Source organism: Carex rostrata, chromosome 35 (genome assembly GCF_964058835.1).
Source record: "Carex rostrata chromosome 35, lpCarRost1.2, whole genome shotgun sequence".
NCBI lineage: Eukaryota > Viridiplantae > Streptophyta > Magnoliopsida > Poales > Cyperaceae > Carex > Carex rostrata.
Window position 1 is genome coordinate 2,523,163 of NC_135952.1, and position 72,089 is coordinate 2,595,251.

A 72,089-nucleotide genomic window follows, 5' to 3' on the forward strand; every position below is an offset into this window, starting at 1 on the left:
TTTTATTAAATACTTAATAAATAGTAAAAAAAATTCCAAAAAATATAAAATTTGATCTGCAAGCACATTTTAATATATCCATTATGTTGAACGGTTTGGATCGACTACTTGAACTTTGAAAACTTAAAATCGAGAGTGTAATTCGGTGTCACCAAAAAAATGTGTAATTGGATCCCTTCTCTCTCTCTCTCTCTCTCTCAAAACGTTTTTTCCTAGCCCCCGGAACAAATGACTCGTTTTTTTTTTATTTTCAAAGTCCAAACAGTCGATCCAAACCGTTAGACGTTCAATCTATATTAAAATGTGCTTGGAGACCAAATTTTACATTTTTTTGAAATTTTTTTACTATTTATTAAGATGGTTTAAAGATCGTTGTTTTTCAATGGTGTAGAAATTTAATAAAAACAGTGATTTTCAAAACATCTTAATAAATAGTAAAACAATTCCAAAAAATGTAAAATTTGATCTCCAAGCATATTTTAATATAGATTGAACATCTAATAGTTTGGATCAACTGTTTTCACTTTGAAAATTGAAAAACCGAGTCGTTTGTTCTGGGAGCTAGAAAAAAATGTTTTGAGCTTAGCCAATCTCTCTCTCTCTCTCTCTCTCTCTCTCTATCTATCTATCTATCTATCTATCTATCTATCTATATATATATATATATATAGAGAGAGAGAGAGAGAGAGAGAGATATATAGAGTTAGGCTGGGGTGCTATGGATAGCATAGTGGCCTCTATGCTACGGCTCAATATTCGAGTTTTCAAAATCCAAACGGTCGATCCGAACCGTTCATCTTATTCTCCGTATTAATATCTGCTTGGAGACCAAATTTTACATTTTTCTGAATTTTTTTACTATTTATTAAGTATTTTACAAAATTGTTGATCCAACGGTGGCTGCACAAAACAGTAAAACCGTTGGATTAGCGATTTTCAAAGTGACTTAATAAATAGTAAAAAAATTCAGAAAATTATAAAATTTGGTCTCCAAGCAGATATTAATACGGAGAATAAGATGAACAGTTCGGATCGACCGTTTGGATTTTGAAAACTCGAATATTGAGCCGTAGCATAGAGGCCACTATGCTATCCATAGCACCCCAGCCTAACTCTATATATATATATATATATATATAGAGTTAGGCTGGGGTGCTATGGATAGCATAGTGGTCTCTCGTGCTACGGCTCAATATTCAAGTTTTCAAAATCCAAACAGTCGATCCGAATAGTTCATTGTTTAATCCATATTGAAATGTGCTTGGAGACCAAATTTTACATTTTTTGGAATTTTTTTGCTATTTATTAAGATGGCTTGAAATCGCTGTTTTCCAGTGGTGCAGAATTTTAATAAAAACAGCGATTTTGAAACCATCTTAATAAATAGCAAAAAAATTCCAAAAAATGTAAAATTTGGTCTCCAAGCACATTTCAATATGGATTAAACAATGAACGGTTCGGATCGACAGTTTGGATTTTGAAAACTTAAATATTGAGCCGTAGCACGGAAGGCCACTATGCTATCCATAGCACCCCAGCCTAACTCTATATATATATATATATATATAGATATATATATATAGAGGAGGGTTCCAATGCCTCATTTTTTTCATACCTCATCATACCTCATATTTTATATTTTCGTTTTCAATATCCAAATTGTCGATTCGAACTGTTCAACAAAATATTTATACTAAAATATGCATGGAGATGAAATTTTATATTTTTTGGAATTTTTTGCTATTTTTTAAGATAGGTACAAAATCACTATTTTTGAACCATTCAAAAAACAATGATTTTCTACCCATCTTAAAAAATAGTAAAAAATTTCCAAAAATTATAAAATTTCATCCCTAAGTATATTTTAGTATGGATATCATGTTGAACAATTCGGATTGACAATTTGGACTTTGAATATGAAGAAAATAAAGATATAAAAGATGAGGTATGATGAGGTATAAAAAAATGAAGCATTGGAACCCTCCTCATATATATATATATATATATATAGAAAGAGAGAGAGAGAGAGAGAGAGATGGGCTATGGTGCATTGCAATGCATAGACACCCTTGTGCATTGGATCATAAATCACCAATTCAAAATTTATGGTCCAATGCACAAGGGTGCCTATGCATTGCAATGCACCATAGCCCATCTCTCTCTCTCTCTCTCTCTCTCTCTCTATATATATATATATATGAGGAGGAGGGATCAAGTTACAATAATTTTTGAGTTACAACAAGTTACAACAACATTTTTCTATATTTTCATAGTCCAAATCGTCGATCCAAACCGTTAGATATGATCTCTACAATAAAATATGCTTGGAGACCAAATTTTACATTTTTTGGAAATTTTTTACTATTTATTAAGATGGGTACAAAAACTAGTCAAATCGAGACCATTGAATTTTGTACCCATCTTAATAAATAATAAAAAAATTCCAAAAAATGTAAAATTTCATTTTAAAGCACATTTTATTGTGGAGATCACATCTAACGGTTTGGATCGACTATTTGGACTTTGAAAATGTAAAAAATGGTAGTTGTAACTTGTTGTAACTCAAAAATTGTTGTAACTTGATCCCTCCTCATATATGAGATAGTCTAATGTGCTTTCGGTAGCATATGGGTCGAAATACACACGGTCCAAATTTGAAATTTCAAAATTCAAAAGTCGATCTGAACCGTTCATCTTGTTCTCCATATTAATATGTGATTGGAGACCAAATTTTACATTTTTTGAATTTTTTTACTATTTATTAAACCACTTGGAAAATCGCTGATCCAACGGTGGCTTAACAAAACAGTAAAACCGTTGGATTAGCGAATTTCAACGGTTTAGATTTTTTAAAACAGTAAAACCGTTTGAAACTTAAAATTTTTTATATGGAAACGAAGCTCTCGTTAAGGACATTGGTTTGAACGGTTTAGATTTGTCATTTGAAGCCGATTCGATAGATTTTAGAGATCAGAAGCATATTGTTGATATACTAGTGGAAGCGTGTTAGCCGTACTCTCTCTCTCTCTATATATATAGCTACTTTAATTTACTAGTTGTTTTTTCAGTGAAGGGGAAAAATTTGTTCCTTGCTAAAATTTGGTTAGCTTGTAATTAGCTAGATTTAGGGTTTAATTATTAAGGGACAACAACTCATAATTCTACACATTGCATGTATATATTCAAGCCCACTGCATTATATATCTTGGTTTTATTTCTGTAAAATTCTTTGTAGCTTTCAAATCAAGTTGGAGGAGAAAAGATGATAAACGTCAACTGGAACAGTCCAGTTCTGCACAAAACAGATAACATCTGATTTCTGCTACATCACCTGAAACTTCCTTATCTTCTCCATATCAAGGAGAGCTCACCTAAATCTATGTTTATATTTTCTACTAATTAGGGTTGATTATAATCATAATAACTGCTGCTACAGAACTCTTTATAAGCACTGCTTTGTAATCAAAAGATCAATAACAATGAATAAATAAAAAGCTTAATTTCTTCAAATTAATGTCTTTATCAAAAAGTTTGAACTTTTAAAGTTCATAGACCCTCAATGAGCGAACATTGTACTTCATTTTCTGTAAATATCTGATTTCAAGTAGGATGTAAAAAAATCATGGTTTGACCGGAAACATCACAACTTGGCATGGTTCTGTCACGGTATGGCACGGCAGCATGCCGGTCACGTGGTGTGACTTATGTGTTCCGTGTTGTGTCCATTCGTGTCCCGTGAATATTCATGGTGACTCAATTTGTATCCAAGAACTAAACCCTCCATTAGGTTCAAATGTCTACCTCTTAACGTGAAGGGGAGCACGCGCTCTCTCTCTCTCTTCAGAAATGGGTAGAAAGTGACAATAAGTTTCTCTCTCTTTAAAAACTTAGCAGGGACCAACCCATATCATTTGATGTAACTCAAATTTTGAGTTTAGATTCGGACAGTGCATTCCACCTTGGATCATATTGATTCGAATTTTGATCGGACGGTCCGGATCCGAACTCTGGCCTCTTTCTCTCTCTTCTCTATGCTGCCTGTTTCTCGGGAAATAAATCTGCTGTGATTCTAAAGAATCGCAGGACCCTGTTACTCCATATCCATCTATTTATCTGTTTAGAGATTCGTACATAAAAATGAATATTATTGAGATTTGTGCATTTCAAAAAGTGAAACGTTAGATTTGAAATCACAGGGTCCTGCGATCTCTTTAGAATCACAGCAGATTTATTTCCGTTACTCTCGAGTCACACTCATCTAACTTTATCTTTTTATTTGAAGTACCAGGCGGATGTTGCATCTAACTTTTTCTTATCTTTTTTGTCCACAAAAGTAAACAATGCACATTTGACACGTGTATGTATTTCCAATAGAGGCGGATGTTGCATCTAACTTTTTCTTATCTTTTTTGTCCACAAAAGTAAACAATGCACATTTGACACGTGTATGCATTTCCAATAGATCTAACATCGATTTTTTTTTTTTTTTATTGTGCAAAACAAGCAGTGATTTCTCATCTGTTGAATTATATGTGATTTTACTCCTCAAGTGCAAACTTACTATAATCACACACTAGCTTGAGTGCAAACTTACTATAATCAAAAGAAAGAAAATAAATGTGTACTCACATGCAATCAGAATATGGCAATCAAACCTATAATTGGTATCAATTTGTTTCCATGTTTATGGTATTTTACCTGATTGTGCTTCAAATCAATCCAAATGAAATATAAATGCAGAATTAATCTACATCAGGATTTTGTCCGGTTAATTAAAACTCGAAGTAATATATATATATATACTAGCTAATACATATATATTATTATATTCTCCATTTCATTAAGCTTTCACTAGTAACTAGCTACTTCAAACTCAATTATGAAAAACCTACTTTATCTGTTTATCATATTGTGTTATAACCCGGATTGCTATTTCCGGTTCATCGGAGTATATGTATCTTTCTATTTTTTATTTATTTATTTTTATTTTTTATGTTAAAACTCTTAATTGTATGAGAGAAAATTAGTAAATTCAGTTTACCCTAGAATCGGCGTCCCTCTCTATTTTTTTTTAATCTTCGTACAAACCCTAACATATCAGTGCTATTAATTTTCTTTCAATAGAGCCGTGATGTATCAACCCCGGGCCTTCACCCACAACACCCAGTAAATTTGAAAAATTTGAACCCTTGCCCTCTCTGATATTTTTGTGTACTGTCCATTGTTAACAGTACATATGATCTCTATATAAGTATGAGTAACTGAGTCCTCTCAGAAAGCACCAACTGAGTCCTCTCAGAAAATAGAAAGAAATGTTAAACCCAACATTATCTCTCACTCAACCCAAATCTCTCCTCTTCCCACTATGCCCCTCCACCACTACACCATGGTCTCCGTCAGTGACAACACACCACAAAGCGCCACACAACAGATCAAAGCCAGCGAGACTGATCAGTACTTACACAGCAAACTGTACACAGAAGTCGAGGTATACTGATCTGAGAGTGGCAGCTCCGACAGAAGTAACGGTAAAGGCAACCGTCACTGTGCAAAAGAGTATCACAGGAATGTTTGCTGAACCTCTCGGAATATATGAACGAGGGTTGGATACCTTATCCGATTTATTTCGGAGAAGTAGTCTTCGACTGGAGCTTGTCAGTGCTGAGATTAATCCAAGTATGATACTATATATATATATGGTTTGCATAATTCTTTGGGTAAATTATATATTTTATACCGCTATATCACCCTCTTTAGTCTTCAATCTTATGAGAATGATTTTATTATAAATGAATGCTACATTTGGTGATAGAAGAAAAATAAATTTAGTAATTATTTCTTACCATCCTATTAAACAATATTAAGTAGGAAATATTTACTTTTACCCCAGTTCCTAATTGAATAAATAAAAAATATTTTATATATAATTTTCATTTGATTTTTATAAATTTTAATTAATAACATATTATAATTATCTAATCAAATGAATATGAACTACCTAACAAAAACTTAGTTTAGTACTCAAACAGTTTTCTTATTTTTAATATAGTTTTAATCAATTAATCTTCTGATTTGAGCTCTATGGTGAGAGGGGCTCAAACTCTCGGCCTTTGGATATCCAACAATCTTAGAACTCTTTTTCTAACCAACTGTGCTATCGTCCCATTCTCCACATCTCTCTCTCTCTCTTTTTGAAAGTGCTTGGCAGTGGCTGCCAAGGACTCCACATCTCTCTCTCTCTCTCTCTCTCTCTCTCAAATATTAATACTGGCAGCAAGCTATGTAAAATCGTCTATTTTAGGTAGGCAATTATAGATAGGATATGCTAGCTAGTATGTCTACAGATTGAATTTAGGCAAAAGAAAATAAAATGCAGATATTAAAAATTCAAAAATTATAGAAATTTTGAATTTACTCTCAATATCACTTTTAAAATTTCTCTGTTAAATATCAATATATTTTCTTACAATCTTTTCTCTACTTCTTACTTTTAACAGATCATCTTATATATAGACTCTAACATAAATTATATTCTCAATATATATACACATAACACATGCACCTGATACCATTTAACTCTAATTAACAACTAAAACAAATTAAATACTTGACTTTGCACTTCCTAATATAATCTATAAGACATAAACTGTTAATTATCCTACAAAATAAAAAATACATTCATTAAAGCACACTTGACCATTTAACCAAAATAAATATTTTAATACACACAACAGTAGATATATACGATGGTTGAAGACACATATAGCATAATAGAACTGAGTTCACCAAGGGCCTTGGTGAACTTAAGAACACCCTAGTTCTACTCTATATACATAATAGAACTAGATGTTGTTCTTAAGTTCACCAAGCCCCTTTGTGAACTCAACTCTAAAATCTATAGGATTAGTTTGAAATGAAGAATCCGAACTGTTGAAATCCTTCTACTTTACAAGTGATGAGTTTACATGCGAAAATTTTAAACTTTCGAATTTATTTAGTATAAAGTCAAGTGGTCAAAATTAGAAGGTATATAAATTAATTTTAATGCATTCATTTTTTGAATGTTTGTTTGACCATTTGACTATAAAAAATAAATCCAAAATTTAAAATTTTCTCATGTAGATGCATCACTCGTAAGGTAGAAGATCAGTTTCAACGGTTCAGACTCATTGTTTAAAGTCAATCCGATATGTTTTGAAGTTGAGTTCACAAAAAAGCTTGATGAACTTAAGAACACCCTAGTTCTACTCTCTCTCTCTCTCTCTACACACACACACGGATTCGATGTCCATATAATTGGTTCACAAGCAACTGATTTTCATATACATATTCCATTCAAAAGAATAATATAATTAAGTATATCATTACCACATAATATACTACGAAAACATGTACGCATGTTTACATGAAAAGACATCTAAATTAATACATACGAAGTCACAGTGCATCTCTCTCTCTTTAAAATTTGGTCACGCTAAATATATAAAGAAAATTAGAAATTAAGTGTTCATCTTGTGTTGAGTTATTTCCATCTTATGTGAGCGGCATTGGAAATATAGTTTTATGAGGTAAAACTAATGGAAACAATTAGGAGTGGACATTTGAAATATCTGTAAAGTATGAAAATAGACCATTAAATTAAATATATGAACAAGATATATATTACTTACTAACCTTATGAAATTCTTTCTAAATAATACATAGCTAATGAATTAATATATAGAGAATATATATAAACTCTTGTCCTTAATACATTGCAGAGACAGGCAAGCAATGGGATCATATAGCTGGAGATGCACGCCATAAGGACGACAAGCACTTTGATAATGAGATCACATACGAGGCCATATTCAAGAAGGTTCCAGTAGGTTTCGGCGAAGTCGGGGCGATTATAGTGGAGAATGTGCACCAGCAGGAGATGTTCCTAAAGAACATTGTGCTTGTCACCGGCAATGATGAAGAAAGCAAAATTACTTTCGCTTGTGACTCGTGGATACAATCCAAGTTCGATAAACCGGGAGAGAAGCGTATCTTCTTCAGCCTAAAGGTTACACAAAAGCTTAATATAGTACAGATAGATTAACTGCCTTTTATTTTGTTACTCTCAATCTATATATATATGATATGTGGTAATTAGAGGTGAATGGCTAAGCTACGTACAAAATTTAAACTGTAGCACCTAATTAATTTTATGCATGTAATTTTCTTCATTGACCTAATTCTAAAGTTGTAAACAACACAGTACATGCAGCTTCTCAATTAAAACCGATTTAGACGAAATTTACCATTTCATTTGATAATATATTATGTTGATTTTGCATTGTATTGTATATAAATCTCTCAAAAAAAAAAAATATATATATATACTTTCAGTCTTACTTGCCATCTCAAACTCCCAAAAGCCTTGAGGATCTGAGAAGTAAAGACCTCGAAAGCTTACGTGGAGACGGCACTGGGGAGCGTAAGCACTATGACCGCATATATGACTATGATGTGTACAATGATCTGGGGGACCCGGATAAGCCGAGACCAGTGCTTGGTGATAGCAAGCAGCTTCCCTATCCAAGACGCTGTCGAACTGGCGGACCTAGTACGAAGAAAGGTCAGATATTAAAAATGTAAATTATATAAAGATTTTTATGAACACATTCTTTTTTGTTGTTAGTTTTCTCTTTCACTAATGACAATATTAGTAAAAAAATGGTAATACTTAATGGTCAAAGCGCATTTTCTCATGAGAAGTTATTCAGAAAATGGGAAATTTTTTTTCAAAAGCACATATATACATGTATATATCTAAATTTATATGTATATATACATATCTATAGATATCACACACACACACGTATATGTATGTATGTATATACATACATAAACTTGTGTGTGTTGTGTACATAAAGATATGTATACCTACCTACCTACATACAAACATAGAGAGAGAGGGTGGACTAGCTTTGGGAAATAAAGTAAATGTTTTACTTTCCGTCCATATCTTTATTTTTAAAATTTAAACATTTGATCTGAATAGTTTAACATGATCTCTATACTAAAATATGTTTGGAGATCAAATTTTACATTTTTTTTTGGATTTTTTACTATTTTTTTAGAATTTTTAGAAATCATTGTTTAAAACAGTGAATTTAAAATAAAATCTTAAATTTTTTTTAAAAAAAAATGTAAAATTTAGTCTTCAAACACATTTAATATGGAGATCATACATGTTGAAAGGTTCGAATATGTATATGTATGTGTGCACGTGTCAGCATTTGTTTGAATTTTGAAAATAAAAATATCTATATATATGTATGTATATGTGCGCACGTCAGCATGTGAGGTTTGTGATAGTAGAAGATAGAAATGATGGGGATGAGATTTGCTAGGTTTCTGGCCTCATCTTACCAAAATGATGTGATATCTTGATGCATCTCACTAAATCCATGTGATGCTCAGATTATACAAGTATTCAGAGGAAAACGCCAATACATTATTAGGACTTTTATGAAATAAAACCAATTAATCAGAGTGGTCCCTGGGAAACGACAAACAAGAACTTTCATCCACTTTCTTTTATCAAAATGGTCCCCAAAATGTACATTTAATTACATGAAAATGATAATTCGCCTACTTTAAATGAAAGCATCCTTATGAAAGTTGAATTTTTGATATGAAGTTAATACAAAATTTCTTTTGTGCAGATCCACATTCAGAACAAAGGAAGGGTGATATTTACATCCCGAGAGACGAATCATTTTCGGAACTGAAAGAAGGGACCTTCCAGATCAAAACCCTGAGATCAATTATAAAGTTCATTGTACCAACAATTAAGAGCACTCTAGGGTTAAGAGACGAAGCTATCGAAAGTAATAAAAGTAAACGGTTTCCATACTTCACTGCCATTGAGACGTTGTATGATGAGGGTGTTAAACTGCCCCCGCAAGAGGGCTCAAGCTTTTTTCGAACTCTCGTCCCTCGAATCATCAAGGGTGTTAAAGATACCACCGAAATGGTTGTTTTATTTGAGACTCCAGAGCTGATAGATAGTATGTCCTTTCTTTTCTTTTATATATTAGTGTATATATATATAAATATAATACAAAGTTAATGAAATTGAGAGGTCATTATTGAAGCCAATTGAAAAATGCAGGAGATAAGTTTGCATGGTTCAGAGATGAGGAGTTCTCCAGGCAATGTCTAGCTGGTCTCAATCCTTATAGCATTAAACTGCTTACAGTAAGTGTAGAATTTAATGCAATTCTCAGACTGTAACTTGGAATATATATTTTCATTAATTTTGTTGGAACTTTGGTCAAATTTTAATAGTCAAATCAATAAAAAAAATGAGGGAGTTTCAAGTTACATCATTTCTGCAGTAAGTACCTATCACTAGAGCACTTTGCATTGGTTAAAAATTTAGTATTCAATTATATTGATAATTTTTTAGATAAAACATTTTGACTGATATTATTACAAACTTGCTCCTAGTAGATCAGGATCAAAGTTAAGAGATCACTTATTATTGATTGTATGTGTATCAGGAACTTCCTATAGTAAGCAAGCTCGATCCTGCCATCTATGGCCCACCGGAGTCTCTGATCACTCCAGAACTCATTGAACGAGAAATAAAGGGAGTCATGACAGCACAAGAGGTACTATTAATATGTTAACCTTTATCAATTTAATTCAAGCACCCTCAAATTCTCCTTGATTAACTATTACAATATACAATTACAAATACATACATGTGTCATATATGTTTAGGGCTTGAGCGCATTTTTCAAATTTCTTACTGAATCAGTTATTTTTCTTTGAATGACAAATTAAAATTTAGGCAATCAAGCAAAAGAAACTATTCATCCTAGACTACCATGATCTCCTGCTTCCATACGTGCACAAGGTACGCGAGTTGGATAACAGGACTTTGTACGGTTCACGTACTGTATTCTTTCTCACACATGATGGCACTCTGATGCCAATAGCCATTGAATTAACCCGACCCGCTTCACCTACAAAACCGCAATGGAAGCAAGTCTTCACTGATGAATGGGATGCGACTTCTTCATGGCTGTGGAAGCTAGCGAAAATACATGTTTGCTCTCATGACACCGGCTATCACCAACTTGTCAGCCATTGGTATATCATAATTATTCAATCAGAAAATGATATAATTGCACAAAGTAAAAAGATATACAGGTGTATAAATAATTACAAATTAAACTAATATTTTCCTATATATGCTGTGGGGGCCTACTAGGTTGAGGACGCATTGTTGCGTAGAGCCTTACATTATAGCAACACACCGGCAATTGAGCGCGATGCACCCAATATATAGACTGTTGCACCCGCATTTCAGATACACGATGGAAATCAATGCACTTGCACGTGGGCAACTTATTAATGCTGATGGTATCATTGAGCAATGTTTCTCACCAGGAAAGTACTCAATAGAGCTCAGCTCAGTGGCATATGGCCTGGAATGGCGGTTCGATATGGAGGCATTGCCGGCCGATCTCATCAGGAGGTAATTAAACGATTATTATGATTTCGTTCATATAAACAAGCAATTAAGCTAATCTGTTTTGTTGGTTTCTAATCCTTTGTAGAGGGATGGCTGTGGAGGATCCAAATGCAGAATACGGGCTAAGACTAACTATAGAAGACTACCCGTTCGCTAACGACGGGTTACTGATATGGACATCACTTAAACAGTGGGTCACAGATTATGTGAATCACTACTACAAAACACCAAACGATGTCTTGCAAGATTCTGAGATCCAGGAATGGTGGTTAGAGATCAGAACAAAGGGTCATGCCGACAAAAAGGATGAGCCTTGGTGGCCTAAATTGGAGAACCAAGATGACCTAATTCAGATTCTGACCACCATCATGTGGGTCACCTCAGGCCACCATGCAGCTGTCAATTTCGGTCAATACCACTATGGCGGTTACTTCCCAAACCGACCGACCATAGCTCGCACGAACATGCCAGTTGAGGATGACGATCTCAATTCAGAATCTTTCAAGAAGTTCTTTAGTAAGCCTGAGGATGCTCTAATGGATTGCTTTCCAGCTCAAGGAGAGGCAACCCTTGTGATGGCAATTCTGGATGTATTGTCAACTCACTCACCAGATGAAGAGTATATCGGTGGTATACCAGAACCTGCCTGGAATTCTGACCCCGTGATAAATGCGGCATTTGAGAGGTTTAACGGTAGGATGCACGAGATAGAGGGGATAATAGATGCAAGAAACTTGGATAAAAGTTTGAAGAATAGATGTGGGGCAGGGATCGTCCCGTATGAATTGCTCAAGCCCTTCTCCGATCCCGGGGTCACTGGCAAGGGAATTCCTAACAGTATTTCTATTTGAGACAAAAACAATTGAAAAACAAGAAAAAAAAAAAGTATTCGCTATTAGTTTTAACTGAATAAGGCTTTGCTCTGCCAAATGATACTTGTACCTTGAACGCTGATAGTATTTTAGTAATAAGCAAGCAGTTGTTATTAATTTGCAAACAGGAGATCCTTTCATGATTATATATTGTTAAAAAAGCATTAAAAGAACATTAATTTGAAAATCAAATGTGCACAAATCTTGACACAAATCGAATGGCCATGCACGATCGAACATCAGAACGCCCCGACTCCTTTCCTAAAGCCAAATGCAACTCATTATTTGCTATATAGCTTGCATTGCAAGTATTTACGCAAAGCCGTAAATTTAATTAAGCACATATATGCATGCTTTCTCAGCAGAAATTGTACGAACGATATGGGCTATTGCATGCGCTACAGAGAAATTTCAGAAAATAACAAATTAAATAATTAATTAATTAATAAAAGATCTATTATTGCCTTCTTGGAAAGAAGCTAGCTAGAAATAATTCAATAGTTTCTGTATACATCAACCACGTGAATACGTGATTGTACAAGTCAATAATGCCACTCGATATACACATGCAGGAGATTTTTGAATTGCTCGTAGCCATTCATTTACAAAGATATTGTTTCTTTGATCTTGTGTGAGATATCATTCTTATCTTCTAACTATTTCAATGTTTCTCGTTTCCAAAATCTATAACCACTCATTCATTCGTTGTAACATCACTGTTAGTACGTACGTACCTGTCTTTTCAATAAAGGAAATAAATTTGTTCCTTGCTACAAAATTTCTTCAAATTAATGTCTTCCTCTAAAACTTTCAAAAAAGCTTGATCGCTAGTATGAACTCTGTAAGTTCATAGACCCTTGATGGGGGAACGTTGTAATACATTTGGCAGTAGATATCTGATTTCAAGTAGGATGTCAAAAAGTGATGGCGTATATATGTAAATCCCAATTTTTAATATTTGAAAAATTTATACGAATTGAAGTCATCGTGTATTTGAAGATAGTTTTATCATGTTTTATAATATGTTGGAACCTATATTAACTTTTTGTAAAATAATCTGAACTATCTAGTGTACTAATTTATTTATGTTTTCGAAATTAGAAATTTATACTTTGTACATACATAGAAATAAATTATGTGACATTATATTAATTAAAGTTTCACCACTGACATATAAATAGTGTTGATTGGGATACGTTTGTAAGTTTTCTAAAGTTAGGGGTTATTTTAAAAAAAATGTGTGGTTTCTTTAACAAGGATATTTAAATTGAAAAAAATTAATTGGAAGGATATAAAAATAATAGTTTGTATGTGCGATGTACTCTCTTGGGCTTTTATAAAAATATTAAAATAGAAATATGTTGTTGGGCCTTCATAAATTCTTAATCAATATATGTTTTGACTTCTTCACATTAAAAATGAAGGATGGATGCTTTATTATATATTTCCTCTTTTACTTTTTATGGGGAACCGCTTATTATACTTATCTTACTCGGTGAAGTTCTTCTTTCACTGAGGGTAGTCCGCCATTCAACCTTGAAAATATCGCAAATTACAACCAGATCAGAGAAGGAATAAATAATGAGAAAAAAATAGAGGAGAAGAGAGAAAATGGAAAATAGAAGAAGGGAAGAAGTGAGAAAGGAGGCATCAGCAACTCTATGTGGCTCGGAGATGATGAAGATCAATGTGAAGGAAACATGCTTGATTTCATGGTTGATTGCTTACGTGATTGCGATTGTTCTCGAACGACTCGATCGACTCGATTATGAACAGTGAACTGATTTTGAGACTTGTCGTTCCCTACATTAAAAGGTGCGTACTTTGAGTTATTCTCAGATTCTTCCAACATATTTTACTGTTTCTATTTGCTTGGTTATGTTACAACTTGCTTGACTGTGATTTAATTGTCATTGTTAGCTTATCGTAGTTGATATGTTTGCTTGATTGCTAGTAAGTAGAGATAAATTATTTAGTAGCTAGCGATACTTTATCTTTAAATGGCATACATATCTGAATTCGGTACAGACCAAGTACTTGCATGACTTGATCTATAGATTTTATACAAATGGACTGCATTCGAAATTAGTAGACCTTGTATTAATTATTCTAGTGATCAATTGTTAACCAAATCGGTGGGGATGATGATGGACTTTAGACAATTACTGTAATTTAGAGTGATATATATATTCACAAACCATAAGTATTTGGTTTCCATATCAATTTACACTAGTGGAAAAACAGAAATCAGGATCGGCCTATCTGGATCGGTTATATGGACACCCGATCCTAATAAGTATCTGGATCGGTTTATTTAAAAAAACCGATCCTAAAAACTATTCAGATCGGTTTTTAGTAACAACCGATCCTAGTTTATTACTATTAGGATCGGTTTTTTGTGGAAACGGATCCTGATACTATCAGGATCGGTTTTATTTTAGAACCGATCCTAATAGTTCAATCATTTGGATCAGTTTTTAGTAAAAACCGATCCTGATAGTATCAGGATCCGTTTCCAACAAAAACCGATCCTGATAATTAAAAATGAAATATATATCAGAAAATAGCATCTGGATCGGTTTTTAGCAATAAAACCGATCCAAATACTATCAGGAACGGTTTTATTGCTAAAAACCGTTCTTGATAAATTTTTTTTTTTTTTTTTTTTTTTTTTTTTTTTTTTTTTTTTTTTTAAAGGTAGCATTGTAAAACCTGGCCAGCTTTCAAGTATATTTTTTTTTTAAAAAAGAGGTTTATAATTGAATTAATTTCTTTAAAGATGTCAAATTAAAGATATTTAATTCCCTATGTACATCCTATATATGAACCGTCTGATAAAATTCGAATCAATATGGTCTTGGTCTAACCATATATATTTTGTTATCTCAGGTAATATGAATTCGTTTCCATTTGTTCATGACATCAATTAAGCAATTAATTTTATGGTATTAATTTATAAATAACAAATAAATAATTAAACAAACAATTATACAAACACAAACAAGTTGTTTATTTTTTTTTAAATAATCTCTGGTTATATATATATATCTCAGATAACTTAAATACATATAACAAATGAAATATATATCAGAAAATAGCATCTGGATCGGTTTTTAGCAATAAAACCGATCCAAATACTATCAGGAACGGTTTTATTGCTAAAAACCGTTCTTGATAATTTTTTTTTTTTTTTTTTTTTTTTTAAAGGTAGCATTGTAAAACCTGGCCAGCTTTCAAGTATATTTTTTTTTTAAAAAAGAGGTTTATAATTGAATTAATTTCTTTAAAGATGTCAAATTAAAGATATTTAATTCCCTATGTACATCCTATATATGAACCGTCTGATAAAATTCGAATCAATATGGTCTTGGTCTAACCATATATATTTTGTTATCTCAGGTAATATGAATTCGTTTCCATTTGTTCATGACATCAATTAAGCAATTAATTTTATGGTATTAATTTATAAATAACAAATAAATAATTAAACAAACAATTATACAAACACAAACAAGTTGTTTATTTTTTTTTAAATAATCTCTGGTTATATATATATATCTCAGATAACTTAAATACATATAACAAATGAAATATATATCAGAAAATAGCATCTGGATCGGTTTTTAGCAATAAAACCGATCCAAATACTATCAGGAACGGTTTTATTGCTAAAAACCGTTCTTGATAATTTTTTTTTTTTTTTTTTTTTTTTTTTAAAGGTAGCATTGTAAAACCTGGCCAGCTTTCAAGTATATATTTTTTTTAAAAAAGAGGTTTATAATTGAATTAATTTCTTTAAAGATGTCAAATTAAAGATATTTAATTCCCTATGTACATCCTATATATGAACCGTCTGATAAAATTCGAATCAATATGGTCTTGGTCTAACCATATATATTTTGTTATCTCAGGTAATATGAATTCGTTTCCATTTGTTCATGACATCAATTAAGCAATTAATTTTATGGTATTAATTTATAAATAACAAATAAATAATTAAACAAACAATTATACAAACACAAACAAGTTGTTTATTTTTTTTTAAATAATCTCTGGTTATATATATATATCTCAGATAACTTAAATACATATAACAAATGAAATATATATCAGAAAATAGCATCTGGATCGGTTTTTAGCAATAAAACCGATCCAAATACTATCAGGAACGGTTTTATTGCTAAAAACCGTTCTTGATAAATTTTTTTTTTTTTTTTTTTTTTTTTTTTTTAAAGGTAGCATTGTAAAACCTGGCCAGCTTTCAAGTATGTTTTTTTTTTTTAAAAGAGGTTTATAATTGAATTAATTTCTTTAAAGAGGTCAAATTAAAGATATTTCATTCCCTATGTACATCCTATATATGAACCGTCTGATCAAATTCGAATCAATATGGTCTTGGTCTAACCATATATATTTTGTTATCTCAGGTAATATGAATTCGTTTCCATTTGTTCATGACATCAATTAAGCAATTAATTTTATGGTATTAATTTATAAATAACAAATAAATAATTAAACAAACAATTATACAAACACAAACAAGTTGTTTATTTTTTTTAAATAATCTCTGGTTATATATATATTTCTCAGATAACTTAAATACATCTAACAAATGAAATATATATCAGAAAATAGCATCAGGATCAGTTTTTAGCAATAAAACCGATCCAGATACTATCAGGAACGGTTTTATTGCTAAAAACCGTTCTTGATAATTTTTTTTTTTTTTTTTTTTTTTAAGAACAACTTTGAAAATAAAATAGTATTAGAATCAGTTATTTCAAATAACCAATTCTAATACTATTTTTTTGTATATGGCATATGGTTCAATTATATGGTTGTTGTATATGTAATTAGTGTGGTGATTAATAGAATATATATATGGTTGTTGTATATGGCATATGGTTCAATTATAAATATTTTTTGATGAAAATTAATGTAATTTACATTATTAAAATTTATGTGATAATATAATTAGTTATTTGACATTGATATTTCATTTTGAAGTCATTTTGACTATTGAATTTTTTTATACAATCATGCATGATGCATCAATGACTTGTGCCATATAATAATATACATAGGACTTGAACCCTTGTTGTGTGGGGTTGTGAAGGAACGAATACGAATATTAGCATTTGGTCGATCGGAACCGTTAAAATGAAAGAATGTCATATTAGTTTCACCATTATAAAATTTGATACAATTCGGGATTCGTGTACTAGTTCATCAAAGCAAAACAATATAGCAACATCGCACGGCCGTAAATAATTTACGTTGGATCAAAACTTACAGTTGTCGGGCCTTCGGCACTTTTACGTTATTAATGTTCCATGTTATATCTTGATCATTTTAAAAATTATTACATGTCATTTAATTACAGACCCACCGTTGGATGATCATGCAGAAATGAACGGTCTGCATTCCATTTAACAATTTGATGCCATTAATAATAATAAAATTGTACAAAATTGATCATAGTAGAGTTGATTTGGCCATACAAACACAAATAAATAAATTTGATATTTTTCACATTTTTCTTAATATTTATCTGTGTACATGCATTATCAACAGAAAAGAAAATAAATGGTAGCCGTTTGATGGTTGATAGACCATCAATATGAGTGGGGTTTACCGCAGTGATCTTTCTTATATATAGTATCAGGATCGGTTTTTTATAAAAAACCGATCTTGATACTATTTTTTTTCAAAGTTGGTTCTGCAGCAAAAAAAAAAAAAAAAAAAAAAAAAAAAAAAAAAAAAAAAATTATCAAGAACGGTTTTTAGCAATAAAACCGTTCCTGATAGTATCTGGATCGGTTTTTTATAAAAAACCGATCCTGATTTTTTTTTTTTTTTTTGCAGAACCCATTTTGAAAAAAAAATTTATCAAGATCGGTTTTTATATAAAAAACCGATCCTGATACTATTTTTTTCAAAGTTAGTCCCGCCAAAAAAAATTAGTATTAGGATCGGTTTTTTATAAAAAACCGATCCTGATACTATTAGGATCGGTTTTTTATAAACAACCGATCCTAATGATAACTCCCTATATAACCTGCTTAGGGTTCTTCTTATTTTCATTCCGCGCCTCTCATTTTCAACTTAGCGTCTCTCTCACTGTCTCCGTCTCTCCCTCTGTACTCTTTGTGTCTCTCTCTCTGTCTCCGTCTCTCCCTCTCCTCCGTGTCTCTCTCTCTCTTTCTCTCCGTCTCTTCCTCTCAAAGCCGAGCCTCTCGCACCTCCGGCTCGGCCGATCAACTATTACGGTATTAACTTTATATAATTTTCTCATTATTATGCTTTAAAAACACATTTTTTTGTATTTTTTATTGTAAAATGTTTTTCCATCTAATTGTTACATTTGTTTTTATTTTTAGGATCTTTTTTAATCTCAAGTGATGTGATTGCAAAAGAGGTAATTATTGATTTTTTTTATTGTTATGCTTTACATTAATTGCATAAATGTGTGTTAATTGAAGAAATAGCTCAATTAGTCACTTGTATGTTTGTTAATTAATTTTTTTTGGATTTAAATTTCTTGTTATAATATGTAATGCTTCACAAAACTTTGTATGAACATGAATTTTTTGTAATAATTTAAGATGTGTATGATATTTAATTTATGATGTGTATATGATATTTGATTATTGTTTCTTACTGTGCAAAAAAAAATATATTTAGGATGCTGGCCAGCAAAATATATATGGAAGCTGGTCAAATAAATAAAAATATTTTTTTTAGCTTCAATAAAACATCAGGATCGGTTATTTTAAACAACCGATCCAGATTACTACTATTATGATCGGTTATTTTTTTAAAAACCGATCCAGATTTCAGATCCTCATTCCAACAAAAAAAAAAGTATCAGGATCGGTTTTATATAAAAACTGATCTTGATAGTTCGTATCTGGATCGGTTTTTATTTAAAAACTGATCTAGATATGAAATTTTTAATAAAAAAAAATATTCGAAAATATTATCAAGAACGGTTTTTATATAAAAACTGATCTTAATAGTTCCTATCTGGATCGGTTTTTATTCAAAAACTGATCTAGATATGAAATTTTTAATAAAAGAAAATATTCGAAAATATTATCAAGAACGGTTTTTATATAAAAACTGATCTTAATAGTTCCTTTCTGGATCGGTTTTTATTCAAAAACTGATATAGATATGAAATTTTTAATAAAAAAAAATATTCGAAAATATTATCAAGAACGGTTTTTATATAAAAACTGATCTTAATAGTTCCTATCTGGATCGGTTTTTATTCAAAAACTGATCTAGATAACTACTATTAAGATCGGTTTTATGAAAAAACCGATCCTATTAGTTTCTATTTGGAACGGTTCTTTAAAAAATATAAAACCGATCCTGATAGTATCAGTATCGCCTTCATCAGGATCGGTTGGATTCCGTTACTGATATGTGTATATAACCGATCCTGATTCCATATTTTCCACTAGTGTTATGAGACTAGAGAATGACATTATTGAATCATTTGGTTCAGTATTATTTGAAATATGACTTGGTTTGTTTGATTGCTATTTTCTTGATTAATACTCGTCGACCCCTTGTTTCTTTGTCGAACTATAGTTACATGTTATTATTTTGAAAAGTATGATATGAATGCTTGATTATAGTTTATGAAAACATTAATGCATAATGTTGCATATGAGGCCTAGCCATATTTTCTAAACTTTAAATAAGATATGATTTGAAGTAAATAGTTACAATAGTGTGAGTTATAGTATAAACTATGCTAAAGAACTATATGTCTGAAACTTGATGGTCATGTAGGCGCCAATTTCGGGTAGCGCATAATCGAAGTCTTATTTATGCTTGATTGAACCTTGTGCTTGAAAATTGATGGTCATGTATGCGCTTATATATTCAGGGTAAGCACATAACTTTATTCATGTGGGATGAAGTTCTGTAGGCGCCACATATTCGGGGTAAGCGCAGAATTTCAGTCGTGTGTGCTGAAATTCTGTAGGCACCATATATTCGGGGTAAGCACAGAATTTCAATCATGTGGGTTGAAATTTTGTAGCCGGGGCCATATATTCGGAATAAGCACATAACTTCCGTGCACACCACTGAAGTTCTGTAGGCGCCATATATTCAGGGTAAGCACAGATCTTCAGTGGTGTGCACTGAAGTTCCGTAGGCGCCATATATTCGGGGTAAGCACAGAACTTCAGTCATGTGTGCTGAAAATCTGTAGGCGCCATATTCGGAGTAGCGCATGACCAAATTTGTGTTTGGTGCATAATATTAGAGAGCATGACTTAGAAATAATGAAGATTTGAGAATTTGAATAGTTGTGCATTTACTAAATTATATGAATAATGCATTTGGAGAACTTTTATCTTTTCATAAGCATGATTTTGTTCATGATGTTTTATTTTTAAAGTTCTTCTAAATTTTTGCACATGGACATTTAAATATTTTATATGATATGTTAATTTATATTAAAGCTATACGGTTTGAAAATATTGGTTATGTTTATGTGCTACGTTAGTTAATTTTACTTGGCCAATTTTGCATTTGATGTAAAAAAAGGGGCATTGCATAATAGTAACTAATGTTTATGATAAGGCATTAAGGCAAATGCATATTTTTTTTACATGTGGTTTAATTACGTCCTACTTTGATTGATTTCAATTCTTTTTGAGATGTTTCTTGAATTTGAATTACTAATGTTATTTTCTTATATTTGAACTCTATGTGTTGTTTGGTTTATGTTGGTTGTGTCTTAGAATAACTCGACTGGAACTGAATACCGCACTGAGGGATCGATTATCCATCTCTTACCGTTCCACTTTGTGGGTTCTAGGTACAAAGCGTGAAATTAGGAAACAAGATGTATAACTTGAAGAAATTGCTGGATTTTCCACAGAGTGAATTAGTTGATTCAAATAAATATTCTATGGTATTTCGTTTGTTTTTAATTATACCGTAGTAGGTTTATTTTCAACTGGCTTACACATGTATTATGAAACTTAAGAGTTTATCATGTATTGTGGCTCCTGTCCTGTCATTGATAATGTATGTGTATATATGATTGTATATTATTAGTGAAACGCCTTGCACTGATGAACGCGTGCACTGATGAACGCGGCGGGTTGTCGGTCCTGTTGTCGGGACGTGACAGCGTAATCGGAAACGTGATAGCACGGGCACATGTGCTGATCACATGACGTGACTCGCGTGTTCCGTGATTACTCATAGTATGAGACATGTCATGGCACAGCTCGTGACTAAATATGACTACACTAATAAACATGACTACACGTGACCCAAACAACATATGCTATCATCTATTCCAAACAACAATCCAATTCGGACAATTAATAAATATATTTTTGTACACATTAATATTTTTCTTACAATATTGTTTCTTTATTATATAATTATTTATAATACTTTTATATTTTCGACATCGTTTATGTGCTGAGCTAAACGATATCATTAGTAGTGTTTTACTCCTAAACGTTGTCAATGAAGTAAATGTATATACTTAGAAAACTTAAAACATTGTTCTCTTAAAACAATGTCATTGACATTATTTTACTCCTATAAAAACACTTTTAATGATATATAACAACGTTTCACGTACTCTAAAGCAAATATTACTTAGAAAAAGTTGAGTAAAACATCGTTTCTGTGATGAGATAAAATATTGTCATTAATAGTGATATAGTAAACATTGTTTATGTTGCTGATTGAGAAAAAAATGCGGTCATTGACTGTGTTTAACACTTACAAGAAACAAAAAAGCTGTCAAAGTTTTGCCTCAGCAGAAAGCATATTGTCACTGAACGTTCATAAGTTCAATTTATTTTGTTTTTAAATACTACAAAAAAAAAAAACGGCAATCCAGACATGATAATATATATATAATAGGCTCATTTAAAGCCACTAACTTAAAAAAAGAAAAGAAAAATATAATAGTAGCTCAACAGTCAAGTTTCGGATTGAATTAATGATTTCCAAAAAGTACATGCATTATGGCCTCATCGTACCAAATTGATGTGATATCTTGATGCATCTCACTAAATACAAGCGATGCCTACATTATATAAGTACTCAAAAGCCAAGACATAATTAGATCTTTATGAAATATTAAAACCAATTCATCAGAGTGGTCCCTGGCCCCTGGGAAACAACAATCTAGAGGGTCCCCAAAAAGGACATTTAATTACATGTCATCTATTATGTATATATCAAGTTTACATTAGTCGGCAATGTCACAAGTAATTTAATTACATGTCATCTATTATGTATATATCAAGTATACATTAGTCGGCAATGTCACAAGTAATGTATGTATGGACGCTGTGGAAAGAAAGAAATATAAAAACATTCGCAGACAAAATCACCGAGTATGTTAATAAATGAAACGAAAATAGATTTTTATAATTGGGAAAACTTTGTGTAATATTAGGAGTAGAATAGGGATTGTGGACCACACTAGGAGCTATTGTAGGCTACTAGCTAGTGGGTTTGCTTAGTAAATAGTGTGATGTATATACTATACAGTGTAAATTCTTTTTTTTATCAATACATCTGCTGACCGGCGCTTTCCCGACAACCTTCAAAAAAAAAAAAAAAAGTAATGCATGTATATCGAAATATGTACAATAATGTTGAGTTAATTAACTGAATGCTAGCTAAAAAAGGACGGAATTTATAAAAAAAAATAATAAACCCTCTTCAAAATAAATAGGTTCAAATGTCTCCCTCTCTCTTAACATGAAGGGAAGGGCGCGCTCTCTCTCTTGAAAAGAATATATAGTAACTCAAAATTTGAGTTTAGATCTCCGAACCGTTTGATTTTTTTGGATCAGATGGTTCAGATTCAAACTCAAAATTTGAGTCACCTCATATGATTCTAACTCTAGCCTCTTTTTTTTTTATCTCTATGTTGTTTGTCTTTGTTTCTTGAGTTACATAGAAACAGAGTTAGGCTTTCAAACTATGAAAATTAAACACATAATAAAAATTAATTGTATAAAATTTTCAAGTTAAGAATAAAAATAAATTTACAGTATTCATAATATTTTACTAGTATTCATAATATTTTACTATGAATCATAAGAAATTATACATTAGTAAAAAAAAAACGAAAAGAAAAACGGAGGTCAATTCATCCCGTTACATCGATCATGAAGCTGTCACACTACTCATCTAAACTTGTCTTTATTGAGTTGTAATTTCTCTCCTTTTTTAAAAATCTTGGGGAAGCTGCCAAGCAGCGCTCTCTCTCACTCTTTATCTTTTTTGTTTACAAAGTAAACGATGCACATAAGTCTGACACGTGCATGTCTTTCCCATACAGATCACATAAGTCTGACACGTGCATGTCTTTCCCATAGAGATAACATAAGTCTGACACGTGTATGTCTTTCCCATACAGATCTGGAAGCAAATCTGTTGCGATCCTACGGAATCGCAAGTCCTGCGATTCCAATTCCAACCATTCATTTATTAGAATGTACGAATCTTGAAAAGAGATAATTTTTGTGCACAAATCTCAAAATAAATAAACGGTTGAAATTAAAATTGCAGGCACCATGCGATAGAGGTTTGCTCCCGGGTACAACGGGTACTCGGGTACAACTGGCATGGGTAGGCGGATTTTTTTTTCAAAAACTCTACCCTACCCGTTTCATACCCGTACCCGTCTCGGGTTCTGGGGCCGGGCGGTCCGGGTAGGGGTGGTCCGGTCCCATTTTTTTTTATGTTTTTCTTTTCTGTTTTGTTTTCTATTTTTTTTTCTGTTTTTTTTTTTCTTTTTTTCTTTGTAAACCAATAAATTATAAATCCAAATTCATTTAAACTAAAATTCATTTGACATGGTTGTATATTTGAACTCAATAATTTTTGTTATAATAAAATATAAATCAAAATTACTAATTATTTTTAAACAATGTTGCTTAAATCAATTACTTTAAATTGCATAAATTTAATTAATATATGTATATATATATAAAATATAATTACATATAATTATATATAACTTAGGTTTTTTTACGATTATATAATATAATATAATTATACAAAAAGCTAAATTACTCTGTATGCAAACTAAAAAATTCTACAATTAATAATTATACTACAAAAACCTAAATTATACTAAACAAAATACCGATCGTTGTACGTCTACCGTCGAACGAAAACTTAAACTGGGTTTTTGAGGCACTAAACGACGTTTTTTTGAAATTCTGATGCTTCGGATATACGGGGGCAGTCCCCGGGGTGATATTCGGATCCGTCTCATCCCCCCCTTTCCGAAAAGTGGTCATACGCCCAAATAAATTGAAATTTATGTCAATTCTGTGTATTTTTGAATGTTCTACATGCTGGTGTAATCACTTTTACAGTTTGGTCCCTGTATCAATCCATACTTGCTGATTTACCATCAGAGGTCAAATTTGATATACATATATTCAGTGTTTTAAAATGCGGCCGCATGCACCGCATTTGCCGCCGCATGCGCTATGTATATATGTATAATATATTTATATATAATATAACTAGTATCATACCCGTGTGTTGCAACGGGGATATATTATAAGAAACAAACATATCAATGAAAATAATAATTATCTAAAAATTAAAACACATGTTAATAGAAAATTTATATGATTTTGTATTTTTAATTAACTTTAATCGTGATCTCTGATAACAATTTGATGAGATGATGATTCTTTATTTTTAAGTACCGATGATATCAAAGAATAGCTCGATTCGAACTAATATCAAATATCATACAATAATTCAATATCGACATATAATATGATATCAAAAAACATAAATAAAAAGTGTTATCGTTAGGGGTGAAAACCGAGCGGATACGAAGCGGATAATGCTGATACCATACCGGCATCCGTCGGATAATGAGCGGATACGAATACGGATAGTAAACAGATATCAAAATTCAAAACCAAATCCGCCTTAAACGGATACGGATACGGAACGGATAGTCCACGGATACGGATTCAAATACAGATATAAAACGAATAATGGTCGGATAATTAAGATATATGAACTTCTAAGATACAAATAATAATTAAAAAATTAAATATAAATATTAATGATAACTATAAGTGGATGGAGAGATGGGAGATAATCTATTCATAAAATATATATATCAAATAAAGGAATGGTAACAAAAGATGTTGTGGTCTAGTGGTTTGAAGATTAGTCCGGTTAGTCTGGATATCCGCTCCGTTTAGGACTCCGTATCCAAATCCGTATCCGGAAATTATTCGAATCTGAATTATCCGGATTCGGATTATATGAGGATATGGAGCGGATATCCGCCGGATAATCCAGCTCCGTTTTCACCCCTAGTTATCGTGTGTATGTATAGGATATATATATACACACATATTATAAGAGAAATATATATTCACACACACGTTCCAGTTTATATTCTTCTTTGTTTCTAATTTATATACTTCTTCTTCTTTGTTTCCAATTTAGAATATATACACACACACACACATTGATATATTATATATTGGAAATATATTCTAAATTGCCCACACCAATATGTATAGAAACAAAGAAAGAGAAATAAGGAAATTAAAAAAAAAATTGATTTCCATTGTGATCCGTATAGAAACAAAGAAATAATAAAATGGAAGGTGTAGTCTTCTCAATTGAAGAGGAGAAATATAGAAATAAAGAAATAAGGAAACAGATAAATATATCGCTAAATTTCAGAATTTGTTCAATTTTAATTGTAACGTGTCGTGTGGCAGCACATGTGGTGAGTATGCTTTTAACTAAATTTAGACTTTTATACATAAAACAGATGCATTTAATCAAAAGAAGACAAATTATGTAATTGGGGGGCTGAGATCAAATCCGAAGTTTCATCTTTCAATCGTAGCCGTTCGCGGATCGAACACCCAACGTGCTTAATAATAGAATGGAGATATATGTATATGTATATGTATATGTATATGTATATATAATATAATACATGTATATATGTATACGTAATATGATATATGTATATGTATATATGAGATGGGCTATGGTGCATTGCAATGCATAGGCCATGGTGTGCATTGGACCATAAATCACCGATTCAAAGTCCAAATGACCGATCCAAACCGTTCATCTTGTTCTCCATATTAATATGTGCTTGGAGACAAAATTTTATATTTTTTGGAATTTTTTTACTATTTATTAAGCCACTTTGAAAATCGCTGATCCAACGGTGACTGTTTGGAACAGTAAAATCAGAAGCCACCGTTGGATCAGCGATTTTCAAAGTGGCTTAATAAATAGTAAAAAAATTCCAAAAAATATAAAATTTGGTCTCCAAGCACATATTAATATGGAGAACAAGATGAACGGTTTGGATCGGTCATTTGGACTTTCAATCGGTGATTTATGGTCCAATGCACACCATGGCCTATGCATTGCAATGCACCATAGCCCATCTCATGTATATATAATATAATACATGTATATATATGTATATGTAATATGATATATGTATATGTATATATAATATAATACATGTATAATATATGTACATACATATACATATAATTAAGATGAATGCTAATGATTATTAAAAAAAAAATTATCAAATGTCAATCTAATCACTAAATATTATCACCATATTAAAACTTAATAGTACACCAAGTTACTATTTTATTCACATTTGTGGCTATTTTTGAGATATAGAAAACAATTAAAGTTTAACAACGTCAATAACAATATTTGTGGCTATTTTTGAGATGCCGCCCGTAAGTTTGTAATCAAATTTAATATGAAATCTCGTTAATGTTTTAGTGTTGTCGAAAAAAACTGATTATTTTTCTATTAAAATGTTATATGTTTATAAGTGAAAAAAAATGTTATATGCTAATAAGTGAAAAAAAATGTTAATTGACTCATTTTTTTAAGTTTAAAGAACTCAAGTATTTGAAATTTGAATTTTTTAGAAGGGGGGGGGGGGGGGGGGGGGGGGGAATTTCCGAATTTTTTTTCCTTTTTTTTTTTTTTCTTCTTTTTTTCTGTTTTTTTTATGTTTTTTTTTCTTTGATTTGAACTATTGGGGGAGAAAATTTTTGAAAAATTTTGAATTTAAAAAAAAACGGGTACAATGGGTATAGGGTACACGGGTGCAGGCACGGGCACGAGTACAACGGGCGGGCACGGATACAACGGGTAACGGGTACAACGGGCGGGCACGGGTTCAATCCGGTCCGGGTTAGCCCGGGTTTTTTCCAAAAAAACCGTGATCGGCCCATGTAATACCCGTTTACCCGTCTATACCCGGGTTCGGGTACGGATACCCCGGGCAGTGGGCACGGGCGAACCGGTCCGGGTTGAGCCCGGCCGGGTTTTAGCAAACCTCTACCATGCGATCATTTGGAATTGCAGCAGATTTATTTCCTACAGATCTTCCCTTTGCTTCGTCAATCATTTTCAAGCAGTGAATTCGTCTCATGTGTTGAACATTTGATTTTATTACTATTCAATTGCAAACTTGCTATAGTTTTTTTTTTTGGTTAAAAGCTCATGATCGATATTTCATTAATCATGAAATAGAGAAGACAAACCAGTTACACATTGTTTTGTACCATTACATATACTATTAGTACCAGTACTTGTACTATTACACCTGAAATCTCTTTATAAAGTAGAGAAGACAAATCAAAAAAATCAGAAAAAAAAAAAAAAAATAGAACCAAACATTACTGTGCTCAGATCAGCAGATAGTGAGCATGCATGATTTTCTATGCAAACTTACTATAATTAATCACACCACTAGAGTGCAATCTTAACTATATAAAAATAAAGACAAAGAATAATGAAGTACAATATTATCTCACATGCAATCAAACCGATATTTCATGTCAATTTATTTCCCTTGTTTATGGTATTGATCAGCTTATTGTGCTTCAAATGGGGGTTGTAAATAACGCACTATAGCGCTGTTGTAGCGTTTTCGGACCATAAAAGCGATAGCGCTATCGGTACTATTGCACACTATAAATACACAATATGAACATAGCGCCATTCTTTCAGTAGAGACAACCATGTCTCCCTCTGTCTAACCAGTTACCCTCTCAGATATTTTTGTGTATTGTCCATTGATTGTTAACAGTACTTGTGATTTCTACATAAATATTTTTCTTACAATATTGTTTCTTAATTATATAATGATTTATAATACTTTTATATTTTCGACATCGTTTATGTGCTGAGATAAAACGACATCATTAGTAGTGTTTTACTCCTAGGAAACATTGTCAATGAAGTAAATGTATATACTTAGAAAACTTAAAACATTGTTATCTTAAAACAATGTCATTGAAATTATTTTACTCCTATAAAAACACTTTTAATGATATACAACAACGTTTCACGTACTCTAAAGCAAATATTACTTAGAAAAAGTTGAAGTAAATTAAACATGCGGTCATTGACTGCGTTGAACTCCTACAAGAAAAAAAAGCTGTCATTTAAAGTTTTGCCTCAGCAGAAAGCATATAATATTGTCACTGAACGTTCATAAGTTCAATTTATTTTGTTTTTAAATACAAAAAAAAAACCCGGCAATCCACACATGATAGTAATAGTAGTAGGCTCATTTAAAGCCACTAACTTAAAAAAAAAAGAAAAGAAAACGATAATAGTAGCTCAACAGTCAAGTTTCGGATGAATTAATGATTTCCAAAAAGTACATTATGTCCTCATCGTACCAAATTCATGTGATGCATCTCACTAAATCCAAGTGATCGATGCCTACATTATATAAGTACTCAAAAGGAAAACGCCAAGACATAATTAGATATTTATGAAATATTAAAACCAATTCATCAGAGTGGTCCCTGGCCCCTGGGAAAAGACAATCTAGAGGGGTTCCCAAAAAGGACATTTAATTACATGTCATCTATTATGTATATTCAAGTATACATTAGTCGGCAATGTCACAAGTAATGTATGTATGGGCGCGGTGGAAAGAAAGAAATATAACAACATTCTCAAACAAAATTACCGAGTATGTTAATAAATGAAATGAAAATAGATTTTTATAATTGAGAAAACTTTGTGTAATATTAGGGGTAGAATAGGGATTGTGGACCACACTAGGAGCTATTGTACGCTACTAGTTAGTGGATTTGCTTAGTAAATAGTGTGATGTAAATATCATACAGTGTAAACTCTCTTTTTTATCAATACATCTGCTGACCGACGCTTTGCCGACAACCTTCAAAAAAAAAAAAGTAATGCATGTATATCGAAATATGTACAATAATGTTGAGTTAATTAACTGTATACTAGCTAAAAAAAGGACTGAATTTATAAAAAAAAAAAAAAAACCTTTTCAAAATAAGTAGGTTCAAATGTCTCCCTCTCTCTTAACGTGAATGGGAGGGCGCTCTCTCTCTCTCTCTCTCTTGAAAAGAATATATAGTAACTCAAAATTTGAGTTTAGATCTCCGGACCATCGTATTTTTTTTTATTGGACGGTTCAGATTCAAACTCAAAATTTGAGTTCCCTCATATGATTCTAACTCTGTCCTCTTTCTTTTCTCTATGTTGTTTGTCTTTGATTCTTGAGTCACATATATGAAAACAAAGTCAGACTTTCAAACTATGAAAATCAAACACATAATAAAAATCAACTGTATAAAATTTTCATGTTAAGAATAAAAATAAATTTACAATATTCATAATATTTTACTATGAATCAAAAGAAATTATACATTAGTTAAAATAAAAAAAAACAATAAAAACGGAGGTCAATTCATCCCGTTAATGAAGTCACACTCATCTAAACTTGTCTTTATTGAGCTGTAATTTCTCCTTTTTTAAAATCTTGGGGAAGCTTGACGCAAAAAAAAAAAAAAAAAATCTTGGGGAAGCTGCCAAATAGCGCTGTCTCTCTCTCTTTATCTTTTTTGTTTACAAAGTAAACGATTAGGGGTGTCAATGACACCCGTTTACCCGTTTATCCTATCCGTATGGTATTCGATAAGATGGGTATGAGTAAGATTTTTTTTTCGTTAACTTATTTAGTATGGGTATGGGTAAAGATTTTTTTTGTTAGATAAACGGATATGGGTACGGATAAAGGTTATTTCATACCCGTTGGGTAACGGGTAATTATACAAAATAAATTATATCATAAGAAGAATATTATGCTAAACATTTTACTTTTTTATTTGAATGTTTTATTATTTAGTTAAGGAATTAAATTTGTTAGAAGAGATAATTGTGATTTTATTTTATTTTTGCTTAATAAAAAACTATTACTTAGAATTAATTGCATATTTATATTTTAATTTTATATTAGTAATTGTGATTGCATATGTATAACATGATAAGTTTTGATGGTTTATTTGTAAAAATAATAAAACTATTATATTTGTATTATTCGTTATTCGCCCACTACTGTTTCGTTACCCGCTAATCTTAACGGGTATGGGTAGGGTAGGGTAGGGTAAGGCAAATTTTTACCGGATATGGATAGGGTATGGGTAAGGTCAATTCTTAATGATTATGGGTATGAAAATAGTTCCACCCTACCCGTATCATACCCATTGACACTCCTATAAACGATGCACATAAATCTGACACGCGTATGTCTTTCCCATACAGATCTGGAAGCAAATCTGCTGTGATCCTACAGAATCCCAGGTCCTGTGATTCCAATTCCAACCATTCATTTATTAGAATGTAGAAATCTTGAAAAGAGATAGTTCTTGTGCACAAATCTCAAAATATATAAACGGTTGAAATTAGAATTGCAAGTACCCTGCTATCATTTGGAATCGCAGCAGATTTATTTCCTACAGATCTTCCCTTTGCTTCGTCAATCATTTTCAAACAGTGAATTCTCATGTGTTGAACATTTGATTTTATTACTATTCAATTGCAAACTTACTATAATTTTTTTTTGGTTAAAAGCTCATAGATGATATTTCATTAATCATGACAAAAAACAGTTATACATTGTTTTGTACAAGTACATACAGTATCAATACCAGTACTAATTGTACTATTACAACTGAAATCTTTTTATAAAGCAAACAAGAAAAATTAGAAAAAAAAACAGAACCAAGAGTTACTGCACTCAAATCAACAGAAGTGAGCCTGCATAATTTTTTGTACAAACTTGCTATAATTAATCACACCAATAGAGTGCAATCTTAACTATTTAAAAATAAAAACAAAGAATAATGAAGTACAATATTATCTCACATGCAATCAAACCGACAATTGATTTCAATTTCTTTCCCTTGTTTATGGTATTCAGCTTATTGTGCTTCAAATCAGGGTTGTAAATAACGTGCAGCTATAGTGTTTTTGGACCATAAAAACGATGGCGCTATCAGTGCTATTGCGCACTATAGCGACGCAATATGGTCATGATGCTATTCTTTCAGTAGAGAGAACCCTACCTCCCTCTGTCTAACCAGTTACCCTCTCTGATATTTTTGTGTACTGTCCATTGTTAACAGTACATATAATCTCTATATAAATATGAGCAACTGAGTGCTCTCAGAAAGCACCACACTGAATCCCTACTCTATATACAACAACTGAGTTCTCTCAAAAAATATTAAAAAAAAGAATGTTAAACACCACATTATCTTTCACTCTACCCAAATCTAGAGCTCTCATCTTCCCACTAAACCCCTCCATCTCTTTCCCATGGTCCCAGTCAGTGAAGACACACCGCAAAGCGCCTCACAATAGGTCAAAGCCAGCGAAACTGATCAGTACTTCCACAGTAAAATGTATAAAGGAGACTGGGTTGGATCTGAGAGTAGCAACTCCGACAGAAGTATCGGTAAAGGCAACCGTCACTGTGCAGAGGAGTATTAAGAAAGGAATGGTTCCTGATTTAAAGTTTGATCGAGTAGTCGATGAGGTTACCGATTGGTTCTTATTAGGGAAGACTCTCCAACTTGATCTTGTCAGTGCTGAGATTAATCCAAGTATGATATACTTACTATAGATGGTTTGCATAATAAACTTTAATTAAATTATATTAATATTATTTTATATGTACTTTTCATTTCATTTTAATAAACTTTAATTAATAACATATTAGAATCATCTAATCAAATGGTTTTTTTTATAACCCTGACTAATTAACTAACAACAACAAAGCTATATACCTCATACAATTAAAATAGACCTAGATACCAACTGACAAAAAACATAAAAAGTAGAATAGCAACGAAATCAACAGCGCATGCATATGCATGAATCTGCATGCTACTGTGCTGCTCCTATCTGTAACCTTATGAATTTTTCTTTCTAAATAATTTACAGATAGGGAATATAAACTCTGTCCTTATTAATCAACAATTATTTTTTTTCTTTGTTTAGAAACAGGCAAGCAATGGGATCATATATCTACATATGCAGACCACAAGATGCTTAGCAAGAAAGGCAACGATGAGATCAAGTACGAGGGCATATTCAAGCACGTTCCAATAGGTTTTGGTGAAGTCGGGGCGATTCTAGTGAAGAATGGGCACCTCAAGGAGATGTTCATAAAAAAAATTGAGCTTGTCACCGACAACGATGACACGAGCAAAATTACATTTTTTTGTGACTCGTGGGTGCACTCCAAGTTTGATAACCCGGAGAAGTATATATTCTTCAGCATAAAGGTTACACGATCAAAGCTTTATTAGTTCGTTTCAATATATATATATATATAGAGATAGGCTACGGTGAGTTGCGAAGTAAAACGCGTTTCTACTTCACGCCGTATTTTTATTTTGAAAATCCAAACGACCGATCCGAACCGTTAGATGTTTAATCCATATTGAAATGTGCTTGGAGACCAAATTTTATATTTTTTGGAATTTTTTTACTATTTATTAAGCATTTTTGAAAACTGCTGTTTTCCTGTGAACAGTAAAAAACAGTAAAATTTTGTGAACCCTCAGATCAGCGGCATTCAAAATTGCTTAATAAATAGTAAAAAAATTCCAAAAAATGTAAAATTTGGTCTCCAAGCACATTTCAATATGGAGAACAAGATGAACGGTTCGGATCTACGTTTTGAACTTTAAAATCACAAAATATGAGCGTGAAGTAAAATAGTCGCTTTACTTCGCAACTCACCGTAGCCCAGCTCATATATATATATATATATATATATATATATATATATATATAGGAGTTGGCTATGGTGCGATGCGCAACATAGAGGGCCTCCGTGCAACGGCTCAATATTTGAGTTTTCAAAATTCTAACGGTCGATCCGAACCGTTCAACATGATCTATATGAATATGTACTTGCAAACCAAATTTTATATTTTTTAGAATTTTTTTACTATTTTCTACCTATCTAAATAAATAGTAAAAAAATTCAAAAAAATTGTAAATTTTGGTTTGCAAGTACATATTCATATGGAGATCATGTTGAACAGTTCGGATCGACCGTTAAGATTTTGAAAACTTAAATATTGAGCCGTTGCATGGAGGTCCTCTATGCTACGCATAGCATATTAGCATTTTCCTATATATATATGTGACATACACTCTAAGATCAATAAATGAGGAAATTTACCATTTTGTTTGATAAAATATTATGTTGCTTTTTGCATTAATCTCTTTTATATATAAATCTGTCAAAAATATATATATATATATATATATATATACTTGCAGTCTTGCTTGCCATCTCAAACTCCCAAAAGCCTTGAGGATCTAAGAAGGAAAGACCTCGAAAGCTTACGTGGAGACGGCACTGGGGAGCGTAAGCACTATGACCGCATATATGACTATGATGTGTACAATGATCTGGGGGACCCAGATAACAAAGATGGCCGGGACTTGGAAAGACCGGTGCTTGGCAGTAGCAAGCAGTTTCCCTATCCAAGACGGTGTCGGACTGGCCGACCTCCAACCAAGAAAGGTCAGAAATTAAAAATGTAAATTAAAAAATATGAACACATTCTCTTTTTTTTTTTTTTTCTGTTAGTTTTCTCTTACACTAATTCTTATTTTACACTTTCATGTTGTGACTTGTGAAGACAAATATTGAATATTATAGTAGGCAAACTATTAATTTCATAATTATGTTGTAAAAGGAAGGAGAAAATTAACTCAGATAATTACTGATAATTAAAATCTAACAGAAACTATATTCAACTATAATATAAGTAGAGATATTTTAATGGTGTGTGAGTGTATAGGAGATGGAATTGGTGGGGATGAGATTTGCTAGGTTTCTGGCCCCCATCATATCAAAATCATGTGATATATATTTTGATGCATCTCACTAAATTTTAGATGCTCTAAATTTTATAAATACTAAGGAAAATGCCAAGACATGATGATGCACATATTGTTTATAAGGCCTTTATGAAATAAAACCAATTAATCAAAGTGGTCCCTGGGAAATGACAAACAATAGCTTTCATGCATTTTCTTTTATCAAAATGGTCCCCAAAAAGTACATTTAATTACATATGTCATCTTAACTTTTTATACGTTAATTAATATTTGTATCAAGTATACATCACCCAAATAAATACATTAATTAATTATATTTTTATATGAGACAGTTCATTTTAATTGCTTATATTTTTGCTAAAAAGACTAGTTATCTCATGGCCAATGTTGGATAATATTCTATAACCCAATAAAGTATTTTCTTATCTGACGAAAGAAAATAAATTTTATTTTGCAATGATTAATCTGTTCTCCTCTGGATTATGAAGCAGGACTGATTAATCATTATTTTTTTGTTAGTTTCCTTCCTTTATGTTTTTTTCTTATGTATGATCTTATTTTCTTTATTGAAATGAAGGTCAATCGCCTACTAACTTCAAAAGAAATAAATGAAAGATGATTATTTTCTGAAAAGAATATCCCGCAAATATCCTTATCAAAAATTCATTTGATATAATTAAAGTTAATTAATAAATGCATTTTTTTGTGCAGATAAAGATTCAGAAAAAAGGAAAGGTGATTTTTACGTCCCAAGAGACGAATCTTTTTCGGATGTGAAACAAGCTTGCTTCCAGGGGAACACCATACGATCATTTGTGCAACATTATGTACCGATATTTAAGACCGGTATCGGTCTAAGAGATGAAGCAATCGATGACAGAAAGCAACGGTTTCCATACTTCACTGCCATCGAGACATTGTACGATGAGGGTGTTAGACTCGAACAGCCGCAAAAGGGTGTTTTAAATCTGATCCCTCGAATCATCAAGAAAATTAAAGATTCCACCGAGATGGTTCTTCTATTTGAGACTCCAGAGCTGATAGATAGTATGTCCTTTGTTGCCTTCATATTATCATTTTTATTTTTTATAAAAAAATATACTATTAGCTATTCTCATAAAATTAATGAAACTAAATAATACTTATTATATAAATTTTCTGGTTCTGCCCTGCCTATCAATTTGAAAGGTTTCAAAAGAAAAATTGTTACACATGCATGCATGTTGTGAGTGCAAGGTTGCAAGAGAAAGAAAATGCAATTAATAGAAAGTTAATGAAATTGAGAGTTCATTCTTGAAGCCATTTGATTAATTTCATCATATATATAAAAAATGCAGGAGATAAGTTTGCATGGTTCAGAGATGAGGAGTTCTCAAGGCAATGTCTAGCTGGTCTCAATCCTTGTAGCATTAAACTGCTTACAGTAAGTGTAGAATTGAAATTCTCAGACTGTAAATTGGAATATTTTAATTATATAATTTTGTTGGAACTGTGGTCAAATTTGAATATCATTTCTGCAGCAAGTCACTAGAGCACTCTTCCAAAAATTTTGATAATTTTTTATATATAACATTTTGAACCAAAATAAGCGAAAATAATTTGGCTTATATTACAAACTTGTTCCTAGTAACTCAGGTTCCAAGTGACATGTTATTATTTGTATGTGTATAATTAGGAACTTCCTATAGTAAGCAAGCTTGATCCTGCAATTTATGGCCCACCAGAATCTCTGATCACTCCAGAACTCATTGAACGAGAAATAAAGGGAGTCATGACAGCACAAGAGGTACCCTTAATTGGACTAATATTTGATGTGTTAATCATTATCATTTTAATTCAAGCATCCTCAAATTCTCCTTGATTGACTATATATGACAATACAATAACAAATACATGCATACATGCATGCATGCATTTTTTAAAATTTCTTACTGAATCAGTTATATTTTTCTTGAACTAATGATAACTTAATTTAGGCAATCAAGCAAAAGAAATTATTTATCCTAGACTTCCATGATCTCCTACTTCCATACGTGCACAAGGTACGCGAGTTGGATTACAGGACTCTGTACGGTTCACGCACTGTATTCTTTCTCACACATGATGGCACTCTTATGCCAATAGCCATTGAATTAACCCGACCCGCTTCACCTACAAAACCGCAATGGAAGCGAGCCTTCACCGATGACTGGGTATCAACTTCTGGGTGGCTGTGGAAACTAGCGAAAATTCACGTTTGCGCTCATGACACCGGCTATCACCAACTTGTCAGCCATTGGTATATAATAATTATTCAATCAAAACGTGATGTAATGCACAAAGAAAAAAGATATACAAGTGCATATAATAATTACAAATTAAACTAATATTTTGCTATATATGATATGGTGATACTAGGTTGAGGACGCATTGTTGCATAGAGCCGTACATTATAGCAGCACACCGGCAATTGAGCGCGATGCACCCAATATATAGACTGTTGCACCCGCATTTCAGATACACAATGGAGATCAATGCACTTGCACGGGAGTTTCTTGTTAATGCTGGGGGTATCATCGAGACAACTTTCGCACCAGGAAAGTACTCGATGGAGCTCAGCTCAGTGGCATATGATCTGGAATGGCGGTTCGATATGGAGGCATTGCCAGCCGATCTCATCAGGAGGTAATTAATTAAATGACTATTATGATTTCATACATTTAAACAAGCTTGCATACAGGATGTATAATTAAGCTAATATGTTTTGTTGGTTTCTAATCCTTTGTAGAGGGATGGCTGTGGAGGATCCAAAGGCAGAATACGGGCTAAGACTAACCATAGAAGACTATCCGTTCGCTAATGACGGGTTACTGATATGGACATCAATTAAACAGTGGGTCACGGATTATGTGAATCACTACTACAAAACGCCAAACGATGTTTTGCAAGATTCTGAGATCCAGGAATGGTGGTTAGAGATCAGAACAAAGGGTCATGCCGACAAAAAGGATGAGCCTTGGTGGCCTAAATTGGAGAACCAAGATGACCTAATTCAGATTCTGACCACCATCATGTGGGTCACCTCAGGCCACCATGCCGCCGTCAATTTCGGTCAATACCACTTTGCCGGTTACTTCCCAAACCGACCGACCGTAGCTCGCACGAACATGCCAATTGAGGAGTTCGATGAGGATCCTAATTCAAAATCTTACCAGAAGTTCTGGAAGAAGCCTGAGGATGCTCTAATGGATTGCTTTCCATCTCAATATGAGGCAACCCTTGTGATGGCAATTCTGAATTTACTATCAACTCACTCAGAAGATGAAGAGTATATCGGTGATTTACCAGAACCTGCCTGGAAATCTGAACCCATGATAAATGCTGCATTTGAGAAGTATAACGGGAGGATGAAAGAGATAGATGGAATAATAGATGCAAGAAACTTGGATACAAACTTGAAGAATAGATGTGGGGCAGGGATTGTCCCGTATGAATTGCTCAAGCCCTTCTCGGAAAACAAGGCGACCGTCGACGGGGTCATTACCGGGGTCACTGGCAAGGGAATTCCTAACAGTATCTCTATTTGAGTAAAAAAATGAAAAATAATAATGTGTATCAGTTTTTACTGAATAAGGCTTTGTTCTGCCAAATGATACTTGTAGTAATCTGCCAAATAATGTGTATCAGTTTTTACTGAATAAGGCTTTGTTCCTAACAGTATCTCTATTAGGAGATCCTTTCATGATTATATATGATCAAATCAATTTTTCTTTGTAGAAGAAGGCCCATTGGCCCGTTTTTGTCTCTCTTGGGCCCATTTGTTCCTTTATTTTTACTTTTTCTCTCCTGGGAATCCAACCAATTGGATTTAGAACTAAACCCCCCCAATTCCAAATCCAAAACCCAAGTGAGGCTTGTTTAAATGTCACAGGATTATACAGGATAAAATTTAACAGGAGTGGGAACCCACTTTTTCAAAAGTGGAAACCCATCAATAAGGGTACACACAAAAATTTTTGTGGAAATTCGCTAGAATGAGTGTTCGGTTGTACCATGAAATTAATTGTGAAAAATTCTATTTTTCTTTATAAAATGTTTGATATACAATTTTTTTATCAACAAAATTATCAATAATGCAATTAATAAATAGATTAAGTAATAACATAATATTGCTTATTAATTATTTCTTTACGAAAATATTTTTTTTATAATTAAATGAGAAGTATTTAATAAGAGGGAACTCTCTTTGATTATGTTAGATTATCATTGTATCTTCTATTTAATATTTAGCATGTTAGATTAAAAAAAAAAAATAGCTCCAAAATATTGTCAGCTATGAATAGCTCCAATGCTATCTATTATTTTGATATAAGACTTATTTAAATGACACAATCATGAAAGCAAGTCCAGATTAAAAAAAATAAGTATGAACAAATAATTTGATTTGTACAATTACAATTTGTTTAAAAAAAAAAAACTGGTTTGTCCGGATCAGAATAGAAATAGTCCCGCAATGTAAAGAGAAGTTGAACAAAACCCTTTATATAGAGATTAGTCCATATGGGTTTATGCAGAGAAAGAGAGAGAAAAGTGATTTAATGGGCCCATTCACATGATTAATGACAGAAGAAAAGAAGAAAGAGAAGATTGAGAAAAAAAAAAAAAATTTAGTCAGACATAACAAATTTTTTCCATAATTTAAGCCTAAACCCTGAACCCTATACCGGGAAAAATGAAGGGAAAATTTTGGCTGAAAAATGACCTGCCAAACAGGTCAAGGATCAGTCCGAGATTTTTAGTTTTACCCAAAAATATATATATATATATATAGAGAGAGAGAGAGAGAGTGATGGGCTATGGTGCATTGCAATGCATAGGCCATGGTGTGCATTGGACCATAAATTACCGATTCAAAGTCCAAATGACCGATCCAAACCGTTCATCTTGTTCTCCATATTAATATGTGCTTGGAGACCAAATTTTATATTTTTTGGAATTTTTTTACTATTTATTAAGCCACTTTGAAAATCGCTGATCCAACGGTGGCTTCTGATTTTACTGTTCCAAACAGTCACCGTTGGATCAGCGATTTTCAAAGTGGCTTAATAAATAGTAAACAAATTCAGAAAAATGTAAAATTTGGTCTCCAAGCAGATATTAATATGGAAAATAAGATGAACGGTTCGGATCGACCGTTTGGATTTTGAAAACTCGAATATTGAGCCGTAGCATAGAGGCCTCTATGCTATCCATAGCACCCTAGCCTAACTCTATATATATATATTATTAAAAATAACCACGGTTCGACGAAATTTTTAAAAATATCCAACATGTAGAAAAAAATTCGCGGCCCGAAAATTTTAATAATTTTTTTTTTTTTTTGAGATTATGCTGTTCAATTTGTTTGAAATTTAGATTAGTTTGAATTGTTAAGTTGGAGGTTTGTATGAATTGTTAAGTGAGAGTGTTTTTGAGTCCAATTTTGCACCTCTAGTTAACATAACAAAATATCTTCAAAAATTATGAAAATTGACCGACTTGCAATCTTGACATCGTAGAATAAAACTGTGAAGTTTCATACAAAATCTCAAAACAGATCGCGAGATATTATCTCTCAAAAATTGCCCGAACTGCTGAAGGAGTGCTTCTGAGCCCAACTTTGCACCTTTGGTTAACATAGGTAAACATCTTCAAAAATCATGAAAATTGACTGCAAGATTTTCATGATTTTTGAAGATTTTTACCTATGTTAACCAGAGGTGCAAAGTTGGGCTCAGAAGTACTCCTTCAGCAGTTCGGGCAATTTTTGAGAGATGATATCTCGTGGTCTGTTTAGAGATTTTGTGTGAAACTTTACAGTCTTATTCTACGATGTCAAGACTATATGTCGGTCAATTTTCAGAAAAATTCAGAAAAAAAATTGTTCTTGGAAAAATTTAGAAAAAAATCGTGAATAATTCGTAAAATTTGGGAAAAGTGCGTAAAATTTGCAAATTATTCGGATTTATTTTGGTCAACCGAATAATTCAACGTTCGGTTCGATATCACCCCAAAAAATAATTATTCGGTATCTTGTCACTATGTTCACAATTTCACATCAAAGACTCAGTGACTCGCTACATTTAAAACTTTTTTATGATTATAGAGTTACGAATCCAGATCTCCTATCTCTTGCGTAATATATCAGAGCTTAAGTCGACTGTGATCTACTTTTTTTCTTGACAGTAGTCAGTAGATTGTGCATGTATTGTGATATATATATATACTTCTCTCAAACTCTCACCTAAGATCGGCAATGATAAATAACAGCTCTCAGTGCACACAACTTGTACTAGATTGCAAAAATTGAAAAGAAACCTTGAAACAACATGAGGTTTATAAAATAGTGACAAAGACTGATTGCGGTTCCAATTTTTAATTCAATTTGGTACGACTTGAATCATTTTTTCTACCTTATATTGCAAATGCAAAAACTGATCAAATTCACTTCTTATTTACATTGCATTTGAGGCTATGTTGGATTCAATACATCTCCCGTCTCTATGCCCAATTCCAGGATGTGCTCAGGAGACCGTTTCAGGTGAACATTTTTGCTTGTCAGTACTCTTTTGTACTGGTATTAGTGTAACAAATCCACTAACACAAAAATGTAGGGTTTACATTGTCAAATAGCTGTGGTACCAAGTATTGGTTAGTACTGCATGGCTGTACTGTTCTTGATTGAAACTTAAACTGCATGTAGTACAGCTTACTAAAATCATTTTGTTATGCTAGCCTTTTTTTTGAGAACCAAGATGACCTAATTCAGATTCTGACCACCATCATGTGGGTCACCTCAGGCCACCAATTTCGGTCAATACCACAATTCATGTACTTCCTGAACTGACCGACCGTAGCTCGCACGAACATGTCAATTGAGGAGTTTGATGAGGATCCCAATTCAAAATCTTACCAGAATTACGTTCCGGAAGAAGCCTGAGGATGCTCTAATGGATTGCTTTCCATCTCAAAATGAGGCAACCCTTGTGATGGCAATTCTGAATTTACTGTCAACTCACTCAGAAGATGAAGAGTATATCGGTGATTTACCAGAACCTGCCTAGAAACCTGAACCCGTGATAAATGCGGCATTTGAGAGGTATAACGGGAGGATGAAAGAGATAGATGGAATAATAGATGCAAGAAACTTAGATAAAAAATTGAAGAATAGATGTGGGGCAGGGATCGTCACTGGCAAGGGAATTCCTAACAGTATCTGTATTTGAGTAAAAAAAAATTCAAAAAAATAATGTATTTGTTATCAGCTTTTAGTTTTTTTCCTGAATAAGGCTTTGTTCTGCTAAATGATACTTGTATCTAATTTGCAAATTAGGAGATCCTTTCATGATTATATATGAATATGATCAATTCAATTTTTATTTTTAGAAGAAGGACCATTGGCCCATTTTCGTCTCTCTTAGGCACATTTGTTCCTTTATTTTCACTTTTTCTCTCCTGGGAATCCAACCGATTGGATTTAGAACTAAACCCCCCTAATTCCAAATCCAAAACCCAACTGACTCTAAACTCATTCTGATCTCTGTGTTAAAATTGCTTTGGGCTAAGGAGGTCTTGCAATTCATGTTCTCTATCTCTTGAATTAAAATTTGACACGCCTACCAAGTGCTTGAAGAAATGTCTAGCTAATTGCTATCAACTGTTATGCATTCACATATTAACTGTGTAAAGAGAATTCAGTGGCAAATACATCCCAGAATATGTATATCTAGAAACGTAACAAAGAATATGACCAAAAAAATGACTGATGTACACTAACATATACAAGTTCAACTTATCTCGTTGAACTCCTCAACCAAGTACTGAGTTTTGATCAATGTGTTAGCTAGGGTACTTTGACCTGACATGAGTGTGATCCCAGCCTGACAGCTGGGGCCCGGGCGGTAGAGGCCGGGGAAGAGGAAGGGTCGAAGTGGGAATTGGTGGTCCAGAAAGAGGGACCATGGTCCATATCAATCATTGGAGGCTCAGTCTGATAGCCGGGGCCTGGGCGGTTGCAGTGCTGGTGGCAAATTTTCTGAACAAGTTTTACCAGTCTATTTGCTGCTTCGCTCATGGGCAGTCTGAATTCTGGCACTGGCTGTGTTTTACAAAATGAAATAAACAACAGTTTAGGGCATAAATAAATATACTGCACAGTATAACTCTTAACAAAATTTTATGATGCTGTCCCAAAATTTTATTGTTTTGAACATTATTTAGATACTTTGAATAATTTAATACGTACTGAACTTAATATTCTCTTGGATATTTGAAAATCTTTTCTTACTATGTTACAGTTGCTTGCTTCCAGAAAGTTGGAGTATTTGTAAACGCAAGTCTGGTAAATATTTTTCAAGACTCTACCTACAAATACAGTATTTGCTTTATAAAAAAAAAATTACTTGTATGCAGAGCAGGATTACATCAGCCAGGCCGGAAAGAGAGTGAGAAGGGATTGTGTCACTGATGGTGGGGTCAGCTATTCTTTGTAAAGACTCCAGGTCATGGAGATGAGGTGATGCATACTGCACAAGATACTGCTCCTCTTCTCCAATTTCACTGTTGAGTTTTTTCATCAAAACACAATCATTTAAAATAAAGGTTACATCTGTTGGTCCCGATCTCGTTTAGGACTTATAATTATGTTTTTTTTTTTTTGTAATATAGGTCTTTTGTTTGGACCTTCTTGTAATTTCTGTAAACTATTTAAAGGATCCTGTAACAAGATCTACTTTACAATAAATGAATATGTGCTAGACCTGCTTGTACTTATTTCCTATTTTTGTTCTTAAATTAATTAAAAGGGGATACCTATCAAAGGCCTTACGTCCTGTCAATAGTTCTAGTAAGAGAACGCCAAAACTAAAAATATCGCCCTTTATCATGTCTGAACCCGGAATGCTCATCTCTGGTGCGGTGTACCCTTTCGAGCCTTCAAACATTTTAAAATCCTATTTCACAGAAATTATTATAAGATGGGGGTTTAAATGAAAGATGGTTAAAAACACACAACCCAAACTGGGGAGAAGCAGTATTGTAATAATAAGTGCATATATGAGCGTACCACACTGGTAACAGGGAGGATATGAGAAAGCATGGTCAAGCCGAAATCGGTAACATGTGGCACAAACTCTTCATCAAACAAAACATTTCTAGCTTTAATATTCCCGTGTGCAATCGGAGGTGAGCATATCTCATGCATGTACCTGTAATAATAAAAAAAAAGTCAGGTTCATCGGGCACAGCATCTTGAAAAGTAAATTTGTCAGAAAATGAATAATTAAACAGCACATACTCCAGAGCATGGGCAACACCCAAAGCAATTCTAAGCCTCAATTTCCATGAAAGAGGCTTCTGAGAATCTCCGTTTTTGGAAAATAAGGCACTGTAAAGTGATCCGTTTTGTGCGTAATCATACAATAGGGCATGGTGACCCGGATCCATGCAATAGCCTTGAAGAATGCATATGTTGGGGTGCGTTAGATCAGACATGGTCGACACCAAGTCCAAGAACTCTTGTTCTCCTTCCAATAACTCCATCTGTACCACCTCTATCCTCTTTACTGCCAATACCTGGTTTAAGAGAGATAGGTCATAGAGATCACACCCACACACAAGAAAAAGTTGCCAAATTGATATAGTAATTTAACATTACTATATATATTGTATCATACCAGTCATTTTGAACATTATTTTTCACATGCCATGCTTGTAAAAATTCAATATAAAAGACAGCATAACATTAAAACTAACCTGGCCATCAGGAAACAGTGCTTTGAAAACTGAACCGATGGGGCCTGCACCAATAAGTGCTTCTCTACTGTAGTCATTTGTGGCTATTGAAAGGTCTGAAGAAAAATATTGCCTAGAAAGTGGCAATTTTCTAAACCTATTAGAGAAAGAGATCCTTCCTCTTATTTTATGATTTCTTGGATTTATTTCCTGGAGGAAAGGAGAGTGTATGCTTGCCATTGAAGTACGCATTGATCCTGACAAATTCAAACAAACCAATTTAAAATGAAAAGAAAATTAAGTACCTCTCTAGGTATCTGTAACAATGAGATTTAAATTTAATATAAAGAACTGTGAAAGTTACCAAGATAACAAGTACATGTCCATAATATTCTATGTATCAACAACAACCCAAAATTTACCAATTGTTAGATTTGTCTGATTTGGAGGTAATTTTATTACTTACATAAAGCAAACTGTTCTTCATCGTATTGACAAAAATAGTGACATTCTAAAAAATGCAATCATTCAAAAGTTACCAATTGGTTGTGACATGATGGAAGGGGAGGACATAATAGTTGTAATATCTTCTTCAATGTGGGCCCGCCGTCGACTAAGGAGGTACACGGCCAATGAGATTGCAAAGATGACAAAAATAGAGCTCAAAGCTGCTGCCACGAGGGCAACAGCGACATTTTTCTTTTTGCGGGGGTGTTTATGAAGAACTTCATATGTAACTTTTGGGGTGTGGCTAACATTTTTGTTCGCTGATGGGAGAGGAGGGTAGACAGTTCGGCTTCTGTTCAGCAAATATGGCTCGAACTTATTTCCTTCTATCCTGCAAAAATATACATTATGCTTATTGAGAGTACTACAAAAATACTACAATTTAACTCTATGAAGCATATGATGTGTATTATCCAGTTGTAAAAAAAATTCCAAGTAATCAAGCCTGGTACTAGTATGTACCAGTCAAAACCAGCATACCAGATTCTATTGGGTATCTCTGGTATTTAGTCAGCTTTATGTACAGAACCTTATATTTTTCGAGTAATTTCTACTTTATCATGACATACCTGAGTTCAGGAATGAGCTCAAATTGTTTCGGCACGTAACCACTGAAGTTGTTATTTTCGATATTACTGAGGAGAAAATACACATGCTTAGCGAATAAATAAACAAATATTGAAAGATCTTAAACAGATACAAATAAAAAGATAGAGGAGGAGCATACAGATTTGTTAGAGGGAGATTTGCGAAAAAGTAGACTGAGCCTGTGAAGTGGTTATGTTGCAAGTATCTAAGAGAGAAGGGATAACAGGGGAGAATATCAGTAGATTAATTATTATTTAATTGAAAAGATAAACTAAAAGAGAGAATACTTACAGAGAATGGAGATTTTTTAATGAACCAAAGGAGCTGGGGAGATCTCCTGAGAAGCTATTGAAAGATAGATCCCTGAAACAATGTGTTACAAAAAATAACATTTAAATATTACAAATGAAAATACATATTAAATCTTTATTCAATGAATATGTACTTCAAAATTCAAATTTCATACAATATTTCTAAACTTGTCATGTCTGTGAATGCATTGCCAACCACCCCAAAAAGATTATTGTTGCTCACATTTCTGCAATAAATGAATAAACAAAGACATGAATCTTTGAAGGTCCTCTCTTATCTTTTCCTTCTCTTTTGTTACTTCAATTTTTTAAAGAAAGGGTTCTTACAGATACGTCAGATTCTTCAAAGAAGGCAATGACATAGGGATGTTACCCACAAGCTCATTAGCTGCCAAGTTTCTGCAGAGCAATAGACTGATTAGAATATTAATTTTTTAATGACAATTTTGAAATTCAAATTTTACAGAGAGCAAGAACCATACATGAAGGTAGCATTTGGGGGTAAACCAGAAGGTATCTCCCCAGAAATATTGTTGTAGCTCATGTCCCTGCACCATCAAAATAAGTAAATAGAAAGTTACCACATTTTGAATTTTCATTAAATAACAAAAGCTTTAAAGTTTCTGTATTTATAAGGAGATCATCCTTATGTTCCATATATTTTTTTGAAAATAGTGGAAGTTATCCCACCGATTTCTATTGAAACCGCAAAACTATGAACAGGTACCTAAACATAGTGCATACCAGTACATCTTACATGTTCCTTCTTACAAATAAATCCTTCAAAAGATCTAAATTTGCTACTTTATCCCTGCAACTAAAACAGATGGAGCCAAAATACTCGAAATACATCCAAGCAAACAGATTTAAACCAAACAAACATTTAAGGTAATAGCATAAACTCCAAAATAAACATAGAAACATAAAACATGAATCATTCTGAGCTCCAATTTCTGATATATGTAATGATAATTTGGAAAATATTCTAGTTTTAAAGTGGTTATTCAAATTAATTTATAATTTGATCAAAAATGAAAAATGAATGAAAATGGGCTTACAGCTGAGTGAGTGAAAGGAAAGAGGAGAGCTGAGAACTTATTGTCCCTCCAAGTCCAAACCCGCTTATCTTTCTGTTCAAATTTCACATGAAAAATGTATATTGAAACAAATCAATCAAAATAACTTACATTCTTTGTAAGAGAAGGATTCTTTTTTTTAAAATAGTGGAAGTATCCACCTATTTCTATTGAAATTATACAACTATAAGTAGGTACCTAAACACAGCTGAGTACCAGTACAGACTACATCATTGAACTTTTACAAATTAGTCCTTCTAAAGATACTAAATCTAGCTTACCCCTAACTGCAAATGTCAACAGCTAAGAACAGGGTATTCAAAAATACATCCAAAAACTTACAAGTTTTGCTAACATACAACCAAAAGAAATAACATGCATGCAGGTTTGTAAGAGAAGGATTACATGGAAATGATAGACGAACCGGAGCAAGAGACACCTGTCCAGTTCTGGCCACATGGGTCCCCTCCAGTTGCCATCCAACCAGTTAGCATAGTTGGCTGGTTCAACAACCCATATAAATCCTCCAGTGATTTTACTGGACACAGCAACATATAAAATTAGAATTCAAAATACTAGTATAGTTATACCTCATGTGTATATTGTGTGAATATGGAATTGGCCAGAACTTGGAAACAATTACTAAAATATATAGATTATAGGTACAGGATTTGGGAATCTCGGATCCAATTATACCAAAATATACTAATTGATGAGAATTTGGATTCAATCATACTAAACCCTTAAATTGTGCAAATAGGTAACTGGCCAGAACTTAGATTCAACTATACTACTAATTAATGAGAACTTGGAATTAGATTAAACCCTTAAATGGTGCAAATAGGTAATTGGCCAGAACTTGGATTCAATTATACTAAAATGTAAGCTGATGCAAAGTAGAAGATATTATTACCATCTAAGGGATCCGTGTAAGCTGATGCAAAGTAGAACAGGAGAATCACATTTGCATAGAAGCAGAGAGAATAAAGATCACATCTTTTTCTTGTAGACATCATTCCTGGATCCTGATTTTGAAAATGAAGATTGGATAAAAAATTCGTAAGAAATTATCAGTAAAATTTGCACCGGAGCTCAACCTCAAGCATCTCATGTTGTATTCAGTAAAAAAAATGCGGAACAAGAACATTTCTTTTAAATCAAAATCAAGTTCTTTTCGATTAAGTTAACACATTGATTCAAGTAGAAAAAGACAAAAGAACGAGAGAGACAAAAATTAACCTCGAAGGAAAGAAAAAGCGATTGAAATCGAGCTCAAACAGAGGAGTTAACAATCGACGAATCAAGACAGTGTGCAATTAAATTGAAAAATAATTCCAAGTTTGAAGATATGGAGAGAAGATCGCTATACCTATACCTGTACGGAGTATTAGTCTTCGATTTTTGTGGAATAATTCCACATTTGAATCTCAAACGGAGTGCGGAGGGAAGATTTTGAGCAAGTGAACTTGCTACTTGATTATACAGACCGAGTGCGTATATTCTCTGAGATACCTCATATTTTGCGTGACCGACGTGTCCGTTGAAAGCGCGGGGACCAGTATTATTAGAGCTTCGAGATTCGTGCTGAAGGTATTTGAACGGTCGAGATTTTCCATATAGTCACGCAAAATATGAGATACCTCAGAGGATACGAATTCATCGAGGTCGAAGTTACGTCAGGTACGTTGCGCTATGCAGAGTGGACACGTGGAGCTCTGATAGAGGAATTCGTGCCTCTGAGTTAACTCAAATTTTGTTTTATGATCTTCACCGTCTATAAATTATCAATTTCCAATTGCACGGTCCAGAAATTGAATTAAACAGTGCATTATCGCAGAGGATATGGATATGGATTCCTGATAGATGCCGAGGTCGTTTTTGCTACCCCGATTTTATATCCCAAGGGAACTCAAATTTTGAAATTTGATCCGGACCGTCAGATATGCTTTGGCACGAATATTGAAGAGATCTTGTGCATTCTACTTCAGATCGGATCCTATTCGGATCTAAACTCAAGATTTTAGATAGCTCACGATACGTCTCTGGGTAGTAAATTTGTATTTTTATTTTTTTTTTAAATAGGAACACATATGTGTGTAAATCCGAATATATACATTGAATATTTATTGAATACAAATACAAATAACGACATAATTTGCGTATGAAAGTTAAAATAATTTAATTTTATGAAATACATCAAATTTATTATAAAGTAAAAAACTTTATACATATATTTATCAATAAACAATAAATATAACAAAATTAAAATTTATATTACATATTTAATTATGATAGTAACCTAAAAAAATTATATATTAGTAAAATTTAAATCTTTTTTTATTAAAATATTCACACTTTTAAAAAAAATACAAAACACATAATTAATAATTTGTATTCATATTTTCTTATAAATTCAAAATTATATTTGGTATTCATATGATATTTAACTTTAAACTATTTTTTTTAAGTTATAGAGGACGAGGTCACGTGAGGAACACGTGGAAGTTGATCCAAAATCATATCATCTAAATATATCAAATTTCGAGTTTAGATTTGGACCATCCGATCTGTTTTGACACGAATATTAAAGGATATCTATATATTCCAAATTGGTCATAATTTTGATCGGATGGTCCGAATCTAAACTCAAAATTTGAGTTACTGACTCATAAGGTGAAAAGTATTCAAATTTGTATTCATATTCTTTTAACATACAATAAAATATAAACTCACTCAAGATATAAATATGAATTAAATGATAATAGAATATAAATACATGAAAATAAAATTTACTTAAATTTCATAAAATACATGAAATTTATTGTAAAGTAAAATTTTCGATAAAATTATTTATAAACAAAAAAATAAATATGTCACACCTCGGCCAAATATGTATCCTCTGCATTAACTCGGAATTTGAATTAATTCAGCTCGGCCGTTCGATTAGAATCTGGATCAATTCGGTCCGAGGTAGAGTGCATGGTCCCTTTTAATATTAAAAAAAAAATATCTGAGAACAAATGTAAATCAAATGAATATAAATTTAAAGGGGGAATTTCATGTATGCCCCTCAAAAACCTTGAAATTACGTATTTCTTCCTTTAAATTTCATAATATCATAGTTACCCTTTAATATTTCAAAAACTCACAAATTTATCCAACTTATTGACTTTTCTATTAAAACTCATTTTAAAATTATAAATTATCCATTTTACTCTTTTATTAACATAGATGCTCTTTTATTTTCTGATGTTTCTTGTCAACTTTTGTAAAGGAATTTAGTTGTAATATTTTATGTATTAGTGCAAATGTTGATGTACAGGTACAAAACTATGTAACTAGTTTGTCATGATTAATAAAAATATCTACAAATTTTAAACCCAAAAAAAATACATATATTATTGTTGAGCAAAGTTAAAATACATCACTGATTTTGTATTCCAATTATATTCCATATCATTATCTTTGTTCTTATAAAAAGAGAAAATTTTCGGACAAGTTCCCTCGACACTCTACCATTGGCATTGTCAGTCAATGGTAGACTTTCCTATAACTACAATTGATAATGGCAGCCGGATTGTATTAACCAGAGGAGTCTAAGTTACAAACCAAAATTGTTTATTGCTCTCTTCGAGTCTGCATCGTCTGCATTAATTCAAAAGAGTATCTTTTGAGTTAATGTATCTCGGCTGTCTGATTTTAAACGGAACTAATTCGACTACAGCTTATAATTTATGAGCTCTTTAATATTAGTGTTGATCCAGTTTGCACAGATTTTAAAGCAGATCGAATGGTCTAGATTTATTAACTCAACCAATGCAGAGGATACGAATTCTCTCTCTTCCCAACATGATGAGAGAATGAATGAGACCTCCAAACATATTTACTCCGATTAAAGTATTGTCCAAATTTGACATGATTTCGGCCCATTACATAGAATTGGATGTCTAGGACCCAATTTTCTCCTTTGAATTTAGGTCCATTACAATCTAATTTTCTGGATGAAATTTGCTTTTGGGATGTACTTCGAATTTCATATATTTAGTTTGAGGATTTTTCAATGGAACCGAATTCTCTGCCCACCTATAGGCAGGAAAATCCTGCAAACTATTGAGTTTAGCCAATCTCTGCTTGACACGTGGCTGCTATCTTTCATCCCATTAATGAGTAATAACTTTCTAAATCAATTAATTAATGAGAATCTTTTCTCTCTCCTTTGTCATTTCAACTTTCTTTTTTTTGAATAGAAGCCAGTAGGCGTTGTGTTAACAGAGAGGTTTCAACATTCATTGTGTTAACAGAGAGGTTTCAACATTCCTCTGAAGGAAAAGTAAAAATAATAGAAGAGAAAAAAGTTAAAATAAAAGCTACAACTACGTGATAAAACTAGAATTTAAATAAATTAACCAAATCTAAAAGTTTAAACTGTTAACTACCTTTCTATTCTAAACCGTAAAATAAGGAGAGTTGGGGGGCTTCTTTGAAAACTTTATTTTACCATCTGACAGCTTCATTCTCCATTTACCAGTAAATATGTAATGGCCTTCTCCTCCATTTCAAAACCTGATTTCGTACCAGTGAAGACTGGAACTTCATCGTTAGTGAGTTCATGGGATAGGCGATGGTGAATATCAGAAATAAATTTCAAAGCCTTCGAAAGCCTTCTTTTGAACAACAAAAGCTGCGAAATTTCACCACACCCTGAACTGTTTTTATATTGTCATATCTTATACTAAAACCCTTCTTTGCACCGTATCTGTTATAGAACTCGTATGCAGCTTCAACATCATCAAACTCCATGCCAAGCTTTGGAGTTTCATGCTCCAACAAGATAGTTTCTTCGAATGAATTAGAACATTTATCATGAGCATCGTCTGTGGGGCTGTGAAGATAAAAAAAAGTTGAGAAAGATTGAAAAAAAATGTTATGATCAACTCTCAGAGCTCATTATTATGAATCTCTGCATTTCATTTATATTAGGCGAAATAAATTGGATTGAAAAAAAAATCCAGTGTTTCTAAGTTCAGGATATTGATTTTGATCACCTACGAACCCAATTCAATGTGTTGTTTAGTATTTATAAGTATCAATTTTGTATAAATTCAAATTTACATAGTATACATTTGACAAAAAAAAAACATACAAAGTTCACACTTGAATTTCTGCATAGCATACTGTATCCCATGAACTATGATATATCTAACAATAGTCTTAATAGATCTTATTATAAAAAAAAAAAATCAATGTCCATTGTAAATTATTATTAAACAAATTAATGTCTATTGTTTTTTTTTTTTAAAGAGGCTAGAAGCCCATTCCATTAAAGGAAAAGTTAATTACAGGCCAGGTAAAGTTTTGTGCAGCTCATCAGGTAATATCCTGACTGTTGCTGTCATCAAAAAACAAAAAGAAATTAATGTCTATTGTAAATCTTACTTTCGATATTACATGATATACTTTCATCAAATATAAAAAATTTATTAAAATTTACCTCATCTGAATTACATCTTCCAATCTGTATTCTGGCAATTCGTTAAGTATATTTGATGGGTTTTTGCTTGAAGTTCCAATTAGTTGAATAATATGCGGAGAATCCACGTCAATGCATAAATTCAAGTCCAAATTTTTTTCTGATGCCATCTAAATGATTCAAATAATTTGCATGTTAGACTTGTCTCTCAAATGACTAACGAGTTAGATCTCAAGAAGCTTTGGTCAGCTATTAAAGTTGCAACAGTTGCAACTAAATACCAATAACGTTACTGGTAAAATACCAATAAAAAATTCTAACTACACAACATTAACTAATTTTGAGGTGATAACAAAGGACAAATTGATATATTGATTTCACTCAACTTAATAACCTAATCTTATTTTATACATGACAAAAACGTCCAAGTACTGGTACTGTATTGTTGAGTCGTTGAAATCTTTATAATAAAAAAGGCTTTGAAATTTGACTTGTATGCAACAAGAAAATATAAAAAAAATATAAAAATGACTTACAAATATAATATTTTGCGACTGTATTTAACTCAAGAAATCTTCATGAAAAGAGATTGCCTCCATGTAATTTTTTTTTCCCAACGGTGAGAGGTACAGAGAAGAAGAAACAGTAAAGTTATTTTTTAATTAATTTTGAAATGGAAGGTGAAAAGACAAAGGAAAGAGGAAAGATTCTCGTTAATTAATTAATTTGGAAAATTATTTTTTTAATCCTCATTAATGAGATGAAAGATAGTAGCCACGTGTCAAGCAGAGATTGGCTAAACTCAATAGTTGGCAGGATTTTCCTGCCCATAGGTGGGCAGAGGATTCGGTTCCTTTTTCAATACCTCATATTTTTCATACCTCAAATTTTAAATCTTCATTTTCAAAGTTTAAACTGTTGATTCGAATTGTTTAACATTATATTTATACTAAAATATGTCTAGGGATGAAATTTTATAATTTTTGGATTTTTTTTACTATTCTTTAAGATAGGTACAAAATCATTGTTTTTGCACTGTTCAAAAAACAGTGATTTTCTACCCATCTAAAAAAATAGTAAAAAAATTTCAAAAATTATAAAATTTCACCTTTAACCATATTTTAGCATGGATATCATGTTGAATGGTTCGGATCGATAATATAGACTTTGAATATGAAGAAAATAAAGATATAAAATATGAAGTATGATGAGGTATACAAAAAAATGAGACATTAGAACCCTTCTCATTTTGTTTTATGATATGAATCTTGTAAGAAACTAAATTATAAAAATTTTAAGAACTTTTTCCGACTTTTTAACAAGGAAGGTCTAAATTTTTATATCAATGATTTCTTCATATCATCGCCTCATTATTCATTGATATCTTTATCAATATTACAACTATTATTTAAATAAAAAGTAAAAAAAAAAATTAGATGTTACTTTAATCATTAAAAAATGTTATAAATCGAACTTAACATAATTAGTTAGGAATCAAGAGTTTGAAAAAAAAATTCCACATACATGAATAATTTTTTTTTTTTTTGCATGGTTATGTGAAAAATGATATAATGATATAAATCATATATGCTGATTTTTATTTTGTTATGGAATTTACAAATCTTGAATTTTTTTTTTTGTTAAACTTTAGAAGAATAAAAAAAACGACGGGAATTTTAAGCACTCAAACATTTATCAATTCTAATGAAGCACGGTGCATAATTAAAATGAAACTTCAAGTAAATCAAAAATATTATGTGAAATGTCACTTTACAAAATAAATAATTATTGTTTAATCATTCATTAGTTAAAATTGTGAAGTTTGTTGCCCGATGGAACTCATTGCTTAATCATTCGATTAGTTAAAATAAATAATTATTGCATGACCATTTCATTTTATACCAAACCCTAAAGTCCTAATTTAATTTCTATCAAGTCGTTGAGATTACACGGTTTACCCTTAGACCAAATCTTTGACCATAGCTAGACTGTTGCTCGAGGATGAACAATAATTCAAGTTGGAAGGCATGATTAAGACATATTTGTAATGAAATTATGTAAGATTTTGCCTTAAATTTTACCTTGTTTTCTCACTATTATATTTAATTTACTATTGAATTCACTTATTATTGCACAAACTTATGTTTTATTGCTGAAACTATGATTTGGGCTATTACACGTCATATAGAGCAAGAATCGGGTCGACCAGAAATGTGCAGCATCGGTCTAAGTCACTCTTACGGACCATATCAGTTGATACGAGGTCATGCTCATTACGGACCAGGAGATAGCCAAATTCAGCTAATACACTGTATGGTTATGGTCCGTATCAGCCCATACGACTTGTAACCAGAGGCGTCCTTTAGAGAATAACTGCTCTAGCTATATCCATATTTGATCTATTGGACTGCAACTCATTGCCAGCGCCCCTCCCTCCGATAAATAGACTTTTGGACTAAAGAATTAATTATCTTAGATCTACTTTGTATTTTTCTTCTACAGTTTAGTTGTGAGGAGTGTAAACATGTCGTTCTGCGGCTAAGCATATTTTCTTAGGGCTAAGCTATAAACCTTGTTACTCATTATGTGTTGATATATATTTTATGTTTGATCATTGTTTAGTCTTTTGTCGTTTGATATCTTTTACCCTTTATGTTCAATCTCTCTCGGTTTTGCTTGTTATTCTAGACCACCATTGTGATGGCCACACATGGAAGTTAGTCACTATTAGATTAACCAGATGGGGAAAGAGAGAATAAAAATACTAGACTATTGGGAGAGATCTTAACTGAAGAAGCCAATAGTCGAATCCACACAAGAATAGATGAGTCTCAACATTCGCAGACGAATATCGCATTGTCGTGCCTTACCATGGGGACACCCTATCGGATCAATTGAGTGACCTAGTCAAAGTAAAGGTTGTGACTTTGGGCTAATCACATATTTTCTTGCACTTTTCAAGTCAAGCCTTAACGAGAAGGTTTGATCAGTAGTGTGGCTGATACACGAAAGTGTCAGTTACTGTATTAGGATTAGAAACCCTCTTACAACAACTGAAAACCAACATCAAACAAAAGTAAGAATCAAAGCGAATTGAAGTAACAATGGTGTGCCGAAACCCTAGGAATTAACAACTCATGTTTGACTACTCTATTTATCTTTTGATTTGAAAATATGAAGTTGCATCTTTGATCACCAATAACTCTGAAGATATGTTTTTGTCTAACTCTTCGAAGGGTCGTGATTTGATTGCCCCAGATCATAAACCTTATTCCCTGCGGATCAACACTCGATTATACTACTCAATAGGATCATATGCTTGTGACACAAATCCGTCCATAGCTTGGCATATAATCTTGTTATCCATGATAAGAATGATTACAAATGGGATGCATAATAGGATTGAAATTTGTTAATTTGGTGTTGGAATTGTGTTAATTTGTGTTTATTAAGTGTTATGAATTTGGATTTGGTACTGTGTTAATTTGGGTTTGAAACAACAATTGTTTTGTGTGATAACTGATATGGTTGTGTAATAATTGATATGTAGAAAGTGAGATGACTATGTTGTTGGTAATTGACCATGTTCTGTAGAAATTAGAGTTTATGTGATATCAATTTTCTAAGATAACTGTTATTTGAAGTATATTTTTGTGATAAATGTATACATATAAACAGTGTTTGAGATTGTTATATGTCACACACATTATACATATAAATACTCACTTTGTAAGTTATGCATTAGTTGCATAATGAATTAATTACATATTGAATTAATTAGCTAAGTATATAACATATGTGTAAGCACTCTATTAAGGACGTGTAAATATAACAACCTATAGATATAAATACTAGATAATTCAATTTTATCAGCATATTAGCTAAATCAACATTTGTGGTCAACACTTTTTAGTTGACAGTTTTGAGTGGTCCCCCCATGTTGTCTTGAGCGGTCCCTAATGCAGGTACGATGCGGGGAATTTAAAGGAAAGGTGAGGGTACAATTTTTTAATGACAATTTGTGAAGTTATGACATAGTTCAGTTCATAGATATAAATACTTAGCTTCTTTAGAATAGATACCATAGTTTGCAGTTAGTAATATATACTTGAATAACAGAAATACACTTATGACAGTTATAACAGCTTAGATGCAGGTACAGTGCAGATACTTCATGATCACTGACTATCTCAGAGAGTAAGAGCATCTGCATTGATTTTTTTATTTATTTTTAAAAACAAGCTAGCACTTCCTATTCTATTCTTGAGGATGTTATCATAATTTCATATGAAAGATTAATTTTAAAGAAACCATTTTCTATTGGCTCTGTTTTTTGTCAATCTCTATTTAGTAGTAGTAATTGTTGATATGATCGTTAAAAGCAATTAAAAGTTAATTACATAAATATAGAAAAATTGAAATTAAAATTAACCTAATTAATAGTTATTGCTCGACAGTTATTTTTAATTTCTTCTTAATCATATAGATGCTTTAACTATTAAATTACAGTATCAACTCTGAAACACTTAATATATAGTTGGTCCCAATAATCCGAAAAGTCATGCATCACATTCCAGCAAATTAGATTACAGATCCGTATACTATGTCCTAATTTATACGAGATTTAAATCTCCTACACCCTATATGTGGAAGGCCTCAATATCAATGTCCTAATTAATATTATTTATTTTAATTTATTTAAAAAAAAATAGATGTATAATATATTGTATAAGAGTAAGGCTACGGTGCTATGGGTTGAATAGAGAGCTTCTACGCAACGGTTCAATATTCGAGTTTTTAAAATCCTAACGGTTGATCCGAACCATTCAACATGATATCCATATGAATATGTACTTGCAAACCAAATTTTACATTTTTTAGAATTTTTTTACTATTTTTTTTAAATAGGTAGAAAATCACTTGATCTAAAAAATTCTGCACCATTCAAATATTTGATTTTATACCTATCTAAAAAATAGTAAAAAAATTCTAAAAAATGTAAAATTTGGTTTGCAAGTACATATTCATATGAGGATCATATTGAACTATTCGGATCGACCGTTAGGATTTTAAAAACTCGAATATTGAACTGTTGCATAGAAGCCCTCTATGCAACCCATAGCACCGTAGCCTTACTCATTGTACAAATGTATAAATGGACGCTATATATATATATATATATATATTCTGCTATTTTGGTTTTCCATATATACCGTCCATTTTAAAATAATTTGAACTCCTTTGGGTGGGTATGAATATTTTTGTAAGATATAACCCATTAGTCCATTACTAATAGTTTTATTTATCAATCGATGGCTTTATAGGATGCTTAATGTACTCTACAATTAATTATTCTTCTGAAAATTTTAATTGGAGAATTCCAATTTTATTGCGTAATTAATTGTAACTTGGAAAAGGCAAGAAATATCTAATTATTTTGAAATTTTTCTTTAATGATGCTTATTAATTAAAGCAAATGTTTGTAATTTAATTAAATTCATTTAAATATTTAAGCATCGCCTGTTGGATTGTCCTAAGAATAAGATGAGGGATGAAGACATAATTTTATTATTAGAAGCTTGTAAAAGTATTTATTTTTTACATAGTCTCATATTAATAATTTTTATTGTTGATAAAATAATGATAATTTATTAACACAAGCTTTTGAAATTATGAGATTATGCAGATTCAAATAAAATTAATTTTCAATTCTTTTGACTATATGGTTTTAGCCATTCTAACTGACACAAATGTAAAGAAGATTGCTACAAGGAGTAGGGAAAAATGTACCCAAATTTCTAGGAAAGCACACTTTGTATATCATATGAGTCAATAGTTACCATTTCTAGAAAAGCACACGTTGCTTCGAGGAAAGCACACTTAACTTCGAGGAAAGCACAAATGTACCTGAATATGATTTTATATACATTTTGCATCAAGGAAAGCACACTTCTAGGAAAGTTTCCATTTGTTTGACCTGAATTTGATATACATTTTCAATTTTTTTTTACTGTGGTTCTAGCCATTGTAACTGACAAAGAAAAAGAAATTCAGAGGAAAGCACCCCAATTTGATTCCACAGGAGATTGATACAAGGAGTAGGGACAAATGTACCTTAATTTCTAGGAAAGCACACTTTGTATATCCCGTGAGTCAATAGTTACCGTTTGTAGGTGGGATCTTTATCTTTTAATACCTTCTATGTAGGTGGGACCTTTATCTTTTGTTCTACTTACTTGGTCCTCTGTTTTCTTTATTTAATTTTTTTGCAGTCCTTTTGAATGGTTCTGATCTGAATTAATGTGTCAGAATTTATGAAGTCAGGGTTTATAATCTATAGGGTTTGAAATGCTAATGTGCCCTTCTCAAGTCAAATTTATCTCTAATGGTAACAAATTATAGTGGGTGTTAATATTATTGCTGCTGAAGTAATTTCCTTAACAAAATCTCCAATTATTGCAACTTCCTACAATCATCCTAGTTCATTAATGAACCTGTACAAGAATGAAGAGTAGTGTCAGGCTACATTACCAATGCATGTGACTTTTAAAGTAAAAGTGACTGTTTTGTGAACCCACCAAGAACACAAGAGCCCACATTCTGTGAACCTATTTGACTGAAACATGCATACAATTAGGGTTGTTCATTGGTTCGGTTCAGTTTCAGAACTAAGCAAACTAAAGTTTTATTCCGGTTTGAAAAATAGAACCGAATTGAACCTTTTTAACCTATCAACCTAACCGAATTGAACCAAAATTTTGAAAAATAGAACCGAACCGAACCTTTTTAACCTATCAACCAAACCGAATCGAACCAAAATTTTATTTCGATTTGTTGAAGTATATTAATTCTATCAAAGTGAGATACACTAATCATTTGAAACAACAAAACAAACAAAGAAGACAAAAGAATATATTTACTTGACAGTGAGATTTACACCACAAAGACAATTTCAAAGATAATACAAAATTATTCTATTATAATTTCAACTACATTGCCATCTCCTAACAACACTTCTCAACAAATCGAAAAAACCGAACCGTTTAATCCAATCTAGTTCAGTTCAGTTTAAAACCAATTAAATCAGACCCAATGAACACGCCTACATACAATTTCTCCAAAATAAAGCATCAAAACATATAGACATAGTAACCCCAGTCCACCGAAAGTAATCCACTAGCTCTCATGAAAAAAAAAAAGTACAAGTTAAATAATTAAGCTCATAAGTGACGATTGATGCTACTATGTTCAAAGTGATGATTAATCCATTTAACTTATTTCATATCGATCATCTTTTTAAACCCTCTAATTTAAGGTGGAGTAGGGATATATATGTATAATTATGTTTTGGGGGTTATTGGTACGAGCTGCTGTAATCCATGGGCTATTTCAACTCAAAAAAAAAAAATTCCATTTGACTTATCTCTGCAAGGTGTGCAAATATCTAAGTGTTTAGACATAAAATTTTGAAATAAATGCATGAAATATATGAAGTAATGATTTAAATGTATATTATGCTTTGTATTGTAATGTGCACAATAGGTGTTTGAGGATGATTAAAATTGGTTGAGGCATTTCTCATTGTGTCTGGTTTATATATATATAAAGTTATCAACAGCTACATTAAATTGAATGGATAAAAGGTATTACAATAGTTACATAGGTAAGAAGATATAAATTCATTTCTGATCAGTCCGGAATTAAAGCTATGTAGAAATTAAAAACCTTGGACCCACATTTATATTTTCCAGAGAAGCTATGTACAAAGCTCTGTACAAATTAAAGCTCTGTAGTCTGTACAAATTAAAAAGCTTTGATATAAATTCATTTCTAATCTTTCTTTTCAAGCAGTAGGCTGTTGTAGTAATAAATTCTAATTAGAAGAGCATTTATATTTGACATAAAAAGTTTTGATGCCAACGACTAGCATATTTCAATGCATATATTATTGTAGCAATAAATGATAATTTTTATATTGTAGCAATAAATATTACTTTGGAAAAAAATCATAAAAGTAGATTCTATCTCTATTATTTTTGTATCTTGTCAATAAAAAAATTATTATTACACAATAAAAATTTATTTGATTATTTGTCACTAATTAAATAAATAAAATTAAAAGAGCATGGTAACAATACTCATACATTATTATTTTTTTATATGAAATGAATAGACGAGTCAAAAGCTCTTAAAATATGTGACATCTTTAAAATATTAATTGTAACAATAAATGCTAATTTTTATATTGTAGCAATAAAAGTCATATTTTAAAAAAAAAATGTCATATAGAAGTAGATTCTATCTCAACCGAACACTCATTCAACACATTCCTATATTTATTTCCATGTACACCAATAAATACGGGATCCCGCAAATTATAAAATGGGTTCCCGATCCCGTCAAATCCCATCTCGCATAATCATGTGACAAACGAACATGCCCTTACGCTCGTTTGCTTGTCCATTAGTCCATTACTGATAGCTTTATTTATCAATCGATGGTTTTCTAGGATGGTTAATGTACTCTACAATTATTCTTGCGGAAATTTTAATTGGAGAATTCCAATTTTATTGCGTAATTAATTGTAATTTGAAAAAGGCAAAAAATATCTAATTATTTTGAAATTTTTCTTTGATGATGTTTATTAATTAAAGCAAATGTTTGAAATTTAATTAAATTTATTTAAATATTTAAGCATCGCCTGCACGATTGTCCTAAGAATAAGATGAGAGATGAAGACAGAATTTCATCATTAGAAGCTTGTAAAAGTATTGTTACGTAGTCTCATATTAATAATTTTTATTGTTGATAAAATAATGATAATTTATTAACACAAGCTTTTGCAATTATGAGATTATGCAGATTCAAATAAAATTAATTTTCAATTCTTTTGACTGTGTGGTTTTAGCCATTCTAACTGATAAAGAAAAAGAAATTCAGAGGAAAGCACCCCAATTTGATTTCATAGGAGATTGATACGAGTAGGGACAAATGTACCCTAATTTCTAGGAAAGCACACTTTGTATATCCCGTGAGTCAATAGTTACCATTCCTAGAAAAGCACACGTTGCTTCGAAGAAAGCACAAATTAATGTACCCTAATGGCCTACGGGCATTAATCGGAAAAAAAAAAAAAAAAAACAAATGTACCCTGATTGTTTTATATACATTTTACTTCTAGGAAAGCACACTTCTAGGAAAGTTTCCATTTGTTTGACCTAGTGTTCTAAGTAACGGTATGCGGTCGTCGGACGGACAGGGTATCGTCAAGTAATTAATCAGTATGCGACTGATTAATCGGAATTATGCGGACAATTTAACGTTTTTATTAAATTTATGTATATATATCATAATTTATTTAACTCATTAAATTTATCAAATAAACTTAATTTAACTTAAATTTTATTATTATAACATGATACTACACTTTTTTTAACGCATAAGCACTTTATATGTGTCAGTAACATATTTATTTAATGAAAAAATAAATTCAAGAGTTAAACTTTTTTGAAATACTAATAACATATTATGTGAAAGAAATGAAACATTCCAACATAAAATCACTAAATTTAGTTTATAATAACAACTTAGTTTCATAAATGAATATGTCATACTAATTGAAAAAATTATATCGGTAATTAGTAAGAAAAATATATGATAAATAAATAGAAAAAAAACTAATCAATTTTAAAGTAAGTAAGAATAAAAAACATATAAAAAATATTGAATGTATGTTCAAGTATAAACAAAACTGCAATACATGATTTATAAAACTTATTATCACACACTATCACATAAAAAAAATCAATGTGAAATTTTTTTTTACTGAAATAAATTAGAATAAACAGAAATAAACGGGAATAATCGGGAATAAATGGGAATAAACGGCTAATTAATCAGAAAAAATGACCGATTAATCGGAAAAATCTGCAAAACGTCATCCGTTAAGTGTATTCGTAATGGTTTGACCGCCGTTAACGATTAAACGGCCTATTAGTCGGCCGTTTAGGCCGTTTTTTACAACTTGACCTGAATATGATTTTTTTGATAAAAAAATTAATTTACTGTGTAACGGGTCACTGACGTTGTACTTTTAGTTTCTCTGAAGATGGATAGGCTTATTAATTATTTGCTACTTATAATGTTTACTCTTTGCATGCCACATAGATTATGATCGCCAATACTTCTTATCATCTCTTTGTTATCTTTCACTCTGTTTCTCATATCTGAATGTATAAATGGACACTATATATATATTCGGCTATTTTGATTTTCCATATACACCGTCCATTTTATAGGATGCTTAATGTACTCTACAATTATTCTTGTGGAAATTTTAATTGGAGAATTCCAATTTTCTTGCGTAATTAATTGTAATTTGAAAAAGCAAAAAAATCTAATTATTTTGAAATTTTTCTTTAATGATGCTTATTAATTAAAGCAAATGTTTGTAATTTAATTAGATTCATTTAAATATTTAAGCATCGCCTGCACAATTGTCCTAAGAATAAGATGAGGGATGAAGATTGAATTTTATCATTAGAAGCTTGTAAAAGTATTTATTATTTCACATAGTCTCATATTAATAATTTTTATTGTTGATAAAATAATGATAATTTGTTAACACAAGCTTTTGAAATTATGAAATTATGCAGATTCTAATAAAATTAATTTTCAAATTTTTTGACTGTGTGGTTTTAGCCATTCTAACTGACAAAGGAAAAAAAAATTCAGAGGAAAGCACCCCCAATTTGATTTCATAGGAGATTGATACAAGGAGTAGGAACAAATGTACCCTAATTTCTAGGAAAGCACACTTTGTATATCCCGTGAATCAATAGTTACCATTTCTAGAAAAGCACACGTTGCTTCGAGGAAAGCACAAATGTACCCTAATTGTTTTTATATACATTTTGCTTCTAGGAATGTTTCCATTTGTTTGACCTTAATATACTGTGTAACGGGTCACTGACGTTGTACTTTCAGTTTTTCTGAAGGTGGATAGGCTTATTAATTATTTGCTACCTATAATGTTTACTCTTTGCATGCCACATAGATTATGATCGCCAATAATTCTTATAAACTCTTTGCATACCTTTACTATCTTTCACTCTGTTTCTCATATCTCAATCTCTCTCTCTCATACAATCTGTCTTTTGGTAATTTACTTCCTTTGTTACCGATCTTTGTTATCTTTGAATCTCTTTTCCATCTACATAAAAACTATTTTTGTCTCTCGATCTCTGTCTTACACTTTCTTCTTACAACTCTTTTTTCTCTTGTAATTTGAATTTCTCAATTCATCTTTCATCCAACAATCTACTACAATACTTTAGTGAAAAAAAAAAACAGAGAGACTTTACATTAGAAGAAGAAAACTCTCCATCGAGATGGCTCTTTCAAGAGTTGGTGAATGGTTCGGGTCTGCTATCATTAGCAAACTCGTCGACACGGCTTATTCCTACTTGGCCGAGCAGATGTTGCCAGCTGATATTGAATCCGAGCTACGTAGACTGAAAGCAGCTCTTCCCAAGATCACAACTGTAATAGGTGTGGCCGAGGCATTGAAGTTGAAGCACCCAAATCCCGGTGTGAATGCTTTGCTGGCACAATTCAAGGAAGCATTCTTTGCAGCTGAAGATGTGCTTGACGAACTAAAGTACTGGGAGCTGGCTGACATGGTGAAAAACCGAGATGAGGTTAGTGGATCTTCCTCATTAATAAATATAGGCTCGCTCAAGAGAAAATTTACTAGTTCTGCTATTAGTAATGATACCTTGGAGAGGTTGAGGGACGCTGTGGAATTATTAGATCGGGCTTCCACTGATGTTGGCGATTTCCTCCAATTAGCTACTGCACTAGATGTTAATAAGCCTGTTTACACTTCTAGTCGAGAAACTACTTCCCTTTTAACTGAAACCAAAGTATTTGGGCGTGAGGATGAGAAGGCCATCATAATTGACTGGTTAAAGAAACCGGCATCTCACAATTCTATCTCCGCCTTTTGTATTGTGGGGCCGGGTGGATTAGGGAAAACCACTCTTGCTCAGTTAATCTTTGATGAGATTAAGAAAGATAATCATTTTGACAAAACAATTTGGGTTTGTGTTTCAACAAGCTTTAGTGTCCAAGATATAACAAGAAAAATTTTACAAGGACTAGGAGAAAAAATCCACGATAATGAATCATTAAATGACCTTCATAACAACTTGGAGAATAAAATAAATTCAAAGAAAATTCTATTTATTCTAGATGATGTGTGGAATGATGACAAATTGTGTGATTGGCAGAAACTTATTGCTCCCCTGAAATCTGTACAACAAGGAAGCAAAATTTTACTCACCACTAGAATGAAATCAGTAGTTGACATGCTTGCTCATGTGCTACACGTGGATCCACGAGAAAATATAGTGTTGGGAGGCTTGAAAGAGCAGGAGTTGTTAGAATTGTTTAATAAACATGCATTTAACAATTATAACTCTAACAATTATAAGGATTTGCAAAATATCGGAAATGATATTGTCAAGAAGCTACGAGGTAGCCCCCTAGCAGCAAAGGTGATTGGAAGCTTGCTGAATTTTAACATGGATTTCCATTATTGGAAAAGAATTTTGAGCAATGATTCACTGATTAATTTAGAGCAAGCCAAGGATGTGGTAGATGTGCTGAAATTGAGCTATTATCATTTACCAGCAAATTTACAAGAATGCTTTAGATTTTGCAGCATATTTCCTCAAGATTATCAATTCAACAAAGATGAGTTGATCAGAATGTGGATGGCCTCGGGATTCATACGCCAAGAGTTTCATGAAGAAGATAGGCAAGAAGATATTGGAGAAGAGTACTTCAATTACCTTTTAAGAAAATCTTTCTTTGAGCGATATCCTCACCCTCACGACAACAATGTGTATGTTATGCATGATTTGCTACATGATCTAGCGCAAAATGTATCAAAAGGAGAATGTTCTAGAGTAGAACCAGAAAGCAAAACTAATATTATACCTAGCACTGCACAACATGTATGGGTTCATGAAAGCCAACTTCAATGGATATTTGATCTTAGGAATTTACGTTCCTTGGTAATAACCTTATCAGGAGAATATGATAATCGAGATCGATTTGTTCTCCCAAATGGTTCACTTAAGGAAACTTTGCGTTTATTGGTCATACATGGTAGATGTGAACTGCCAGAGGAGTTTGGTCGTTTGATACACCTTCGGTTTCTAAAGTTCGATGCTAGCTTTAAGGCAAATCATGTTTCTGAATTTTTTATTCCTAATTCAATTTATAAGCTTTATCATATGCAAGTGCTAGACTTGACAAGTAAAAGTCCATCTACCATGTATTCAGATTATGGTGTTGAAACAACGGGAATAACCAATCTTGTTAGTTTACGGTACATGGACCTTCCCAATCGTACGATGAAAAGAATTCATGAAGTGCACAAGCTAACCTCTCTCCGAAAGTTAAATTTTGTTGTTCAGCTAAGGTGTGGTCATCATATAGATGAACTCAGAACGCTTAACAATCTCCGAAGCCTTTCTATTGAAAAGATTTCAAATGTAGAGGATCCAATTAAAGCTAGGGAAGCCAACCTATCTAAAAAGGAAAGTCTTATTACTCTTTCTCTAAATTGGACTGACGGGAGTAATTCTGATAATCATAAGCAAGTCATTGATTACCTCAAACCCCATTCAAATCTTAAGGAATTGAAAATTAAGAATTATGCATGCCACATATCTCCAAATTGGATGATGGATTCATCTCATCTATACCTATCATCCCTCACACTTTCTCATTGTCCTAATTGGGAAACATTACCATTTCTTGGGCAAATGCCAAATCTAAAACTACTCTCTCTTTCCCATATGAATAATGTGAAAGAAGTGGACTATTCATGTGATAGCACAAGTGATTATGCTTTTCCATCTTTGGAAAAGCTATATTGTGACGACATGCCAAGATGGGAATCCTGGGCAGCAGCACACATTGGTTATGGCTTTCCAAATCTAAAAGAACTTGAAGTCAGAGACTGTCCAAACCTGTCCAAACTTCCTGTCATTCCTTCTTCTCTTGTCAAATTTAAAGTGTACAAGGTGGGAATTAATTCCCTTCCAGATATGCACCATGGTTCTAGAATTACAGCTCCAGCACCGTCATGTATCAAATCATCGCTTAGAGTAGTAGATATTACCATCTGTCCCAAATTAACATCATTGAATGGATTTATGCAGCAAGGGAACCTAGATTTACAAGCTGTTAAGTATCTAACCATCGCATGCTGTGGGAATTTGGATCAGCTACCAACTGGTGCATTTCGGAACTTTGTGTCATTAAAACACTTATCTATCATGCATATCCCAAAGCTGGAAATAGTTGCTAACCAGAGCATCCTCCTGCCTATCAAACTAGAATCTCTTAATATGGGAAACTGTGGTGAACTTGATGTGCCGTTGCTAGAGTCAGCATCACAGCTCCCTGCACTTGCAACTCTTTATATTGAAAATAGTGAACATATTACTTTTATCCCTTCCTCCGAAAATGTATTTACTTCACTTAGTAATCTGAGTATCTTCAGATGCAACAAGCTCATTGAACTTTCATCTATGCAACAAGCACACACTGTCAACCCAGGAAACAACTTGGTCTCTTTAAAGATTAGTAATCTGGAAATTGATCACCTCTGTCTCCTTCTTATTGAGCCTCTCAAATGCCTAAGATTTGTTAGTTGCCTTGAAGTTGGCAACTGTTCAGAGATGGAGGCCCTGCCCGAGGAATGGCTGTGACAAAACAGTAGTACCCTCAAGAGGTTGACCATCTCTGATGCAAACTCACTGCAGTCATTGCCTGGTACAATGGTGATGCTCACTTCCCTTAAGCAACTTAACATTTACAAAGCCACTTCACTGGAAGAAATCCCCGAAATGCCTGCTTCACTGATTTATAAGAACATTACACCAGATAAGGGGCCGTGATCTTAATTATTTTTGGGAAGGAAGCAGAAGTCCGTGCCTAAGCTCTCTGACTATATCTCGACCCTCATGTAAGAATCATTATAATTTTATTATGCCTAGTTTTTGCTTATTTCGTGCGCTATGCTTTTCCAACTTCTGAATTCACTCCGTGGTCTCACAATTGATTATTAGTGTAACTTCTGTTGGTATTAGTGTAACTTCTTACCGTTGGCTCATGCCTACACAAACATTGGCCCCATCAACAAGTGGCGCATGCTGTTGCATATGTGTGAAATTCCGGAGGAGCAGAGGATGAAATAATGGAAGCTCCACTGCATTAAGCACAAAGCAAAAATGTAATTACATAAATGCCATGTACGAGTTACAAATAACTGCCACTGCGTTTTATTCATGAAGGTATATATCTCTCCTTGTGCCCAATTATTAATTTCTGTTATATTTCTTTTTAAATTAAATTAAGATTGAGAGATACTAACATTCCAAACTTTTAACTCCGCCTATATCTAAATGATGTAGCCGGTCCCAAGCCCGGACAAGAGGAGGAGGGTTATTTAAAAAGTTTGAAAAGTGTATATTGAATAATTAACAATTCAATGTGAAACAGTGAAACAAAAAAAATGACAAGAAAGATAAGTATGGTATAAGTTGGAAATAGAAATTTGAAGTTTTATCTGGGAACAACTTTTTTTTTGAACAATAGGATATTTGATGCTTATATATATAAAGACCAATTGAGACAAAATGATAAAAAACAATATCTTCCAATCAAAAGGGTCAATGTGCAAAATTGCCAAAGTGAAAGGGTTAAGGTTTAATTCAAGCACAACTCTAATTGACATAAGGTTGTGCAATTTGTCTGTTAAAGAACCAGTTTTCACTAGATTAAATGTTTTTGATCTGATCTTTTCTGTTTCATTTTTTTGTTCCCTAGCGATACATGTTGATGTACAAGGTTGAGTTATTGTACTCTGGTTTACTAATTTAAGGTTGTGGTGGCCATTTAAGGTCCATTGGATTCTTTTTTGGTAATCCTTTCTTATTACAGATTTGTCCTTAATTAAATCTTTGATGCTGTTGTAGTCCAGAAATGAATATATTGTATTGTCGACAATGATGTTAATATTATTCTTCCTCCATAATTGTCTTGTATTGCTTGCTTTAACTCTTTAGCAAATGGGACACCAAAAAAATTTGCTCAAGGTCTCAAGGACAGTACCTGTCCATGAAGCTTAAAAGCACAATACCAGCTTTTACGCACAGAATGAACTATGATTCTTAATAGCACAGTACCTGTACATGAAGCTTTTAAGGATACTTACTGGTACAAATGGTGTACCAGCTTAGTCACAAACTCAACTGCAGCTTGATTGACACTCTACTGGTATAGGTGAGGTACCAGTTTTGTTTGATGAATCCTCCAATCTTTGAGGCTGTTTACAAAATGTAGTTTAGTTTGAATTTAGCTTAAGTATGATACAATTTATTTATTTCTTGAGACCAATATATCATTTTTCAATTCTTGAGATCAATTTATTCAGTTTTGAATTATTTTGATGTTTTACCTGTCACTACATTTTGAAGTTTTGAGTTTTTTTTTAGGAGACATCTTCGGTGATTCTTAACTAAATTTCTTTTGACAATACCCCAGGCCCAGATTTTGGCATAGTTCACTGTATCAATCTTTATTTCAACAGGACTGATATCTGTTTCATTAATGAATATATTAGATAGGATCAAGTAAAAGGACTAAAAGACACAATGTGCCTGTATTGAATTCAAACTTTAAAGGATACAAGTACAAAACTGCCAAAGTGGGGATGCACTACAAATTTTGATAAGTTATATAAAGTTGGTGTATTCTCGTGTTGTTTTTGACTGCTATTATTCAGTTCAGGTGGCAGTGAATCTCAAACCAACTCAAACAAATTACAACAAGATCAAAGCATAGAGAGACCTAATTATGACCTTACACAGTGAACCTCTAGCAATTAATAACCACCAAGCATAGTGTCATAGTGTGTTTGTTATGAATCCAATTTCAATTTTTTGGCAATTTGAGAATTTTTGGAACTTTGGATGAAATTTTAGGATTTTCAAATTAGAAAAGAAAATTATAAGAAAAACAAGAATCTCTGGCGAGCTACCCAAAACATACATTGTTAGGTTCAAGACATAATTCCCTCAGCATTTCATAAATTGTACAAACAACTGAAGAATCGAATCAATTTTTATTAATCAGGAACGCAGTCACAATAATAGCGAAACGCAAAATCTGAGCTGAAACAATAAAATTAGTAATTAATTGACTAAATTGAATCCATACATGGATTTCCTATATGCTGACGAAACTAGAGACATTAAAAATGGTTATCTAAATATTCCAAATCAATAGCGACACGACAGATCAGCGGAATATGCTCATCTGTCCCAATGGATGCTCTCCAGTTTCTTTTGCATATCTTCTCCTGTTCTGGCGACGCGGGGCCCTTCTCTTAGTGACTTGTTGCCTTCAATGGTCACCGGTATGTTATTAAACGCGGACCCCAGTTGCAGGGCTTCAGATGTTATATGAATCATGACTATCATGGAAGGGCACAGTTACGGCACAACACGACACACTACGCGTATTAGATACATCAATGGTCGCAGGGCTTCCCACTAGATGAGATCATGAGAGAATAAATCAGACCTCCAAACGTATTTACTCTGATTAAAACATATTTACTCTGATTAAAGTATTGTTCAAATTTGACATACATGATTTCGGCCCATTACATAGAATTGGATGTCTAGGAGGTTATTTTCTCCTTTGAATTTAGGCCCATTACAATCTCATTTTTTAGATCAAATTTGCTTTTGGGCTGTACTTTCAATTTCATATATTTACTTTTATGCTATAAATCTTGTAAGAAACTAAATTATAAAAAATTTAAGACTTTTTACGACTTTTTAATAAGGTCTAAATTTTTATATCAATGGTTTCTTCATATTCGAAAAATATTTAATGGTTTCTTCATATCATCGCCTCATTATTTGTTGATATCTTTATCAATATTACAGATGTTCCCTTTATCATTAAAATAGGTTATAAATCGAACTTAACATGATTTGTTAGGAATCAAGAGTTTGAAAAAAAAAATCCCCATGCATGAATGATATTTTTTGCATGGTTATGTGAAAAAGAAATGATATAAATCATATATACTAATTTGTTTTTGTTATGGAATTTACAAATCTTGAATTTTATTTTTTTGTTAAACTTTAGAAGATGAAAAAAAAAAAGAACGATGGGAATTTTAAGCACTTGAACATTTATCAATTCTAATGAAGCACGATGCATAATTAAAAAGAAACTTCTAGTAATTCAAAAATATTATGTAAATTGTCACTTTACAAAATAAATAATTATTGTTTAATCATTTGATTAGTTAAATTGTAAAGTTTGTTGCCCGATGGATACTATGAATGTGAAATATATTTAAATAATTAATTGTAAAATTAGGGACGATAATTGTCTCGTAAACAAATCTCTGGGATAAAAATCGTGAATTTTTTACTATTTTTTTTTAATTTTGAAAAATCACTGTTTAATACAAATTTCCAAAAATTTTAAAATTTGCTCTCGAAGCACATTTTAATATGGAGAATATGTTGAGAATTTCAAATCGATTATTTAGACTTCAAAATCACAAAAATCTATTTGGTATAACGAACTTACTCTATACCAACGTTGGTATATTAACCAACCTCGTAATATTACGTAGCTAAATTTAAAACTAGCAATGCGGATATCTCTTTTTTCAACCGCAGGGTATGAGATTTGAAATTCAACCGTAGATGTTGCAACCAAGCAGTTGGGATAAATTAAATTAATAAGATAAGAGATAGAGATGGTTGCAACTGCCAACAAGAGTACCATTAAGGCCCTGTTCGGTGGCCTGCTAAGGAATGAGAATGGGAATGGGAATCAATATTTTTGAACTAATTTTTACTGTTCATCATGGGAAAAATAACTTGGCTCTGAGTGAATTTTTTTTTCCCACGATGAACAATAATCTGCCGAACAGGGCCTAAGAGTGTTATTTTTTGCTACAGCAAAATAGGAAGGGTACAACAGGTTCTAGGAGACTAAATACTATGTTTGTGTAAACAACTGGTAAGTATTAAAAGAAACTATTACCAATTCTCTGGCAAAAATGATTCTGTGATTCGGGTATAATTCGAGAAAATAAAGAAGCAAAAATAAAAAATAAAACCCAAATCCCCCCTCCCCCAAATATATATATATATATATCTATATATATATATATATAGAGAGAGAGAGAGAGAGGGGGGGGATCGGATGACACCGTGCATTTTCAAAGTCCAAACAGTTGATCCAAACCGTTCAACTTGATGGATATGTTAAAATGTGCTTGCAGATCAAATTTTACATTTTTCTGAATTTTTTTTATTATTTATTAAGATGGGTACAAAAATTCAACGGTCTAAATATAGTGATTTTGTTAAATACTTAATAAATAGTAAAAAAATTCAGAAAAATATAAAATTTGATCTGCAAGCACATTTTAACATATCCATCAAGTTGAATGGTTTGGATAAACATTTATATTGTGGCTGAGATTCAATCCAATTCATTCATTAAATACTCTACATTTTATTGGTGGAGATATAGGATTCTTTATCTGTACACTGTCTGCACCAGTGTTTTTAAAAAACATCCGTTTAGATCGATTAATTGGCCAACTACACTACTAGAATTTTGATTATTTGC

At 32.2% G+C, this 72,089-nt stretch overlaps 3 protein-coding genes, 1 long non-coding RNA gene and 1 pseudogene across 5 annotated transcripts; 3 read left to right on the plus strand and 2 right to left on the minus strand.

Annotated features, from left to right (window-relative positions):
- The first annotated feature begins 5,241 nt into the window (after window positions 1–5,241).
- LOC144549443 (lipoxygenase 2.3, chloroplastic-like) lies at window positions 5,242–12,374 on the plus strand. The gene is made up of 9 exons (XM_078298177.1): window positions 5,242–5,676; window positions 7,761–8,047; window positions 8,374–8,602; window positions 9,696–10,040; window positions 10,145–10,230; window positions 10,536–10,646; window positions 10,829–11,130; window positions 11,252–11,518; window positions 11,601–12,374. The coding sequence occupies exons 1-9, from the start codon at window positions 5,313–5,315 to the stop codon at window positions 12,364–12,366; spliced, it is 2,757 nt and encodes a 918-aa protein (XP_078154303.1). The 5' UTR covers window positions 5,242–5,312; the 3' UTR covers window positions 12,367–12,374.
- A 19,575-nt stretch (window positions 12,375–31,949) lies between these two features.
- On the plus strand, window positions 31,950–38,393 carry LOC144549442 (linoleate 13S-lipoxygenase 2-1, chloroplastic-like). Its single transcript, XM_078298176.1, has 10 exons — window positions 31,950–32,378; window positions 32,776–33,062; window positions 34,072–34,318; window positions 35,350–35,685; window positions 35,976–36,061; window positions 36,314–36,424; window positions 36,615–36,916; window positions 37,036–37,302; window positions 37,406–38,297; window positions 38,351–38,393. The coding sequence occupies exons 1-9, from the start codon at window positions 32,012–32,014 to the stop codon at window positions 38,202–38,204; spliced, it is 2,802 nt and encodes a 933-aa protein (XP_078154302.1). The 5' UTR covers window positions 31,950–32,011; the 3' UTR covers window positions 38,205–38,297; window positions 38,351–38,393.
- LOC144549444 (uncharacterized) lies at window positions 38,079–42,068 on the minus strand. Its single transcript, XR_013509680.1, has 2 exons — window positions 41,968–42,068; window positions 38,079–38,272 (listed from the first exon to the last, which is right to left on the minus strand). It is a non-coding gene; the product is annotated as an uncharacterized LOC144549444 (long non-coding RNA).
- A 355-nt stretch (window positions 42,069–42,423) lies between these two features.
- LOC144549559 (protein STRUBBELIG-RECEPTOR FAMILY 8-like) lies at window positions 42,424–47,905 on the minus strand. 2 transcript variants are annotated; one of them, XM_078298331.1, is made up of 16 exons: window positions 47,784–47,905; window positions 47,276–47,408; window positions 46,853–46,924; window positions 46,277–46,342; window positions 46,122–46,193; window positions 45,950–46,021; window positions 45,775–45,846; window positions 45,623–45,688; window positions 45,465–45,530; window positions 44,928–45,226; window positions 44,410–44,645; window positions 43,952–44,229; window positions 43,721–43,862; window positions 43,468–43,607; window positions 43,059–43,215; window positions 42,424–42,754 (listed from the first exon to the last, which is right to left on the minus strand). In XM_078298331.1, exons 1-16 carry the CDS (start codon window positions 47,884–47,886, stop codon window positions 42,500–42,502), a joined length of 2,229 nt encoding a protein of 742 aa, XP_078154457.1. In that variant the 5' UTR covers window positions 47,887–47,905; the 3' UTR covers window positions 42,424–42,499. The 2 variants fall into 2 exon arrangements, with proteins under 2 accessions (XP_078154457.1, XP_078154458.1); XM_078298332.1 differs by lacking the exons at window positions 45,950–46,021; window positions 46,122–46,193; window positions 46,277–46,342; window positions 46,853–46,924.
- Window positions 47,906–63,469: 15,564 nt separating this feature from the next.
- On the plus strand, window positions 63,470–67,337 carry LOC144549337 (putative disease resistance protein RGA1; annotated as a pseudogene).
- The last annotated feature ends 4,752 nt before the right edge of the window (window positions 67,338–72,089 follow it).

Coding starts and splice junctions, on each gene's coding strand:
- LOC144549442 (XM_078298176.1), top strand. CDS start 32,012: ATGTTAAACACCACATTATCTTTCACTCTACCCAAATCTAGAGCTCTC. Junction 33,063..34,071: donor ATATATTCTTCAGCATAAAG/GTTACACGATCA, acceptor ATATACTTGCAG/TCTTGCTTGCCATCTCAAAC. Junction 36,425..36,614: donor GAGTCATGACAGCACAAGAG/GTACCCTTAATT, acceptor AACTTAATTTAG/GCAATCAAGCAAAAGAAATT.
- LOC144549559 (XM_078298331.1), bottom strand. CDS start 47,886: ATGATGTCTACAAGAAAAAGATGTGATCTTTATTCTCTCTGCTTCTAT. Junction 46,194..46,276: donor CCCCCAAATGCTACCTTCAT/GTATGGTTCTTG, acceptor ATTGCTCTGCAG/AAACTTGGCAGCTAATGAGC. Junction 44,230..44,409: donor CACTGTTTCCTGATGGCCAG/GTTAGTTTTAAT, acceptor CTCTTAAACCAG/GTATTGGCAGTAAAGAGGAT.
- LOC144549443 (XM_078298177.1), top strand. CDS start 5,313: ATGTTAAACCCAACATTATCTCTCACTCAACCCAAATCTCTCCTCTTC. Junction 8,603..9,695: donor CGGACCTAGTACGAAGAAAG/GTCAGATATTAA, acceptor TCTTTTGTGCAG/ATCCACATTCAGAACAAAGG. Junction 11,131..11,251: donor CACCAACTTGTCAGCCATTG/GTATATCATAAT, acceptor GGGGCCTACTAG/GTTGAGGACGCATTGTTGCG.